General features: G+C 41.1%; 3 protein-coding genes across 3 annotated transcripts; 2 read left to right on the top strand and 1 right to left on the bottom strand.

Moving 5' to 3' along the window:
- Window positions 1–17,739: 17,739 nt before the first annotated feature.
- Window positions 17,740–36,592, bottom strand: sult4a1 (sulfotransferase family 4A, member 1). Its single transcript, XM_080886300.1, has 7 exons — window positions 36,302–36,592; window positions 31,876–32,006; window positions 27,703–27,783; window positions 27,101–27,227; window positions 26,892–26,986; window positions 25,697–25,835; window positions 17,740–20,645 (listed from the first exon to the last, which is right to left on the bottom strand). The coding sequence occupies exons 1-7, from the start codon at window positions 36,468–36,470 to the stop codon at window positions 20,533–20,535; spliced, it is 855 nt and encodes a 284-aa protein (XP_080742426.1). The 5' UTR covers window positions 36,471–36,592; the 3' UTR covers window positions 17,740–20,532.
- Window positions 36,593–37,940: 1,348 nt separating this feature from the next.
- On the top strand, window positions 37,941–52,997 carry pnpla3 (patatin-like phospholipase domain containing 3). The gene is made up of 9 exons (XM_080887747.1): window positions 37,941–38,202; window positions 39,762–39,994; window positions 40,076–40,141; window positions 42,739–42,948; window positions 48,975–49,035; window positions 49,149–49,322; window positions 49,413–49,545; window positions 49,657–49,764; window positions 49,973–52,997. The coding sequence occupies exons 1-9, from the start codon at window positions 38,016–38,018 to the stop codon at window positions 50,193–50,195; spliced, it is 1,395 nt and encodes a 464-aa protein (XP_080743873.1). The 5' UTR covers window positions 37,941–38,015; the 3' UTR covers window positions 50,196–52,997.
- A 1,422-nt stretch (window positions 52,998–54,419) lies between these two features.
- LOC308399739 (sorting nexin-4-like) lies at window positions 54,420–64,260 on the top strand. Its single transcript, XM_080887172.1, has 14 exons — window positions 54,420–54,551; window positions 55,459–55,583; window positions 55,759–55,897; window positions 56,894–57,043; window positions 57,142–57,189; window positions 57,294–57,349; window positions 58,008–58,080; window positions 58,425–58,486; window positions 59,025–59,090; window positions 59,192–59,281; window positions 61,287–61,386; window positions 61,986–62,131; window positions 62,235–62,349; window positions 62,437–64,260. Exons 1-14 carry the CDS (start codon window positions 54,468–54,470, stop codon window positions 62,482–62,484), a joined length of 1,302 nt encoding a protein of 433 aa, XP_080743298.1. The 5' UTR covers window positions 54,420–54,467; the 3' UTR covers window positions 62,485–64,260.
- Window positions 64,261–72,089: the final 7,829 nt, after the last annotated feature.

The following is a 72,089-nucleotide window of genomic DNA, read 5'->3' as shown; positions in this document are numbered from 1 at the left end:
TGGCAGTGTGAGCAGTTGTTGGTAGACGTAAAGCTCTTGAACATCCGATGATCTGTATAATGCACTCTATGTAATATTTTGTATTGAATTAATTGAAGACTGGGATTTCTAATTAAATGAAAGGCTTTTCAAGCAAATCTGAGACCAGAAGTTTAGGTCTAAGTTAACTGATAAATCCGCTTCCCATTTTGCAATAGGAAGTGATATTGATTCATCTGTTTTAGAAAGCATTCTGTAAATTTTGGAAAGTAATTTTGGGGTTTTAAGAGTAAGAAATTGTACCACACTTGATGGTGTTTGGTAGTTCAACTTGACCCGGTTTAAATTTCTTTTTTACTATGGATTTAATTTGTTGATATTCTTATATTGTGTAACTAGTCTGTCAAATGAAATAAATTCTGTTCCTTCTAGTATATGTTCTAAATATTTGATTCCTTGACCACTCCAATCTGGAAAGTTTATCATATTATTGTTTTGTAATATGTCAGGGTTGTTCCAGATAGGTGTACGTTTGCATGGGATTAATGAAGACTCCCACCATGCTTTCAGAGCAGAGCTGATGCTGATGCTTTTGAAGTTGGATGTTTGAGCTGATAAATGGTAGATCTGAAATCTCTAGATTATTGCAAAGTGCTTGTTCTACATCTAGCCAAGGTTCATCTAAGAAGGTATGTTTCAGCCATCCTGAGATAAATTGAAGCCCTGTTGGCTAAGAAGTAGTGCTGAAAGTTAGGTAGATCTAATCCTTGTTTATCCTTGGTCTTTTGTTTGTTTTTAATCTTATACGTGGGGGCGAGGCTGCCGGACACTGGCGCCACCGGGCCCTCTGACCACCACCAGTAGGCAACGGGTGAAGTGTCTTGCCCAAGGACACAACGACCGAGACTGTCGGAGCCGGGGCTTGAACCGGCAACCTTCCGATTACAAGGCAACCTCCCAACTTTTGAGCCACGATCGCCCCGATTTGTTTCCAAAACCCCGCAGTCAGGACATGCTATGTTGTATTTAGATAGAAGCTAGCGAGCTAACTTCCTGCTAACTTCTAACTCCGTTAAATGTCATAAATTCCGTTTTCATGGATTCCTGGATGTTAAACTCAATTGTTACACCTGGTAGAGCAGAACCCTGATCATTTTATTAAAGATGAAAGACTTTAGACAGTTTTTCAACTCTCAGTATTGCCATAGTGATCGTTTGATATATGGACCTGCAGCGGAGTTTAGGCCCAGTTTAGGCTAGTGACGTCAGACTTAACGACCGGATAGCTGTCAGCGATCATGCTCCTGTATCTTTAACACTAATGCACAAGAATAATACTACGCCAAGTAAAAAGTGGAGATTTAATACATCACTGCTTAAAGATGAAGACTTTATTAAATATTTTAAAAAAGAATGGACTCTATATTTAGGCTATAATGACACTCCCAGAACTTCAGCATCTGTTCTATAGGAAGCAGGGAAAGCTGTAATATATATTCAAATGATTTAAAAAAAATGTTCATTTACCTGTTACTACCACACACCAAATCTGGTCGTTGGTACTTCCTGGCTTGTGTAGCCACTAGGTAACAAAAGCTCAACACTGGGCCTAGCATCCTGGAGCACTTCTGTTGTGTTTTGTATGTGCGTCTGAGTTTGTACGTGTTTTGGAGTTTTTACGTGCTTCGGGGTTTGTACGTGTTTTGGAGTTTGTACGTGCTTTGTCTCTGGGGACCACCGTAAATATACTTTTATTTATTCACTCCACATAAAATGCAATAAATAAATGATATAATACAAAAACCAACTATTCACAGTTCAACTTTTAACTATTTAAATTTTTAGCTTTTTCCTTTTAAACAAATTTAAAATGAAACAACACAAAACGCTGCAAACCACAACACAATTAAATATAAATAAAAATATGAAAACTAAAAGAAGATGCATATTCTCTGTCATATGGGCCTGCATGAATAAACTTTCTGAATCCTTTATCATCTGCAGCTGAAAATAGTTGTGGATGATTACTATACCTTTCTAATGTGACGTTGTTGTCCCTCACTCTCTTTCTCCCTCTCTCCCTCCTGCTCTGTTCCCCGAGTCCCCAGAGCCGGGTCCGTGACACTAAGAGCCATTTCGTTCGCGACCGACACATCACTACAGTAGATTAGCCCCAGATTAGCTTCAGGTGAGCTGGACAGGTGAGTTGCTAAGAGTCTCAGGTGCGGACACCGGAGAACTTGGAACTCAGTGGAAATTTACCAGCAGCTCGCCCGCACCGTTACAAAAGAGTTCTGTTGACTATGTCTGAATGAAACATACAGAGTTGAAGTGTATCCAGCAGCCACCTTCAAGCACCTCAAAGCTCTAGCGCAGCACGACATTTCTTTGTTTAACAAGTACGCTTTACAGACATGCTCTGCAAAACTCACTCTGCTGCTGCTGATGATGCCGGACAGCAGGAGCGTGCCCGAAACTCTTCAGAAACTGAATGCAAAGTTCATCCTCACACCATTCTTCACACACACCAACAATAGCAACCACAAAGACGTGTAAACAATCCAAGCCATATACAGACAACAACACAACTGAGTGACTGATGATGATTAAAAACCAAAAGAGGATAAAGGCAAAGCATCGAAAATCATCCCACACTCAAACCCACTCCAAACTTTTAAACACTCCAACAGTGGCCTGTGATAATAGCACGTGTTAATGGCATCTCCCTGGAGACTGGAAGACATGCATGATGATGTGGAGATGTGCATTAGGCAGGGGGAGCAATACTTTTCAGGACAAGCTGTTCTGGGATTTTACTGGGTGTTGTCCTCTCCAGCAGGACACACCTGAGGAATGCAGTACTGCTACTTCTGTTCTGACCTTGTGCTTTATTTTGCTCTCTCACACACACTCACAGAGGTGTCACAGACAGACAAAAGAGAGAACAAGGAAAACACACATGCTCTACATTTAGTCGATCACACAAAAGCACACACACACACACACACACACACATATATATATATTTATATATATATACCTATTCTGGTGGCTCATAATCAAAGTACAGTCCCTACTGTCCTGCCCTACATCCTTCCGTGGTGTAATCCAGTACAGCGGTCCCCAGTGGTGTTCCTGGCATTGAATCTTATTATAAGTACCACACTGTCCAATTATCACTGCTATCAGGAGCCATGTAACACATAGACACACACACACCATGTGTAATGGAGTTTGAAGAGACTGTCACCTACCACAGTTTTCATGTGATATCAGAGCCACAGGCATCGGGCAGGCCAAAACAGCACTGTAGTCCTTTGTCCTCCAGCCATCCCTTCAACATCTTCGTTTCTCTGTGCTATAGGATGCACAAATCAAAGTTTTTTTTGGTAGCTGTCAGATGGGCGTAGAGTATGGCACCAACATGTGAACATACCTCTCCTATTGCTGCCTTGCAGGCTAATTTGCACCGATTGCTTCTCCACAGCAACCCCAGCTTTCAGGGGTGTCTCATTTAAATTGTAGGAATGATTTCCCTGACACTGGGAAAGTCAACTTTACTCTCATGACACAACATTATTATGATCATTAATACTTCAGGAACTTTTGTGGCCCTACACCGCCCAAGTATTAAAAAACATAGATAAGATAGCTATCTACTGTTTACCTTTGCTTTAACGATAAAAAACATCTTGCTCTTCACCTCTCACACGGCAGCGTTATTTACCCATCCAGATCAAAAATACATGTAGCTGTCTGTACTTTGAAAGCTTCTATCCTGGCAGCAGTATAAGGTTAGTGATTCTCTACAAGATACACCTAGAAGTCACCAAAGTGGAGCTCCAGGAGAAACATCGTCACATTCAGGGATGAAGCTGCTGGGGATGGATCACAAGTCCCCAAAATTCATATCTTCGTTTTTCCTCTGAGGATAGACGATCCAAATAATCTTAATTAATTAATCCATAATGATGGCGGCGCACGTAGTTGCAGCAGCTCAGTGTTCTACCGATCGATGCTATGTTTGGATAATTTTGTACGCCTTATGTTTGTTTTTGTGTTCTACCAGCCAAGCGAATAACATCTATAGCCGACATGATCTCCTCAAGATTGGAGTAAGTTACCGCGAGAGCGTGACTAGCAAATGTGTCCGCTTACACAAGATACCGGTGGAAATAGCGAGGAGTCCGGGCTCCCCATGGATTGTTATCCCTTCGGGGTGGAGGCGCAGGCGGCGTCGAGAGAGACGAGGCTGCAGGGCCGGCGCGCTAGCCAGGCTACGGAGGCAGCCACTCAAACCACCGCTCCCCAGCCTATTCATCACAAATGCCAGATCCCTCGCAAACAAGTTGGACGAATTGAGGTTGCAAATAGCAGCGAATAACTTCATCACAGACTCATGCATCCTTCTTATCACTGAATCCTGGCTACATCAATCCATTCCAGACTCTGCTATTGAGCTAGCAGGCTATACCACACAGCGACATGACCGAACAGTGGACTCCGGTAAGCGCAAAGGAGGGGGGCTCTGTATGTATGTGAACAACAGCTGGTGTACCAACACAGTGATAATAGACCGTCACTGTTCACCGGACATTGAATATCTGACTGTTAAATGCAGGCCCATCTACCTACCTAGGGAGTTCACCGTTGTCATAATAACAGCTGTTTACATACCACCAGATGCTAATGCTAACTCGGCGATCGCACTCCTGCATACAAACATCAATAATAAACAGAGCACCTACCCTGACGCTGTACATATCGTAGCAGGGGACTTCAATCACGCAGACTTAAAAAGAGCAATCCCCAAATTCCACCAGCACGTCAAGTGTGCCACTAGGGGTGACAAGATTCTGGACAAAGTTTATTCCAACATCAAAATGGGCTACAGGGCCAGACCTTTGCCACATCTGGGTCAGTCTGACCACTTGTCACTGTTTCTAATCCCTGCATATGCCCCCCTCAAGAAAACTGCTCTTACCATCACAAAGAATATTACCATATGGCCAGAGGGTGCCTCTCAGCAGCTGCAGGACTGTTTTGACAGGACTAACTGGGATATCTTTGAACATCAGGACTTGGAAATGTTCACAGACGGTGTCCTCTGCTATATAAAACACTGCATAGACACTGTTACAGCAGTCAAACGGATCCGGGCTTATCCCAACCAAAAGCCCTGGATGACCCGGGAGGTCAGGCAGCTGCTGAAGGAGAGGAACATTGCGTTCAGGTCTGGCAACAGGGATTACTACACCACAGCCCGATCCAACCTGAAGAGAGGCATCAGAGAGGCAAAGGGGGACTATAGGAGGAGGATTGAGGACCATCTGAAGAGTAATACCAGCCGGCAGGTGTGGCAAGGCATCCAGCACCTAACCAACTATAAGATCAATCTCGGAGCTGCGGACGGTGACCTGGAGCTGGCAGAGGAGCTGAATATCTTCTTCGCCCGCTTTGAGACCAGGGTACCGGAGGTATTGGAGCCACAGCAGCAACACGACACCCATAGCAGCACCACCCTCACCCTGGAAGAGCACGAGGTGAGGCGCATGCTGCAGGCTGTTAACCCGAGGAAGGCGGCAGGTCCTGATGGTGTGCCAGGTCGAATATTGAGGGATTGTGCAGAACAGCTGGCTGGGATCTTCACCAGGATCTTCAACAAATCCCTCGCACAGGCGACTGTCCCACTCTGCCTGAAGTCCCCTTGCCTACGAAGCCCCACATCACCGGCCTGAATGACTACAGACCGGTGGCACTCACCCCAGTGGTAATGAAATGCTTTGAGAAGCTGGTCCGCAGACACATCACAGCAGCCCTGCCCCGCAGCCTGGATCCACACCAGTTTGCCTACAGAGCAAACCGGTCCACGGAAGACGCTGTAGCCACAGCACTCCATGCTGCATTAACTCACCTGGAAGAGCATGGTAGCTATGTGCGGATGCTCTTCGTGGATTACTGCTCAGCTTTTAACACCATCCTTCCACACAAACTGGTGGCCAAGCTACAAGACCTGGGGCTTCCATACAGCACCTGCATGTGGATCAATAGCTTCCTCTCGGGCCGTAGACAGAGAGTCAGAGTTGGCCATCACACATCCTCAGCCCTGAGTCTCAGCACTGGCTCACCCGAGGGCTGTGTGCTCAGTCCACTGCTCTACTCTCTCTACACACACGACTGCACTCCTCGCCACCACAGCAACATCTTTGTGAAATTTGCAGATGACACCACAGTGGTGGGGCTCATTTCCAAGGGAGACGAGTCTACGTACAGAGACGAGGTGGAGCAGCTGACGTCATGGTGTAAGGCCAATAACCTCCTCCTTAACTGATGGCACGACCATAGCTGGACTGGCCGATGGTGATTTTTCGGGTTTTTGGGCCAATTATTTATTTATTTATTTTATTTTATTTTTTTCCGTTTGGGATTTATTCATATAATCCATTAAATGTAAGGCACGTCTTATACTGTCCTGTATCTGTCTGTTTTTGAGAAATCCTGTCTGATCTTCGTCAATAATTTCTGGTATAGTATTTTTAAGCCTTTCTGCTATTATTGAGGTGATCTATAATCTATATTGAGGTGATCTATAATCTATAATCCATATTCAGAATTGAAATTGGTCGATATGAACTGCATTCCCTTTTGTCCTTGCCCACCTTTGGAATTACTGAAATGATTGCCTGTCTCCAGGATGCTGGTGACTCCCCTCCCTCCAACACGTAGTTAAAACATTTTAATATTAGTGGTGATAATAACTCTCTAAAGGTTTTATAATATTCTGATGTAAATCCGTCCATACCCGGCATCTTATTTGTTTTTGTTGTCGTAATTTGTTGCATTAGTCTTTTGTTTTGTTCCCGTCCAATATTAGGTAAATCCAGAGAGTGCAAAAATTTCTGAATGTTTAGAGGGTCAGCCTTTTGTGTCTCTGAATATAAGTTTTTATAATAGTTTTCAAATGAGTTTTGTATTTCTTTAGCAGTGTAACACATTTTTTGTGTCTCATCATCTTTTATACTGTAAATTCCTCGTTCTTCTTGTTGTTTTTTTAATTCTCCAGGCTAATAGTTTCTTTGCCCTAGGGCCGTAATCATAATACTTTTGCTTAACAAATCTGGCTTTTAGCTCTTCTTGTCTGTCATATATATCATTTAATTTACGTTTTGTTAAATTTATCTCTTCCAATGTTTGAGAGTCTTCAAGAGTGGCGTGTTTAGTCTCTAAATTCTTTATTAATGTAAGTAGTAACTCATTAATTTGCCTTTGTTTCTCTTTCTTTTTGTACGAGGGCCACATGATCAATTTTCCTCTCATTACCGCTTTGGATGCATCCCATGTAACACTTGGGGACACCTCTTGATTATCATTTTGTTCACAGTAGTTTTTATATTCATTTCTTACAAATTGTATACACTTGGTATCATTTAACAAACTCGTATTCAGCTTCCAGCTATTCTGCTTTATTTAGGTCTCCAAATGTATAGACAAGTAAACACCTGCATGGTCTGATACATCTTTTACTCCTAGGTTACATCTAAGAATTCTATGTCTATCAGTATTAAACATAAAAAAATAATCCAACCTGGAGTGTACTTTATGGGGGTATGAGAAAAACGTATAGGCTCTTTCCTTGGGATGTAGCTCCCTCCAAACGTCTATCATATTTCCTTCTACAAGAAGCCTTCTAACTGTCTTGGTCTCCCGAGTCGTCCTTTTAGTTTTGTTGTTAGAATCTAAGTGGGGCTGTAGTTGTATATTCCAATCCCCACCACAGATGAGGGTTCCCTTGGTGTGTTCCGCGATCAGATTAAATAGTTTCTTAATAAATTCCTGATCATTATCTGGCGGCCTGTAAACATTTAACAGAGTCACTAGTTTATGATCAATTTGACCCACTACCATAACGTATTATTATTATTTATTTATTTTTAACAGCATAAACAATGAAAGGTGGTGGATTGGCCAGATGCTGGCCGGTGTGTAAAAATAACTCAGTTGTTTGGTGGTGGCTATGGCGGAGCTTCCACAAAGGCCAGCAGGTGGATGAGAGAAAGGGGAGGCAGGAGGAGGAGAGACCCGAGGCGGCCGCCAGTCCGAGTGTCAGGTGAACTGAACTTCAGGTAAGAAGTTATGACCTGCAGTCTATCTGGGTCAGATATGAACCAAGTTTAGCTGGAGTTTATTTTCGTTGTGCTGACTTTTTACCGTCAGTTACAATAACTCGTACTGCGTGAGCTAGCATGACGGAGTTTCTATACAGCTGGGTGGTGCTATGATGTTACTGATAAGAGCTGAAAAGAAACACAGTTTGTCCCGGACTTCAGCTAGAATGAAAAAAAGACACAAAGCTGGAGTTATTCTGTGTCTTTGCTGCACAGCTGCCTCTTCTTCTCTCATTCTCTCCCCTCCCTCTCCTGTTGCTACTTCAATCATGAAACTGATCAATGATCAGCTGATCGTCTCTCTCGTTTGTTTATCTCCCAGTTTGCGCCAGAAAGAGGAAACCAGCGGATGTCGCGCTAAAAAACAACAGCAGCACGTTTAAGCTTGATTAGCTGTTGTTAGAATTTATTTAATATTAATTTCTAGTATCAGCTGATGTTTGCTGGAGCCACAGCTGTAAAGCTGCTGGTCATGATGTCGGTTTGGATATGTGGTGAGAGGGAAACATGAAGATGAAACCAGGAGATGTCCTTACTGGATCATCAGAGCTGAACAGGTGATGGAGAAACAGGTTTACCTTTTAGGTGACATGGATGAGTTGAAGTTATGAACTGTTTCTGAGAGACAAATAACACCAGGATCCTTTTCTAAGTAGCTGACAGCTGGTAACTGTGCAGGGGCGGGTCTAGGAAAGTGTTGCCAGGGGGGCAGGTAGGGCATTAACAGGGAGAGGGGGGCACACAGAAATACTTTCTTATTTTCATTTAAAATGTCTCGCTGTTATTAAATAATTATCTGAAGTTTACAACCAAAGTTTTTATCTGATGTAAAATGTATAGAAATCATACATATACCAACAAGACTGTACATCACTGTCACAGCAGCATTTGCTTTCATTCAAAGGCTTTATGGCTTTAATACCTGGTGGGCCGGTCTCTAATTAAAACGATTTTGTGTCCCAGTCCAGCCCTGAGCACGACACGCAGTGAATTAATCTGAGAAGGTGCATTAAAAAATAAATGGCTGGGCCAGCGGTGCACATCGCAAATTAGCTCGCATAGACACATTAGCTGTGTCGCTTCTTAATGACGGTATCTTAGCTAACAACCCCAACTACCAGATTCAACTTGTAATTGGCTAAAAATAACTACTGGTGAGAGGGACATTGCTAGCTGGCAGTTTTTTCAAGAGATGTTGAAATTTCCACATTCCGACACTTCAAATGCTTCAGGAGCTTTCTGCTCAGCACAGCATCAGCACCGTGGAAATACTCGGATACATCCGTAGACTCGAGACAGAATTCACTATGCGTTTTCGGGACTTTCAGGCGTTTGGACCAATGTTTTCATTTCTTTTTTTTTTTTCTTTTTTTTTTTTTTTTTTAAGTTAACATGTTCTTTATTTCTTTTTTTTCTTTTTTTTCTTTTTTTCTTTTTTTTTTTTTGGCCTGTCCCGTTTGGCTCTTTTGCCATCAGAATTGTTGTCTAAAGGCAAAGAAAGATGCCCAACGGATTTACTTTACCAAACTGACCATCCCAGCCTTGCTGTAATGGTCCATTTGATTCACCTTTTATTGTTTATTTTATTTTCACTTACTGAATACGGGACAGACTTGACTGGGGGAAAGAAGGGGAGAAAGAAAGAGGGAAAGAGAAACAGCTGAGAAGAGGGACGGGGGAGAAGGGCAAAAGACAAAAACCAACAGAACGGGCAGAGAAAAAAAAATGCATATATCGATCACCTGGATCACCTGCTGAGAAAGAAAAAAGAAAACAAGCAGAAGAGAACAAGAGTAATAGAATAAACAACATCACAATGATATATGTGAATATGACAGTAAATACTAAATGTTAAACATTATTGTGCAGCACATAAGATCAACAGAACACAGTGTGCTTTGAGGTAGGAGCCAAAAAGGGTGTAGTTTGTGGGTGTGATCACCCGTGTGTACACCTGTGAGCATGGACGCGCTTGTTTTTTTAAAAGGTTCCTTCATGTAATGATCTGCTAGAGGGTGTGGGGGGGCCACAATGTTTTCATTTCTGATCAAACCAGAAAGCTTTAATGAGCAGCTGGATTTGTCTCGCATTAACTGGCTGAGTTAATGCCAGTTAATGCGACATCGAAATGCAGCTGATTGAACTGAAAAGCTCGACTCTGTGGGGTCAAAGTTTGCAGAACTACAGATGCAGCTGGAATCCACAGCTGTGCGTGTTCATGGAGCTGCATGTTCACCTGCTGGACATCACTACCTGACAAGTTTAACTGTCTTCAGAACATTGTAGAGGCCTTATTGACAGTACTTGGCTCTACATATCTGTGTGAGCAGATTTTCTCTCACATGAGTCCTCAGTGTTCTGAATGCTGGACACTCGGAGACCTGTGTGTCTGAGTGGAGACCAGTGATCACATTAACATGTGTGTCTCTGTATCAACAAACATGCTATATTGGCTCAGTTTATTTTTCTTATCATTGTTGTGAGGAGACCATAAATAGCATTTGTATTTTCTGTTGTACAGTTCATTTGCTGTTATGGATTAAAAAGTCTTTTTTTTTGTTTCCAAATAGCTGATAACTATTCGCTGATAGCCGCTGATAGCTGCCGACATCTGCGAACAAATATAATTCTATGAAGTTGTTCTTTTTTTTTTCTTTTTTTTTTTCTTTTTTTTTTGTGTCCCGTTTGGATCTTTAGCCATCAGAATTGTTGTCTTAAGGCCAAGAAAGATGCCAAGCGGATTTATTTTACCAAGTGGAACATCATGGCCTTGCCATATTGGTCCATTTGATTGACCTTTATTATAATTATGAATTTATTTTATTTTCAGTTGCTACAAACGGGACAGACATGACTGGGGGATAGGACAGGGAGAAAGAATGAAAGAAAGAGAGGGAGAGAAAGAAAACCAAAGGGGAGAAGAGATGGTGAGAAGGGGGGGAAGAAAGAAAAAAAAAACACCTGGGTCACCTGTATGGAGAAAAAAAACAGAAGAGAAAGCAAACAACAAAGAGCAACATAATAAAAAAAACAGCACCATCACAATAAACTAGCTAGCAGTAGATATCAGTAGATACTAAATAATAAACAATATTGTGCAGCACGCAAGATAGACAGCGCACAATGTGCTTTGAGGCAGCAGCCAAGAAAGCTGTAGTCCGCGTCTGTGAATACCCGTGTGTACACTGGTGTGCATACCTGTGTGGATCAGCATGCTTGCATTCCAAAGGTTTCTCCATGTAACGATCTGCTAGAGGGTGTGGGGGGGCCACAGCCCCGTCCTCCAGGGCATGAAGCAGGTATGGAGGAGATCAAAACTCCAGACATCCAGAGGCCCCCAGAACACAAGAGACCAAGGAAGACCAACAGAGGGGCAGCCGCGCCACTATCCCAGAAAGAGCTGAGGAGAGTCCCAGATGAGGGCTCACTCAGCAGCCGTGGAGCAGAAGCCAGGGGGAGTTGCAGTGACGCGCCCGTGAGCTCCGCCGGCAGCCAGCTGTGCCTGAGTGACCGAGCCCCAGGCCGAGAGGCCAAGGGAATCCCCACCTCCGAAGTGGCCCGAGCGAGCCCCAGGCTCCAAGCCCCGATAAGCGGCCGCCAAGGAGTGAGCCGGTGTGTACCCGGACGCCCACCCCCAGACACAAAGAACCACCAACGCACCGACACCTGAGGGAGTCCACCACTGGCAGGGGAAGTGGTGGTGGGTGGAGATAGGCCTCCAAACCTTGGAGGGCCTGAGATGTCCCCAGAGAGGTGGCGTCTGATACCCAACCTGACATATAGACACAGACATACAGACACACACAGATACAAACATCCATTCCCACCCTCATGCTCTCATATACACTTACTCAACACTCACCCAACGTGGAGACAGACATAAAGAGACGCTGTACACACGATCACACTCCCGAAGCGTACTCTACAAACCGGGTCTAGGTACCCTCAATGAAGTTGTTCTATATAGTGTGTAACTGTCAATATAGAGAGTTATTAAATTTATTGCTAATGCAATCATATGGCACACTGACTTCTGAGGAAATTTTAGATGGCACTCATCATCAGAAAGGTTGCCGACCCCTGATCTAGGTAAATCCCAAGGAGTTGATTCTCTTCATCTGGATGTAGTACTTTCAATGGGAGAAACATTTCGTCATTCTGCCAAGTGACTTCTTACGTCTCAGACTGAAGAGTACCCAGCCTTCTCGGAATATCTGGATGTGATCCTGGAAGGTAACCCACTCTGCTGTCCTACTGAGAAACTGAAAGAACACCCTACCTAATCTGAACCTAAGTGGTGTTCTACTTTATCGCTAACAAACAGACTGTTAGGTGGTTCATAAGTGCACAGTGTCTGTGGCTCTGGCTGAAACCACAATGTGGGAGGAGTTAGGTGAGGTCATGGAATACGACTTTCAGTCAGCCTTCAATGGGTTTTAAGACACTGTCAGGTGACAGGAACATATACACAGTGTATAGTTCAGGTGTGGTATTGCTGACTTCAACTGATGATATAGTCTGAAAACCTCCAGGATCCTCAATCCCACTGATACAGTTAAACAGCTCCTTGATGGCATGGCCCCTGGTGTGGATGAGATTTGCCCAGAGTTCCTTAAACCCCTGGATGTTGCAGGGTTGTGCTGGTGACACATATCTGAAAAATCACGTGGAGATGTTGGAAGCTGCTTTTGTAGACTGGGGTGGTGGTTGCCATCTTGAGGAAGAGAGTTTGCTTCAAGTTTAGGGGAATCACACTACTTAGCCACACTAGGAAAATCTAAGCCAAGGTGCTTGAGAGGAGAGTCCATCCGTTAGTCAAACCTCGGACTCAGAAGGAACAATATTCTTTTTGGTCCTGGCTCTTTATCCTCTCGAGGTGCACGGGAGTTTGCCCACATATGTTTTGTAGACGTGTAGAAGCATTCAACCACATCCCTCAGGGGATCCTGTGAGAAATGCTTCAGCAGTATGAGGTGACTGGCCCATTTGGTCCCTGTACAGTTCTCAGTTCATACTGGAGGAGTTCACTGCTGTCTGTGAAGTGGCAGGAAAGAGAACTGGAGGAGGTAACTGGGGAGAAGAAGGTTCCTGCATCTCTGCTCAAACTGCTGCACACACCTGGTCCTGGATGGGCAGCAGAAAATGGATGGATTTTGTCTCTCTTTATTAAAGGTCCATGTTGCCCTAGCTGTTTAAAAACAATTATTCTTAAATAAAACCAGCGTATTATTCTTGGTTTTGTGCATTGCTGATCATGCACATAAAATCTGGTCTTTAAGTGATGGCGTGATGGATCCTGCTTCCGGGCCCAAACTACCCTGTGTTTAATAAGGCTTTTGTGTTTTTAACATGTTTTAATGCTTTGTATGTTGTTTTATTTATTCTCAAAAAGCCCCTAAAACCAGTCAGTGATCACTGTCAGCCTCTCTCGATTTTTATTACCACTGTTCATTTTAAAGCTCAGTTTTTAAGCCCCCTCCAGCCCAGCCCATGCAGCAGTATATGAATCACTAACCTCGTATTGTGGATGGATTATCTCAGTTGTTCTCCTGGCTGACGTTTGGTCCGTTTACAGCATCCTGCTATGTGATTACATTTGTCTCTAACCATCAGGAACCCTCACGTTAACTTTTATCGAGGTGAAAAAAGTTAGCGTTCATCCTGCAGCTTCACTGTTTATATTATGCTAACATAGCTGTGTCGCTAGCGATCATATACCAGCTAGCCAAACCTCAGTAACCCTACAAACGTCACTGCTGTTTAGTTTTCGGTCTTCATTTATGTTGGAAGTGATAGCAGAGCTGTACGTTTGAATTTGTTTCAGAAATCTCTCAGTCAGGACATGCTATATTATATTTAGATGGAAACTAGCGAGCTAACTTCCTGATAACTTCTAACTCCGTTAAGTTTAATAAATTCTGTTTTCATGGATGCCTGGATGTTAAACTTAATTGTTACACCTGGTAAAGCAGCAACGCTGATCATTTTATTACAGATGAAAGAATTTAGACAGTTTTTAACTCTTAGTGATGCCGCAGTGATCGCTTGACTTACGGACCTGCAGCGGAGTTTGGGCCCAGACACGGGTAATGACGTCAGATTTAAAGACCGGATATAGAATCGTTATTGAAACGAATTAGCATGGAAAGAGATCTCAACCATTATTCATTTAAAGTAAAGCAACAAAAAAGAAAAACACAAACACAAATAATCCTTACAAATCTAGATTTACAGTATAATTCTGGAACCGATTCTCCAATGTCTTGAAAATCATGGCTGAAAATGTGGGATTACAATTGTTTTTAAACTGTAGCATCCTAACATCCTAGTCCTGTACAAAAGTCTTGAGCCACTCCTTATTTCTTTATATTATGATGGAAAATAGGAAATAGGTGTAATAATTTCCTGACACATGCAAACATAGTTGCAGTGGATTCACCATGCAGTGCCGTATGTTCATACTTCCATCCATTTTGGGAAAATCCCCAAGACCGCTGGCTGAACTGCAGCCTCAAACCATGGTTTACAGATGACTGTAGACACTCACTTTGTACCCCCCTCCTCTCACCTCCTCCACAGGTATTGATGATGATTTGAACCAAAAGTGTAAAATTTGCATTCATCGCTCCATCAGACCCACTACTACGGATTTTCAGTGTTAGTCGTGTGTATGTTGGCATCCCGCTGTCATTTACCTTTTCTTCTTCCTCTCTTTTCAGTTTCCCTTTCCTAAGAATTGCTTCTTGTCAGTCACCCATTGACACCATTTCTGAAGAGGCGACGGAAGATAGTAGATGCTTCATGCTTTTGAACGGACGCATCTATTGGGTCCTGCTATTTATTTATTTATTTATTATAGACAGTCGGTTTTGGAAGAGAAAATAAATGGGTCAGATACAAGGACTGGACTGAAAATGAATGAAAACGCAACCAATGTCCAAATAAAACCTTTAAATAGTCTCAGGAAGGCCAGTTGCCCAAGACCACTTTAATTTGAATGAAGTCTGTCTCCTTGGAAACAAAAAATAAAAAAATGAGGGCCATTGAGTCAAAATTATAAAATATTTTATGGGGTCTTTTTTCGTTCTTTTTTTTCTTCACTAACCCTTCCTCATTCTATACGAGCTCTAATTATCCAAAAAGCATCTCTTCCACAAGCACAAACACCAGGACACATTTAAAAATTGATCCATATTTAACAGCAAAGCTCTCACCCTAGTTCTCAATGTTGATTTTAAAAGAAGCAGTCGTTCGACTGGGTTGTGGAGCTGCTTGTGGTATGTCGCTCCCTCAAGCACAAAGCGACTTCCACATCAAAATGTCACCAGCAACAACAGCTGCTGCTCCGGTGATAGTCCTTTAAAGTAAACTTTCCCCAACTCTCCTGAAAGCACACACATGCATTCACCCACAAAGTGTTTTTAATGAATAAGACAGTGAGTTGGGAGATGGGTAGGAGATGGAGGAATGTGAGGTTGGGTTTGTGCTACTGTGTGTGATTGTGTATGTGTTAGGGAGGTGGCGGGGGGACACAAAGAGCTGATATTATAGGAAGAAATCTGTGTGGGAAAGACAGGCAGTCAAACTGTCAGGCGTGAGCGCTGAGACGGAACAAAGAAGAACAGTGGAGACGATTACAGTGGCGAAGCAGAGTGACAGAGGCATGGCGCACACTGATGAAGATGAAGGGAGAACGGGAATTACTCCACCACGCACAGATGCCAAATACACCAACAGAGACGCACACGCTCGATTGATCAATGCCAGAGAGGAGAAACATCCTGATACAAGGCCTCGTATTCTCATTAGGCCTTGTGGATGCAGAGTAATGACTTAAAACCACATACACACCACCCAAAATATTAGCAACCTCTTTTATAGTCCAAAGGTTTTTTTATACCTTTATTTTTAGTAAACATCTGCAGGCTGCTGAGGAAAACAGGAAATAAAACATAGCACAAAGTAAGCCAGTGGGCTGTAGCAGAGGAAGAACTAGTGCCAGCTAATGCAACAGAGGTGAAACAAATACCGTCTGTTAGACTGACTTGTTGCCTGACCGGCCACACAGCCACTCAGCCTCATTTATTAATGTCAGCTCCCTTTCAGATGCTTTAAAAAGCTTCTACTGCCATCTTCTGGAGGATGTCACACAAGACAGTCCAACTTTAAAGACCCATCTTTGTGAGCCATATCTTGATGTTATATTAATGATATTATTTAATTTAACGAAATAATAATATATGCACATTTAATAAGTATATTTCACATTTCAAGAAAATCTAATAATCCACAAAAAGTCACAATCTGAAGACCCAGCTGATATTGTTTTAAAGAGGTCAAAATATTCTTGTAAGGCTGATTTTAACTTTCTGATTTGCAATTTTGATTATTTTAAGGCTGGATTTTGGTGACCCTATGACTCTGGAGGCTTCCCACGATGCACTGTGTGTTTCTTCGTCACTGACCTTTTTTCATTAATAATCGTTGGTTATTATTAATGTCTTGCTCTCCTCCACAGCCAGTGTCTTTTGTCCTGTATTGCTTGCCACACACTCAGCTGGTTGCAGCAGATGTCTCCTAACCTTGCTCTGCTGGAGGTTTCTTCCTGTTAAAAAGGAGTTTTTCTTTCCCACTGTCACCAAGTGCCTGCTCAAAGGGGATCATCTGGTTTGGAGGTTTTCTGTAATATTGTAGTGTCTTTAACTTACCATATAAAGTGCCATCAGGCGATTGTTGTTGTTATTTGGTGCTGTATAAAAACAATTGTAATTGTTCTGTTTTGTTTTACGATTTCATGGGTTTCATGTAAGCCATGTGGCATCCAGCAGTGAGATCTGCAACATCAAAGATGGTGGTAGAAGCATAACTTTAACAGGGGCAAATGATTTTGAGCCAAGAATATTTTTGTACATGCAGTTTTTATGTCCTGTTCACCACAGAAATGAAAATTTCGATAATGTGTTGCTGAGTTGTGGGACTTGCTTTTGGAAAGAGTCAGCTTAACCTGCTGATGGTCTTTCACCTTTATACCAGCTTTACACTGGCGAAGAGTTGAACAGCAGTATCACGATGGCTGATGTAACCTCCATATATGTGATATTTACTTGACAGTTACTTGTAAGTAGCAATGTACCGTAATTTATCACTTTTACCTGTTGCCAATTTCCAATCACCATTTAATCTAACAAGCATGTTTAAACATTTTACCAGCTGACCTTAAAATATAGAAAAATGTCCGTTTAGAACCTAAAAGGCTCAATGCAGTCATTAGGAATAATGTGCCTCACGTGCTGAAGCCCAGTGCTTTCCAGATGTCTGTGGCCAGCCTCTTTTTTCAGAGCAAAGATTTCTGAGCAAACAACTGAGTAAATGATTCTCATTCCCCATTTGTGCAGTAACAGTATTTTAAAACTAAACTTTTTTTAATAAATTGCATTATAGCAATTAAAAGAAAGACTCTCCATCCATCGGATATCACATGAAGACATTACTTTATTAATAAACCAGCAAAGCAAAGCATGTCAAATACAATAAAAGGATGTCCTGAAACAGAGACAGGCATGTATAAAAACCCCAAATAAAAGGATAGGTGGAGTTGGACTTGCTAAAGCCTTGCCAATGGTTGTAAACAGTGTTACAGTAGGAAATAAGAACAATGAAAAAACGAATGTGCAGAGTTGTGCTGAGGTTGTAGTGTACATCCACACAATAAAGACATTCACATGTGTCAGGTAGAGCGCAGGGACTAGTCTGCATGAACTACTGCAGCAACAGAGGATGAGAAGGAGTAGAAGGTGCTATACTGTTTGGAAGTGATGCTCAGGTTGATTCCAGTCTGACTCCAGTTAGACAGTGGTGCTGTTGTTGCCCTACACTGAGTAGCAGAACACAGTTAATGCTGGTTATGGGTTAATATTCTGCCCACCCCTCTTAAACCTGACATTTCTGAGAAAAAAACATTTTACTGTCCACTGTGGTGGTACAGGCTTGATTCCCTTTGTGTTCCCTTCTTTGTAGAGAAAAAAAACTGGTTAAATTTTGTGAGTATGTCGCAACAACTGGCCCCACGCATAAGATCAAATGCGTGGGATTAGCAGTAGGAATTTCCGATGAGTCCAACAGATCTGTGTCCCCAACACCGATTTTTGTCAAAGCTTAAAAGTAATTTAAAAAGAAATAATGCACTCCAAATGATCCTTATGCTTCAGCTCAGCTCTGGTGTGTCAGCTCTGTCATCAGGTTTTACCGCCCAGGTGACCCAACATCAATTATGATGCCCAAAACTGCCTCCAAAACACGACATGTGCAAGTGAGTGCAGCTCCCCATTTAGACCGCCAGAGGGCGACATTCCATTACTTTCAGCTAAATGCTGGTAAACTGCAGATAACGTAACTTCTTCTTTAAATCCAGTATTGCAATTCTTTTATGTGACAAAAGCTGTTTTAGATGAATTTGATGGCATAAATATCCATTTATGTCAATGTTTCCAGACCTGACCCGACCACTACTGTGTGGATCTAGACACAGTCAATGAATTTGACGGGGCCCTGATGTACTCGGGTGACATGTTTGAGGATTAACAAGACAGTTGTCCCTCTCCACATCTCATACACACTCACATCAGACGTGTCCAAATATCTGTAGCTGATGCAGAGCAGAGCCCTCTAATCACCATGCAGTTTTAAACGTTAATTAATCTAAAAATAATTGTTGAACTCGCACCAAATGTTTGCTGACATCAGGAGGATGGTTAATAGTTACACTGTAGTGAGTTTTACTACTTTTACCAGGACACCTGCTGTAAATACCCAGATTTCTGCCTTAATGACAAGTTATGCTTTCAAATTATATTAGTGGAATAAAGATGTCTTTCACAGAAAAGCTGACATTGTTCTATAAATTAAGGCTTGTATTCCCAGTGATGCAGAAAGCAAACGATTTATTTGTTTTGAATCGTGTTGAAATCATCGATATGCTTTCCCCTGACTCGGCCTCAGTCCACCCTCAGTTTCAAATCTGGGAGCAGATTTAGAAAACATTACAATGCTTTATATAAGAAAGCAAGGTAGCAGCTGCTGGCAGTGAGACGAGAACAACACTGGACTTTATTTATTTACAGAGCTCTTATTGGCAAACTTCATGGGAATATTGGATGTGTCTTCTTGCTTATATTTCAACTTCACACTATACTTGGTACCAAGACTGTTTAGTCCTTTAAATTTATCACAATAATACCAATGTAGGAAATTGCTGCAATAAATCGATTATGGATATTTGCATCATACTTGCTTCTTTCTGATGCAATATTATTTTTGTTTTATTCAGTTTCTATCTGTTATGATTTTATACATAATTCAAGAGGTTTCTTTATATTATTTTTATGTAATGAGTCAAAGTAAATGTTTTTCATGTGTGTCATAACCAGGGGGTCCTTGTAAAAGAGAGCCTGCTCTCAAAGCCTTCCCTGTTTAAATAAAGGTATTTTATATAGACCACAAATAAAAGATCTGGCAGACTGCGTGGTAAATGTGTTTACAGTAAAAACTGGTCAAAACATTTTGTGTAATCTCAAAGTTGTGGCTCATAGCGACAACCCGATGAAGACGTTTTTAGCATTGCAGCTCATCGTTTTGGTTTTTTCTAACCCATTTCCAGAAATACGCTGCTGCTGCGCCTATCGACTGTCCTCACACAGTCTTACCTACAAGTTGATGGCGAGCACTATTCGTCTACCTGATATTTTTCATCGTTATTTTAGCGGAGACCAAAACAGAGCTTATGTTTGTCAAATGGCCACAGCGATAAATGACTGTGGCTCCTGAATATTCTGGACTTATGGTAAACATACAACTCTTTGACAACAGCTCGAGGTCGTGTCCATAATGCTGCCAAACAGTTGGTGGTTCAAAGTATCGTTTTTTTCCTTCAACTAGTGCCGACTCAACATCGTTAGTGTTGTCGTTAGCATGTTTGAGGACAGCTATAACAACTTTCCCCGTTCATTTCCAACGTTTTTCATCACAAATATCTGCATACAGGTTAAATTCCTGTTATGAATCCACCCACCAAGACTTCAGTTCAGTGGCTGACCCTAATCTAGTCGATATATACTATAAACACACACAGCAGTGGAGGTAGGGGCTGAGGGAGATTTGGTTTAACTATTGATTTAAAAAATTCGGTAATCTCCACAACAGTGTGACTTCTGATTTCTGCTGACATGGGATTGCATATGTGAAAAGTCTTTTAGTGAGAGCTCACTGTTAGGTTGAACTATTGAACTTCAGATTGACTGAGGGAAGATGTAGGAGTTTGGGTTTCGACAGGAAATGAGCTAGCATAGATAAGTGAGTCGGGAGGCGATACGGAGAGATGGTCAGGCGTTCCTCACAGGCAGAAGTCAAAGGTCAAGTCGGACTTCCCCATCTTCTGTCTGTATACCGCATCAAACTTTTCATTCATAGACACGGTGAAGATATCTTTCCACAGACCAACACGACCTGCAGGGAAATGGAGCGTAGTAAGGATTTTAATAAGCACCGTCTTTATTTGTGCTCAAAACACCAAAACTTATTGAGCGTATTTCTGCTGCAGACTGAATGCAACCTGGCACGGCAGTGACTCACCAGTTGCAGTGTGTATGTGACTGACTGTCAGCTCTCTAACCTATAGCAGATCAAACACCAGACTTCCTTAGACTAAAAGGAAAAAAAACAGATGGAAAAACATAGAACAAAAACAGATGACAGAAACTGTAAGTGAACATAAAAAACTAAATATACACATAAACCAAAATGATAACAAATAAGGAAACAAATGTAAAACACATGTACACTCATGTGAAAAACTATGCGCACCCTTACTGTTTCTGTAGGAATTAAGTAGCTTCAGAAAGCACAATTACAAAATGACAGATCAAGTATGGCTTGTTTGGAAAAAGCCTATTCTCTCTAAAATGAACTTGACCGCATTTGCAAAGCTTTCTCTGAAACAAAGGACAACAGATCTGGAACAACGTCCTTTGGACAGAAGAGACCAAGTGGAAATCCTTCAAGCATAGCAGTGGAGAGGTGATGAGTGGGTTTGTTTTGCAGCTACAGGACCTGGACTTGTTGCAGTCACCGTGTAGACTTCTGTATACCAAAGTACTCTAGAGTCAAATGTAAGGTCGACAGCTAGAGCGTGGCCAAAACTGGGTCATGCAACATGAAAATGATTGGAACAGAAAAGAGTCAAGGTCTTGCAATAGCCCAGTCAAAGTCCAGAGCTCAACTCGATTGTGGAAGTACCTTAAGATAGATATGCATAAACACAGTTCCTCCAACCTCAGTGAACTGAACAATGACATGAAGGAGTACGCCAGATTTCCTCAACTACTGAAGGGACTGGAGGTCACACAGAAAACAGGGGACACTTCAAGTTACTGCTGCTAAAATAGTTCTGATAGATAATAAATCATCATTTGACAGTTTTCTTTTTCATATGACTGTACATGGAACTCATGAAAGGTTCAATCAAAACAAACGCAGTCACATCCTGCACAACACTCCAGTGTTAAACTACAGTCTGCAGTGCAGAGTCAGACACACTGGTGCTATAATGTTTTCATCAGAATGCATTATGTAATAATCCAAAAATATTCAATCACATAGTCATGCAATATGAAATGTCATGCAGGTAACCTTGGCACAACTCATTTTTAATTTAACCAAAACTATTTAAATTAACGCCATAACTAATTTAACTATAACTATTTAAATTAACGCCATAACTAATTTAACTATAACTTGGTTCTGTATTCGAACCATCGTCATTCCTACAGTTGAATCACATCATCTTGTTTTCTTCTGCGATCATTTTGATAAAGTTAAGCGTTAAATTCTTAGGTCCCAGTCACACAGACCCGGAGATCAGTTGGTGACAACATCGACCCGCTGATTAAAAAATGAGAATCTCCCTACCAGCTGCAATTTGTTACAGTTGCTGTGATTGATTGTCACAGAGCCTTGGTAGCTATCACCTATAACTGTCATAGGAGGCACTGACTGACCCACAAGCACACACTAACTAGCTGCTATGTGACCATGAAACTATGTAGTGTGTGAGGCAAACCAGAAACATCTATTGATGAAAGTTGTATAAATTTAAATGCCAGTATAAGCATTGTTAGCAGGCTCAGTGTGTGTTTCTCTTTGAAACCATATTCTTAATATTTGGTCATATTGAGAAAACACCAAACCTGTAAATTAACTATCTTAACATTGGCACGTTAATAAACCAAGCTCATAATCCTTCCAGTCAAAAGGTTTTTCACAAATTTATATATTTTTCACAGAACTTGTCTTTGCATTAATCAAACAATTTAACATTCACTCGTTTAAAACTCAGTATATAAATAATTAAACATAGTTAAACATAGTATTCACCTCTCAACTCATGCAGCATGTATGTTAACATTTACTGATCAGAGGTGTAGACCTGATGGAGCGATCAGCCCATTTTAAATAATAAATTCACAGTTAGCTTAATAACTTCAGTTGTCAGTTTAAGAGAGTTTCATACAGTAAAGTTAATAAAGATGAAGCGAGTGATCAGAGCTCTCATTGTGATAACAAGGGTCACATTTAACAACAATTTTCTTATGACATCAAAAACCTGCTTTCAGGGTTTGTCCAAAGAAGTACAGAGTCAGCTATGTGTTTGTGAACAGCATTTCCAAAGCTGCACCCATAGAAGTGTAAAGTTCTTCTTGACAGTAGGTCTTCACATAGCAAGGGGCAGGTGTTAGACACAGAGTTTAGGAGTTTAGGAGTCGTTTGGTACCGGGCCGCGAGAGTTGAGGCTCAGGTGGAGTGCAGGGTTTATCCTAAACTGTGTCTAACACCTGCCCCTTGCTATGTGAAGACCTACTGTCAAGTCCCGAGTCATATGTGTTATAAATCAGCGGTCCCCAACCCCCGGGCCTCGGACCGGTATCGGTCCGTGAGTTGTTTGGTACCGGGCCGCGAGAGTTGAGGCTCAGGTGTGAAATGTATAGTTTTTATCGGTTTCCAGCGTTATTTTGTTATCGTTTTTATCGTTAACTCGGTTTTCCTGGGTCTTTTCACGTGTGTTATCAATAAATCTTCTTTTTTTCGGTACCGGTACTGGTTTTATTTTGTTGTATTTTTCCGCGACACCTTAAAGGCCGGTCCATGAAAATATTGTCGGGCATAAACCGGTCAGTGGCGCAAAAAAGTTTGGAGACTGCTGATATAAATCATTGACTACATGAGTTAAAGTAGTATTGTGCACCAAGAGCTCTGAGTGACTGAATTACTAAGAAGCTAACGTTAAGTAGCCTTGTGCTAACCTGCAGTGTAAAGTATTGACTATGACACTGCGTGATGATCTAAACTCCTGAAACAGAAAGGTGTTTCTCTTCATAAAGTCCTAATCTCATTGTAATGCCTCTGTCAGTGCGCCCCAGGGTGGCTGTGGCTACAATGTAGCTGCCATCACCTGTGTGTGAATGGGTGGATGACTGGATATGTAAAGTGCTTTGGGGTCCTTAGGGACTAGTGAAGCGCTATATAAATACAGGCCATTTACCATTTACCATAGTTCACATAAGGAACAACTTAGACGTGGATGTATTTAGCTTGTATCAGATTATTAGTCCAGCTGTGAGATATTATTAGTATTAGGTAAATTTGCATGGGTAAGCCTTTGCTCTGTTTACTACAGGTCAGTGACCTGAGACTGGTCTGCATACACAAACTCTTGCAACATAACTATCGTCTCCAGGGACATTAATAACTAACCAACACAAATCAATGTAGTTATCTCCCCTTAAAAAATGTTGTCTATAAGCTCAGTGTACATTAAATAATTTATGGTGTGGTTGACTTTAGGAAATGTGTAATCTGCAATGCTACACATTTCCTTTGCAGCAGTCGAGAGTTATAGTTAGTGATTTAGTTGTTGTCTGAGTTTGTCTGCACTAGCTTGTATTGAATTTGACCCCAAATATGATTAGCTTCGATTATTTGCATCCTGACCTCTATCAGCTAATGGGAACAGCTAATCTCTTAATGGGAACAGAATGAAAAACAATGAAACTGCTATAAACAAAAAGGTTTGAATACACCTACATGGAGCATACAGAAATCGAACTACACAATATTGTAGTATCACCACAAGAGTTAACAAGGAGGTAAGCACTGTAAGAAACTAACAACTCTCAGCAAACAGCTCAGAGCAAAGGACCAAAAAGATCTGACCCAGCTGCTACTTTCTTTAGTAGCATTAAGTAGCATGAAAGGGCAGTGATTTTGAAAGAGAAGCTGCTATATAATTGACTTTTCACTGACGTGAGCAACGCATAAAATTCGATTCTCCTCCACTGCTTCGGGCATTTGGCAATCCTACCACGATGAGCTTACCCAATCTTCTACCAGAAACTGCATTTTTTGCACTTATTCATGGAAATATAAAGTGGGCAATGTCCTGTAAGATTTGTGTTTTCCTGGTACTCTTTCTTGTTTGCAGCATTTGTTTGAATTTGTTCTTCTGTGTTCATTCATTTTTCCAGTAATATTTTACTCTTCATACTACACACAGACATAATGTAAACAACGGGAGGCATTGCTTTAGGTTTAGATGCACAAACTCAGAGCAGCAGCACCAACAGTCTGATATTCCTGCACTCTATTCCTCTGCATACTCACAGCGATATCAGTGGGGGTGGAATGGACCCTTTGGTGGGTCACTTCTGGCCTACAGTCTGTGGACCCCTGTTCTAAGATGTTACACAGCCACCACTAGCGGTGACATATTACAGCTGCCTGCTCTGTGCTTGGATTTTGTAAACTAGCATGTCCTGTTTTTATATTGGTATTTATGTGTTACCCTTAGCCACACTTGGAAAATAGTTCAAAATAATACAAATAATAGATAAAAATATAACATCAGACACATTTGATTTTCTCCCGATTAATCAACTAACATATTGCATCATATCTATGCAGGTAATCACCATACATACAGTTAAACTGCCTATTCAGAAGACTCAATGAACAACCTCCAGAGCTGTAAAATGAACATAGAAATCACAAAAACTGCAGTTCCCTTTACTTGCCGATAGATAAGATCCCCTCTTTATAAGAGCCTTACCTGAATTACATCCACCTGGATATTTGAGTTAGTGGCCTTGATTAATGAGTGTCTGTAGCTGGTTCTGATGGGCGTCTGCTAAGATGGGTGTCTTCACTGTGTTTGCATGATTTGACTAATTATGGCTTTCTGTGTGAAGATTGTGTTGCAGTTTTGGTGGGTGCATTCAATTGCTTTATTAGTCTGTAACTATATGTGGGGGTTTTTTGTTGCACCCATACAGTTTATGGAGACAACTTGTGAATATAGCTAACTAGTGTTAGCTCTTAAATTAGCACTGCTCCCTCTACTCAGAGTGTAGAGTCCTAAACCAATGGCTGATGTCTCAGTCGGTATGTGCATGTTTTATGCTGTCTGTGCCCAGAACAAAATAACTGAGCTTTCCTCTCCCACTCACCTCTGCACATGGACAGTGCCTCTGAGTTGCAGCACTGCTCAATGAGCTGGTTGCAGCTCTCCACCATGCCTTCCAGCTGAGCCTTGTCACAGGAGACACCCAGAAAACGTGCCAGTTGTTCCACTAATGTCCCCAGATCCTGAAGAGGAGAGGAAGAAAAATCTATGAAAGCAAATGTAACAAACAAACACAGAGAAAATGTTTTGTTGTTAAAATAACGCTAATGCGTGATTCTGCTTGTTTCCTCCTGGATTTGACACGCATTAATCCTCCCTCCCCCTCTTTCTGTTGCCCGTATACCCTCGGTGTGCTGAAGGTTGAGCCTCCATGCATCGTGAAAAGTTTTCATATTGTGACATCAGTGACATTGAACTCGTTCAGATTACTACTCCAGCTGGGTGCCTGATGAACGGTAGAAATGTATTTGGATACTTGGTACTTGCAGCTATCCTGTGTGTCTTCTAAGATTGGTCTGCCTGATCTTAGAGTCCTGACGTACTGTTTTATCAATCAGTAGCTGGTGCCTTGAACCTCTGATGTTATCTATGCCCTTATGCGTTGATACAGGCTGGTAAGTTTAACGCCCATAGAGCATAAAAAAGAGCATAAATGTCAAATAGATAACAAATTAATGTGAAATATCAAAAACATATTATATAAACACATTTCTATTAAAATAGATTTTTGGTTTAGTTGGAAATATTCAATGCTTCTTGATTTTTATCCTATTGAGTTCCTTAGTCAAACTATAGTTTAGTATACTAAGAGGGCAAAAACTACCCATACGGAAAAGATATATATAAATCTTATAAAGTTTGTATCTGTCTTGTGTGAAACTTGTATGAAAAGCATACAAGAGTGAAAACAGATATAAGATCCCTTGAAAAATTATATAATGAAACTTGTATGTTTTGGACACTTCCTAAAAACAATATATGAAAGTAATGAGAAAGTGGCCACTTTCATGAGTAAATCATGTAAGTTTTTACTATTTCTTTTCCATATGGGTATGTTCAAGGCCAGAATGCCTGCTCAGAAAATCCAGGCTCCATAGGAGCAATTTCCCCCTAATTTACTGCCTACGTTGCACACAAAATTCAGTAAAGTCATCTGTCAGGGGCAGACAGCTGGGTGTAAGTTTCCATGAACTAGCAATAAGATGCTAAAAGGGCCCACAAAACAGTTGTGATATTACCTTGTACATGTCTTCGTATTTCAAGAAAAGGACATTAGAATCCATACGGTGTTCCCAAAATTCCTGAACATGTTCAAACCAGGAACCATATCCCACTATAAAGGAAAAGTATCAATCAGTGAGATACAGGGACTCGACAAAACAGGACAGGGCTTCTATGGAGTGGATTACATGAAATGTCCAAATCTTCTATTAATCTGTATACTCACGTTTATCATTCATGAAGCGCCGGCAGAATTCCTGGAAGGTTCCCCGGTAGCTCATGGTCCTGAGAGAGCGGTGAAACTGGTAGTAGGATACCACCAAATCCTTAGGGTTTCGAGCCATGTAGATCACCTGGAAGAGGGCAACAGTACTCGCTGTAAACAGGAAGTATAGATTTAACCCAGTATCACAGCAAGGCGTGTAACAGACACGCTGGTCCACCGTGGACAGAAGTTGGATTACCAGCAGTGGGAGATAATATATTTAAAGTCTGCATTGAGCAAAAGACGTGTGGCGTACATTTCAGGGTGCTCAAATGCCAGAAACGATAAAGCTAGGCAGCTAAAATGTATCTACATGTAAGAGTGTTAATAATGTCTGAACACTTTCCCGTGATTATTTTCATGTTGGCTTGAAATGGAATATCTCCATCTGATGTTTTACTGCAGCTCCTGCGTGCATGTACATGAGGCAAAGCGGTCTATTTGACTTTTTGTCGTGATACTAGGTTGATATATTACCTCTGTGTTTTAGTGAAATAAAAATGACTGCTGAATCTCCCTGTTTACTTGTTGATTTGATGAACTCAGCCTCTTAGAGAACTAACCTTAGCTTCTCCATTGTGCATGGCTGTAGGGAGGAATCGATAGGGAAGATGGCTTTTGATCAAACGAGGTGACGACAGCTCCTGTGAAAGACAAACACAGTGAATCTGCACTGAACTTTTCCCATCATGTGCAACTCTGGACATTTGTCCAAGAAATCTGCAGCTTTGACACGACTGAGGTGTTTGAGTTTTAGCCAGTAGAGTGTCTCATATAACATTTTACGACCCTGGAAGAGGTCCTACAAAAGTTCCCCCAATAAAAATCTTACAGTTTTTCTCGATTGCTTAAACACTATAACCAGGCTTTTAAACTAAAATTTCAAAACCGTAACGCTATTTTTCAAAAAGCTCACCCATTTCCCTGAACTATAAACACTATTCCCTGCTTTGACACATGAGTCAAATTTGGTGAACTGTTACTGCAAAACTCTACACACAAATCCCTACATTTTTCAGTGCTTACACCATGTAGTCATTTAGAAAGCACTAGCATTCAATAATGTTAACTTAAGTCAGCATAGCTTGAGCTCAATTAGCACACAATTAACCAGGTGGAAACACTAGGAGTCAAAATTTATCACACACCAATCAGAACCTTCGAATGTGTGACAGTTACAGTAATGAGTGCTTCTATTTTTGTAGGACACAGAGACGACCACCTGGTGGAGGCAGGTTAAGGCTTTTGTCGGAGGGGCAAGAGAGGGAACTTGTAAACATGGTAATTGCAAATAATGTAATCCGCCTGCAAGAGATTCAAAGGAGAGTGATTGAGGATGATCATCTTTTTCGAGGCATAAATGCCATCAGCCTCTCCACAATTGACCGCATCCTCCGAAAGAATCAATTCCGGATGAAACAGGCATACCGAGTCCCTTTCGAACGAAACTCTGACAGAGTGAAAAACCAACGTGTGGAATATGTTCAGGTATGAGTTTGGATATTGTATAAAGTATTGTGTACCATCACAGCATGGCAGTTTATGCTGCCATTTCAGCACTCTTGAACTGTGGTTCAGGGTACCGATTGACTCTACTGTGTTATGTGTTTTGCAGAGAATCTTTGAGATTGAAGGACGGCCTGTTCCCCATGAAATAATCTTTGTGGATGAGGCAGGTTTTAACCTGACCAAAAGAAGGAAAAGGGGGAGGAACATAATTGGCCATCGGGCTATTGTAAATGTCCCTGGTCAGCGTGGGGGGAATGTCACTATGTGCACAGCCATCAGCCAACGAGGGGTACTCCACCGCCATGCCGTACTAGGACCCTATAACACTATGCTTCTCCTTGCTTTTCTTGATGGTTTAAGACAACATATGTTCCAGCTGGACTACAGGGAACCAGCACAGCCAGAGCAGCCTCACTACGTTGTTGTGTGGGATAACGTCAGCTTCCATCGCGCTGCTCTGGTTCGTGACTGGTTTACCAATAACCCAAGGTTTTCTAATATCTTTCTGCCTGCATACTCTTCCTTTCTAAACCCGATAGAGGAGTTATTTTCGGCATGGCGGTGGAAAGTGTATGACCGAGAACCTTATGTCCGTGTTCACCTCCTTCAGGCCATGGAAGAAGCCTGCCTAGACATATCAGTAGATGCATGCCAGGGGTGGATCAGGCATGCAAGAGGATTTTACCCCCGCTGCCTGGCTGGGGCCAATATAGCCTGTGATGTGGATGAGATTCTCTGGCCTGACCCAGACCAAAGACAAGATGCTGAGGTGGAATAATGTTTTTTGGTGTGTGTTGTACTGTATAGTACATGAATAAAAATGTGCCACTGTACATACATTGGTTGCGTCTTTTGTGTTTATCATGTGAAAAGGTTTTTGAAGGGGAGAACCATAAGCAACCTAATTGTTTTGGAACTATTGTTTTGAATTAATTGTACCAGTGTGCAAAACTCTGTTGTAGTGTGTGTGTTTTTGAGGGCTTGTGTTTGATGTCTGAGGGCAAAGTTTGGTTTTTCAGCAAGAGTGAATAGTTTTGAGTGTAGAGCTTCATTTTGACCTGGAAATAGGATGTTTGGGAAATTGAGTGAGATGTTATGGATTTGTGTTTACTGTTGTGAGAATATGAGGCATAGTTTCAAGAAATGTGTTTTAGCAATCGAGAAAAACTGTAATAACACCAGATGAGGTCATTGTTACTGGTGGTGAAACAAAAACAAACCAAAGAGCAGCCTGATAGACAATAACCTTACTGCAGCATTAGCATCAGTTTGATGGTGCTGGTCAAACATAGAGACCACTACCAGCATCTCCTTATGTTATAGATCTAAACAACACGTTCTCACTCCCGAGTAGAGCAGGGCGCTATGACCAAAAACATTCTTCAGTCTTCAGCTGATCCAAAATGCTGCAGCAAGAGTCCTGACAGGGACTAGAAAGAGAGAGCAGATTTCTCCTGTTTTGGCTTCCTGTTAATACAAGGTCTTAAATAATCAGGCCCCATCTTATCTTAATGACCTTGTAGTACCATATCACCCTATTAGAGCACTTGGCTCTCGCTCTGCAGGCCTACTTGTTGTTCCTAGAGTATTTAAAAGTAGAATGGGAGGCAGAGCCTTCAGTTTTCAGGCCCCTCTTCTGTGGAACCAGCTTCCAGTTTGGATTCAGGAGACAGACACTATCTCTACTTTCAAGATTAGGCTTCAAACTTTCCTTTTTGCTAAAGCATATAGTTAGGGCTGGACCAGGTGACCCTGAATCCTCCCTTAGTTATGCTGCAATAGACGTAGGCTGCCGGGGGATTCCCATGATGCATTGAGTTTTTCCTTTCCAGTCACCTTTCTCACTCACTATGTGTTAACAGACCTCTCTGCATTGAATCATATCTGTTATTAATCTCTGTCTCTCTTCCGCAGCATGTCTTTATCCTGTCTTCCTTCTCTCACTCCAACCAATCACAGCAGATGGCCCCGCCCCTCCCTGAGCCTGGTTCTGCCGGAGGTTTCTTCCTGTTAAAAGGGAGTTTTTCCTTCCCACTGTCGCCAAAGTGCTTGATCATAGGGGTGATATGATTGTTGGGTTTTTCTCTGTATCTATGAAGCGCCTTGAGGCGACTTTTGTTGTGATTTGGCGCTATATAAATAAAATTGAATTGAATTGAATTGAATACTTTACAACACCGCTCCTCTAAAACAGCAATAAGGATCATTATCAGGCCATATGTAAATAACAAAATAACTTTAACTTAAAGCAAAATTGGGAAACGTAAAGTCCGAAACAACATCAGTCAAACAATGCTGTTTGGTCTGGGTCTAAACAGAGCGCGTTGTGTGTGACGTCTTCTTTTGCGCATGCGGCTGCTTTGAGCGTTCACACTAGAGCGCGTTTGCTGTCACATTTTAATTGTAGTGTGAACAAGCAGACAAAAAAATCGGATTTGATCAAAACATTGGAATTGAGCATCAAGACCTGCAGTGTGAACAAATGACGAGATCGGAAAAATGAGGAAATGTGAGAACCATTTGGAATCCATCCACACATGTTCGTTCATTTTCCTCAAATCGCTTTGGAAAACACTATTTCACGTCATTACAGTGCTGGTTAAGGTTAGGGGTAAGGTTATGGTTAGAGCTGGAATACGTGGCTGGAACGTCTTTTACCGTGGGACCGTCATTCTACTGTATTTCACCCATAACCCGGCGCGTTCCTCAGGAACGCCGTGGGACGTGACAAATCGTCAGGATGTTACGCTTCAGGAGTGAGAACGGGCTGATCTAAATCAGCAGTTAGTTCGTTTTAATGTTGTCATAATGTAATCCACACAATTATTCATTCCTAAATCTATAGGAATAAACAGATATATGCCTGTGAGGAATCTATATCCAGGGGACAAGATTTTTAACTTTCAAGTTTCCATTTGTAGTCTCAGCTCAGTTAATGCAAATAAACAGTATATCTGGGAGGTAAAAGTGGGAAATGTAATATTCAAACTTTTGATGACTTTGCTTTTTATTAAATTTTCTAAATTATCTGCATTTATAAGCAAGACTTATGACAGTAAGTCTTGAACCAGTTACCCATTAACATGGCTACAGTGGAAGGCTAAGTTAGCAGGCTAGATTTTGCATTGTTTTACCAGATCGAATAATTTAATCACACCTGCTGCCTCAGTTCTAAATTGGTTATGGTGCTGAGTGTCTGCTACTGTGATGTCAGTGACTCACTCTACCTGTATGATGTCCAGCCCAGGTTGTGGGTATTCTAAAACAGGCAGCTGTTCATCAATGTTCATAAGGCCAATCTCATCAGGGTCTGCTCCCTGACTCACTAGATACACAACTTCCTGAAGTAGACTGGTGCCTGCAATGACAGAAAAGACAATCAGGGGACAATGACAAAAGTCAAACTTCAGCATGAAACAGTGAAAGTTGCTGGATCCACAGCTGATGAGCTTGGATTAATACAAACTAACCACTGAACTATTGTACTGCAGCACAGAACACCCAAACAGTCTTTGAGGCCTTAATTCGTCCATGGGAACTCAATGAGTCACATGTAAAAGTGTGTGCGTCACTAAAAGACATCTTGGAAGAAATTATTTACTGTTTCCACTTTTTCAGTCACCCTAATCAATTACATTGTAACCATTTAATCGCTAGTTACAAAACATTACCATTCTCACATTATTAATGTCTTATTTGTTGCCAGTCCAAAGATTTATGGGCAGTTTGGCTCACAGATGCAGATCACACCATGTGAAACTTGAAGGACGCCTCTCTGTTAAGCAATGGAAAAAGTCAGCATTTTAACACGATGCAATCAATTCATCCCAGCTTGTTTCTTAATAACTTAAAGGCTTGCCAGTGTTCTACATTACAGAGTGATATGAATAAGACTGACTACTCTCACTTAGAGAAAAATAAAGTGAAGTTAGCCACATACTGGCTTTGAAACCGAATAAATTGCATAAGAAAGTTTTTCAGTAAAAGCTTTCTCGTTCTAAAAGAACATTTTTATAACCCATTAGCAGCAGTTATGTAGTGTGTTTCACTCCTTAAAGGGTTCAGTTGTATTTGATAGATGAAAAAAATCATTTGCGGCTTACAACTAAAAGTTTAAAAAACCTCTAGGAGCCTGTTATACAAAGATTAACAGAGAACACTGTTCTCATAATAACTCTGAGATTCAAATGATGGATGATTTTTACACGTATTCAATTGCACAACAGTTTGGGGTCATTTTGAAAATCTCTTTTTTCTGTAAGTACAAAAGAATCACTTTTTTCATCTAATTTAGCAACAAAGAATGAAAATAATTTATCAAAAATCCTAGAGATTCTGCAAAAAAATCATAAAGAACTCATTTTTATGGAAAGCATTAATTTGCCTGCACGGAGTGTATAAATCAGCCTAAGCAACCTAAGCTTGAATGCAGATCATGACACATTAAACAATATAAAATAATATAAACTGATTTTGTTAACTGAAACAGTAAGTCTTGGTGAAAGATGAAAACTGGAGCCCATCATGTGTCCGGATTGCACCAGCAGCAATGGCAATGAGTTCATTTTCAAACTGGATCCTCATTCAATATGATGTCATTCTGTCATGCTGTGATAACTGGTAACCAGGACGGGTTACCAGTTTATGTTTCTAGTACAATGTGTTTAAAGGTTGAGCATGTAAGCAGCCTAATTTTACAAGTGCTTAATGTTTCAGTCACATAGCTGCTGTGACTGAAACATTAGAAACTGCTTGGAGCAAATACTTCATGCTCACAGGCGCCTATCGGGCACCTTATTGTCTGTACCTGGGGTACCAGAAGCTTAAAACAAGAGTCAAAAGCAGAATAAACTGTTTGTCATTGCCAGAGAAGATTTGACAAGCTTTTCATAGGTGCAACTCACGTACTCAACTTTGCATTTTCCTTGCAAATGTTGCACGATTTTGAGGGAAATAAACAGGCTCTCCAATGATATAAGATTTACTGCCAAGAAGCATTGTGCTGAGTTTGTGTTATATTATGTTTGATATTATATCTGTTTCTTTTTTCTGGATGCATTTTTGTTAAATTTTGATCCAGATCAGTAGCAGGTTTTTAATTTAAATACATCACAATGCATATTTCATACCTCCTTCCTAGTAAAGAATTAAAGTCCTTATCTTTATTTCAAATTCTTCACTTGATTATAAGTGAACATATGTATGGTTAGCATATGGATATTATGTTTGGAAATTTCACTCATCATATGTTTAATATGAGACTTTGATACTGGATTCCCATAAAGCTGATGGAAATGCTAGAGACAGATTAAATAAAGAAAGAGTGTAGCACAAACTGACATAGAGTTTCTAAATGGATGGAGCATAAAGCTGCAGGATACTCAGGAGCACATTGCAGACTCTCCCAGCTCACCTCTTTCAAACTCTGCTGTTTTCCAGTCTTTCTAACTCCTTTGACCATGTGTTTAGAATTTTTGCCTAAAGTTACCTAACGCATGTTTTAAGGAAAATGAACAGTCATGGCTTAAAGACAGCTGTGGTTTAAAAAGGGGAAACAAAATCCCTGATAAAAGTTCAATATGTTTGTGGAGCCAGACCTCCTGATTCCACTAACTTCAAGGATGTGCAAGTATACAGTATGACATATGAAACAGACCTAAGTAATATCATATCGCTCACGCCCTCCCTTTGGTTTATGGAGTGCTGCTAATCCTATTGGCTAAGATGATCACATGTAAGCCAATGGCATCATAGCTCTGCAGCATCCCAGCCATGTGGCCTGACATGTGCTTTCTTTCTCCTATGCACCAAAAGACTACAGATATATAAAGCTTGTTTAAGCTTAAAAACAAAGATTGCTTGGATGCACAAAGTTGTAACTGGTTAAAATGAATATTTGCAGAATATTGCAGAGAACCTCAGGAGACCAGCTGCGTGCCAAGGACACCAAGTTCTGCTCAAACATGCACTGTTTTGGTGTACAAATGTGACGGATCATTCCTGATCCTGCTGTGATAAACTTATGAAAGGGATCATTCTTGGCATCTGTGACTGCTGTTCCCAATAATTTTAGCTCTGGTGACCTTATCAAATGTCACTGGCTCTAATCCAGGGGAAAAATCACTACTTTGAAATCACACCAGTGTTCTCTGGAGATTTCTGAGTCTGTGCTTCAGTTCTAAGTGAGTGTGTTGGGTTGTTGGGTGTATTTGTAACTTCTGAGTCATTATCACTGTATAATAGGCACTAACAAATAAACTAATTTAATGATGCTGTGCTGAATTTGTAGAGTTCTTCTGAAGTGTTCCTGTGACTGTTTTGTTTTGTTTTTTTTAAGAAATGTGTGCAATACCAGTGTTTCTTGTCTTGACAGCACACTGGATCAAAAAATGTTTGACATTGAACAAAATAGTGCAGTGGCAAGATCTGAGAAGACATGTGCTCCTCTCAAGTGCCTCTGTGGCTTACAGCTATCTGTAATGCTCTTCTATGCATGCATCTATCCAGATGTACACTGTAGGTGCGTATAGGGTGGTTAAAGAGGCAAAACTAAATGAAAACCACCCCTTTTAATATGTCATTGGTCTAGAGTACCGTTAATCGTACATTATTACATTGTTCTATTTTATAATGGACTATATTATTACAGCTAAAGCTAATTATCTTTATGTAAGTAAGTCTTATGGACAACAACATTAAAATGTGATGTTTCACACACACTTTAATGAAGCTGTAATAAAGCAACAGTTATGATCCCAAAGTATATAGTATAGTATAGTATAGTATAGTATAGTATATAGTGTATAGTAGTATAACTATATTTTGCTTATAAAACCTTTTTAATAATAAGTAAAATTCGATTTTTCCTCAAAGGTTCTGCTTCATTGGCAAATGCTTTTATGATCAGATATTCTGATTCCTTTGGGTCCCGTCAACCACCCTGTGCCAAAAACTTTCAAAACATCCCCGATGGTCGCCACCCCGTCCTTTGGGTTGCTTTTCTCTGCTGTGCTACATAGAAATGCAACTAAACTCTGAATATTCAAACTCCTTCTGGCCTTCTGCAAGCACTGCTCCAGCTGCCCACCACCTGTCACATGACCGGACCCACCCAGCGCACAGCAGGGCACGACGCATGCAGCAGCGCTGCGCAAAGACACTCTGGGGATAGATGTAAACACCAACTTCTAGAAGTGCTCATGCGAGTGAGGTGGATGATGAAGGCCACAGTAGTTGTGGAGGCTGCACTGATGTGTTTCAGCCAGCCATTAATCGATCTAATCAGTCTGACTCATTTATTTGCTGATATTTGATTATGAAGTACGGGCTGCTGATGCTACGTGTACATGCTTGATAGAGGCCTATAAAAAGTAGTTCTACTGCACAAGCATCATAAACAGATATCGTCATCCACCCACTGCAATAAAGTGAACGGATTTGCAACTCTCACGATACCGTGATACCTGCGTGCTACGCAAAATGAACCCTGTGACTGATACTAGATACGGGCTACCTGTGCATTCGTGTTTTATTCATGTTGTTAAACTTTGATAATAACAAGAGAGGCCTGCAGAAACTGCTGCAGTAGCGAGCAGCAAGAAATGCGAAGGCACGAAGACACTCGTGCACAGGGTGGTGTGGTGGCTCCTTTACCTGACTTTGGGTACGTCACAATCCATATGTCGCTACTTCTAAGGGAGAAGTTGGCGATTTCCTCCATCTTTCCCCTGCAGAAGGGCGGCAGCCGCACTCCATCAAACTCGAAGTATTTGCTCTCAAACTCAATCGGCGTGCTCGGCGTATCTGCCTCGCTCTCGGCCATCGTCGAAACGAGCCGCCAGTGCAGGAAAAAGAAAACGCGCACACCCACGTGAACAGCTTTGTGTACGTGTGGTTTGATGTATTTAAAGGTAAGAAGATGATGACCGTGATGAGGTTGCTTGAAACAGCGCTGCTTTGCGTCGGGATGCTGTGGCTCGCGGCGGAGGGCGGAGGAGTTGACCCTCAGCCAATGGCGCAACAGAGAAGTGATGTAATACGCGTGCATGAGAACCAGCATCAGGACCACTCAGCAGGCTCGAGGATGCGCGCGCCCTGCAGAAGCAAACTCGTTCCACAGACAAAAGAGAACTATTGGGCTATGAGGCTGGTGATGATGACTGCATGTTGTGTTGATACAGCATGACTTCGGGTACAGATTGCATGGAGCCAAACACAAAAAAGAAAACCTGCTCCACAGCGCAGTGACCTGAGACTGGTGCACTAGCACCCCTCTCAGCAAGACAACGACCTAAAGCAAACAACCAGAACACTTCTCGAGTTATTGCATGATAAAGTTATTCAATCTGTGTGGTTAAATAGGACCTGATGATAGCAGGTTATAGATAATTTCCATCTAATATGGCAGAGCTTGATTGGATCTATCAGGAAGAATAGGATTAACTGCTTAGATGCAGGTGTGCAAAGCCTGTGGAGTCTTACATAATAAGACTGAAAGGTGTTACTGCTGGTAAAGTGATTTCTAGAAACTACTAAATTATTTAAACGTGGCATTTTAGTTTGAAATTTTCTTACATTTCTTAAAAAATAAAAATTAAAAATAAATTAAAAAATTTTTTGGAAAATAAAGTCAAAAAAGAAATGTCTAGCCCTTTGTGAAACATGCATTCACACTTCATCTGTCAGTTTTATTCCCGCAAAGAACAGATAAGACATTGCAATCTTTTAGTTCTATATCTTTTCATGTTATGTTACCATTGTGGATTTATCTTCAAAAACATTTTATCAATAAAAACGAAGCCTAAAACACAGTGAAATGATTTTAAAGCAAGAACTTTCATATACTGTTAATGTTGCCCATTGTCTTTTTTAACTTATACTTTGTTGTCACCTTTTTTAGGTGTTGTGACGTCTCGGAGTCAAACCTTTCTACTGATTGGATGGATTGGCTCATGTGACAAGCCTCAGTAACCCGTGCTGCCTTTGTACTAACTCGGTAATAGGAAGACTTTCAAATTACTTACGACATCATATTTTATATTGCTTTGACATGTCATTTAAGTAGAATAAAATGATCGAGTTGATGACTCTTTGTTAAAATACGCCTTTTTAATAAACAGTGACAGTAGAAATGCACATATGTATATGTACTTATAATACAAATAAATCGATAAGTGGGACATAGTTGCGTTGTTTCGTAACGCTTTTTCTGACAGTCATCGAACGCACCACAGTTTGTTTTTATAGCTGGTTGTTGACTTGTTGCGTGCGTTCCTTCTGGCCGCGCGGCGGTGACAGGCTTGACAGCTTGGTGTCCTGCTCAGTCTTCGTTACCTGTCAGAATACCCCAGCGAGGGAATGCCCCGCTATGTTCGACTTAAGCCGTGGCTGGAACCTGTCCTTCGCTGGTTGCGGGTTCCTGGGCATTTACCATATCGGAGTAGCCAGCTGCCTGCTGGAGAAAGCTCCGTACCTTATCAAAGAGGCCACTAAGCTGTATGGGGCTTCGGCCGGTGCGCTGACCGCCTCGATGCTCGCCAGCAAGGCACCCATAGGTAAGATACAATGCTGGGGCTCGGTAGCCTGAATAATAATGTACACTTAAAATCATATTCATTACCGAATATGATCTGATAGCCTGCTGGGGATATGTATAAATATGGGTTCAGCTTGTGTAGATAGCAGGCGTCTGTAGAGTTAGCAGGCGTAAAGAAAGTTGCACTTGACAAGAGCGATTTAGGTCGATTTCATAAACAACACGAACCTTAAAGTTAGTAGAAAGTTGTATACATTGTAAATATACTATGAAATATTTGTATATACGAAACGTTGTTTAAAACATAAGCTACTTATAGTTAAAACCATTTACATGTTAGCATGCAGATATATGAAATAAAGTAATGGCCTGTATTTTATATAGCGCTTTACTAGTCCCTAAGGACCCCAAAGCGCTTTACATATCCAGTCATCCACCCATTCACACACTGGTGATGGCAGCTACATTGTAGCCACAGCCACCCTGGGGCGCACTGACAGAGGCGAGGCTGCCGGACACTGGCGCCACCGGGCCCTCTGACCACCACCAGTAGGCAACGGGTGAAGTGTCTTGCCCAAGGACACAACGACCGAGACTGTCCAAGCCGGGGCTCGAACCTGCAACCTTCCGATTACAAGGCGAACTCCCAACTCTTGAGCCACGATCGCCCCCAGACCTTAATAATAAACATTTATATCTAAGGAACCTTTCAGATTTCTACAGTAGAAAACAGTAGAAACCCTAAAAAAGGGAGAGAAAACATCAAAACAAAACAATCACATGAAGCCCCCAAGATAAAAATAAATAAATAAATATATAACCTTTTAGAGTGTAAAGCTATTAAACCGGATCATTGGGGCAGTTCCACATGTTCCACATTAAATGTACTGTAAATTCACTTGTAATAATAAATAATAATGGACTGCATTTATATAGCGCTTTTCGAGACCCTCATAGCGCTTTATAATTCCACTATTCATTCACACACTGGTGGAGGCAGCTACAGTTGTAGCCACAGCTGCCCTGGGACAGACTGACAGAGGCGAGGCTGACATATCGCACCGTCGGCCTCTCTGGCCAACACCAGTAGGTGAAGTGTCTCGCCCAAGGACACAACGACCGAGACTGTCCGAGCCGGGGCTCGAACCGGCAACCTTCCGATTACAAGACGGACTCCCAACTCTTGAGCCACCATCGCCCCTTAAGCACAACTAAGAGTGTAATAGTCTAGTAGCTAATTTCTGTTCAAGGTTACATATTACTTGTCAGTAACTTGAGACCAGTAGTACTATAAACTTAAGACAGCAATTCATATATGTGCAAGGCTTATACAGAGCAGGCAGAGAATGTCTTTCATTGATATACATGTATATATATGTATAGGTTGTGTTCAAATGGGACTGGCTCATACCACAACATGACTGTGCTTGAGTCAGAGGCACCCTTTCACTTTCTTTCTCATGATGAAGCAATCATTACAGACCGATCTCATCTGTAAACCTAGACTGACGCCCAGGTTATCATCGATAGCGTCAGACAATACTGATACAGGTTTAATTAGTGTGTTTTCATTCCCAGCTAAATGCTGTGAAGATGTGATTGAGGTGGCTAAGGAGGCCAGAAAGAGAAACCTGGGCCCCCTGCATCCAACTTTCAACCTGATTAAGGTGTTAAGGTCTGGCCTGAATCGCAACCTGCCCTCTGACGCACACACCCTGGCCTCAAAGCAACTGTGCATCTCTCTGACCAGAGTGAGTGATGGGGAGAATGTGCTCGTGTCAGAGTTTGACTCCAAAGAGGAGCTCATTCAGGTGAGGACAAAGAGGTGGTGGGTATATTCCACATAACAGGGAATGGGTGTTCTGTAGTTTAACCTTGTGCTCTATCCACAGGCGCTCATCTGCAGCTGTTTCATCCCCATCTACTGTGGACTGATTCCTCCGTGCTTCAGAGGAATGGTAGGTTTGCTTCTTTACATGTATGTATGCGTGTTTCTGCTTTGGGGAAGCAGACGCACACATGTGACTAAAAAGAACAGAAAAAGAAGAAGGAAGCTTGAGCAGTGAAGAAAAAATGTAGCAATAAGCAAAGTTGAAAAGCGCTGAGTGGATGCAAAAGAGTGTAAAAAATGTTATTGAGACGTGGCTCGTCTTGTATAATCACATTTGATTTTAGCTTCTTTTAAGCATTAAACATGAAGAAGGAAAAATACACATTTAATATACAGAGTAAAGACTGTGGGATGGCTTTGTGTAGTAGTCAATCTGAGCAGTGATAAAGAAGCTGCAGGTCCCAGCATATAGCTGTTTGCTTTACTGTGACTTATCAGCAGCTCTTGGACTTTGGCAGCAATCTCATTCAGTAATCAGCTCAACTCTCCTATTACCACAATTATAATTGAGACACTCATGACTGGATTTAGATCCAGTTATAGAATAATATAATAGCAAAATCACAAAAGTGGAGTTCATCATAGTCACAGCAGATAAAAATAATAAACCTGATAACAAATCAAGAAATGTAACATCTTCTAGAATTCAACCCCATTTCCTTGAAATTGCCTAACAAATACACAAACATTAAGTGTGTTGACTGGATTATGCTAAAAATAATGGAGATATCTGGCAAATTACAGCTATGGTAACACTAATCACATAATTAATACGACCATATAGAGAAATGAATGTAGAAGCTGTTGGTTTGTTGACTTACATTCTGAAGCCTCTGATTTAATAAACAGGTGATTAATATTTTCAAAAGAATGAAATGTATTCAGGAGTGATTTTCACTGACTTAGCCGAATGTGCTGACGTAACATGTATTGAGAAAAGTCAGTGCTTTATGAATGGCAGAGTTTAGAGTCAGACTCCTTTGGAGTCAGCGTCTAGTAACCTTGAATGATATCACACTTTCAGGGACTTACTTGGACTTTTCCCTTTCGGCTCTTCACTTGTCTGAGGAAGCACAGGCTTTGCTGGGACTTACAACGTACAGTGTGTTAATTTAGAGTGAGATATCTAAATGACTGTAAGTGTTACGTTCACAGTAAAATGCCTGTTCTGAACTTTTTAAATCTGCACCTACAAATGTCATTCAGAAGAGAAACTAAAACTACAAGTGAAACTAAAAGGAAACTTGACTGTTGTTATACTGAGTTATACTGAAGTTCAGTTGATATTGGTGTCGTAAAAATGACAGCAGGGCTGAGTTACTCCACATTTTTGTAGTTTAGTGATAATCAGATTCCCACTATCAGAGAATGTCAATTTTCAGTTACACTTACAGTTCATACATGTTTCATTTATTAAAAATGAAAAGAGTCCAACAACAAACACTGATGTTATAGAAATGCCATGTTTAGCAGACATGGTGGATTAATAATAACAAGAATGTACTTTGATTTACAAAAGGGAATGAAAGTCTTAAAGAAAACAGAAAAAACAAATAATATTGAAAATCCTCAAATAAATTGTGTCAGTTAAAATTTATTTAAATTCTCATTTACAATTGAAGCAGCTGACATGTCAGTGTGATAACAAAATCTAAAAGCTTTGTAATCAAAGATAAACACAGTGACAAAAATCAGGGTCCAACTTAAAAAAATAAAATTCAGTGTTGTAAATGAATATAGGCATTTATAATGTGTAAAATCAAATGCAGTTGGTACAGTCAAAGATTTGTAAACTCCATCCAAACAACAAAACAGGACACCTGGTTTCTTTTCACCCTGCGTAGACGTTGTTGTCTGAAACTTGGTGCTGAAGTTCAGTGTGAACACAGAAAAGGGAGTACAGCTCAGTAAGCTAATGTGCGATTTCACTGAACTGTGTGTTCCACGGCTGGTTGTGTATGCACATGCAGACAGATGTCTAACATCAGGTGTAGTTTTCTAATAAAGTTCTTTTTTTTCACTTTGCCTGAAATGTTTGGGAACGTTGTTCTGCCACAGATCTGACTCCAGTCGGATGTCTCCAAATACTAAAGAAACAAATAGAAAGTGCTAAAACCTTTAAAACCTTTAGCTATTACTATTAAGGAAATTATAACAAAATTGTAACAAAATAGTAATTATAGCATATTTAAGTTAATTAAATACACTCGTGTAGCAAAGATTCATTTAAAAAGAACATCATGTTTTTACTCTGTGTGCACAGTCAACTGTTCCCTTACTGACCTACTTTCCGTCACGCTTTTAAGCGCTTTAAATGAGAAAACCCTGCTTTCGTATCCCATTGGTTGAGAGAATGAAATGTAATCAGAATTTTTCATTACATAAAAACTGGGTAAAGTCTTTAAAATTGTGTGAAATGTGAAGCCTGGGTTTTAATATTGTAAGTGTCCTGTGTGATGGTAGGTGAGAGCAGCCACAGGAAAAATTAGATGGTGGATCAAAATGTGCATACCAAAAAAGTTTGTAGTTTGTGCATGGCCCAGGTATCAGGGTATAGCAGAAATGAATAGTTTCCTTGTGCTTCATTGTGGCCTGTTCTATAAATGACAACCAAGAGTGATGTGTTTATTCCAGGTATATTGGTAACTGTCTGTGTGTGTTCAGCGTTATGTAGACGGTGGGATCAGTGATAACCTGCCTCAGTCAGAGCTGAAGAACACCATCACCATATCTCCTTTCTCTGGCGAAAGTGACATCTGTCCACGGGATAAGTCCACCAGCTTTCATGAGCTGCGTTTCACTAACACCAGCATCCAGATGAACATGGGCAACATGTACCGCCTTAGCAGGGCTCTCTTTCCACCAGAACCCAAGGTAGGTACCTGTGCAGCATTAGCACACTGGAGGCGATGTACTCGTTGTGCATTGCACTGAAGCTGATGGTCAGTTTCTTGCAGACATTCCAGGCTTTGGTTGCGTAGGCCATGTAATGTATTTACTACCAGGCCATATGTCAATCAGCAGTATCTTGCACTCTCACTGATAGTCGCTTCTGTCACATGTTTTTAAGTAGAGAATAGAAGGAAGGAGACCCCTACTTAAGATTTTCATCTTTTAAAGTTGAAAATCTAAAATAACAAAACAGTAAATCAATCATTCTTTCACCTTTACAAGGATTAACAATAGTAGTAAAAGCATCTGTGCGTAGGCAAAGGGTCAATCCTTTGTCACCAGACAAGAACCTCAGAAGCGGCGGTCTTTGATGGTAGGGCTGCTCGATTATGGCAAAAATGATAATCACGATTATTTTCACTGAAATTGAGATCACGATTATTTGACGATATTTATTTAACCCTTTAAGACCTACTATAGAACCAAGTCCACCAGAGCTTATATTATTTTTATTTATTTTTTTTACATGCTGTAGTGCCATTTGTGGGAGCATTTCAAGTTGCTATACATCAATACAACTGTTATAGCCCATATTTTAATAATATGTATGCATTAAGTCCATAGTAAATTACATAAATTGCAAAAAAGTGCAATAAACTAAAAAAAATTGAAAATCGCTTTTGTTTTGTTTACATATATTTCTACTTGGAGAAATTTAAGAGGTTTATCCCTCAAAACTTTAAATACAATAAAGTTGCAAAAAATAGTTTACAACAACAGGAAATTTATTTTGAGTGTCTTCATAGTTTTATTTTGGAGATACAGCAATTTTTATATACTGCAGGAAAAACAATCCTATGATGCAAATTTGCAAAGAAAACAGCATGTGCATCATTTCACTGTGGGAAGTGTTACGACCAGCTGATCGGAACGGCAAAGCCTGTTTCTGGAATATTATGTTTTTGTTCCTGCAAGAGCTTTTTATGCAGTTTTTGCAAAGCTATATGTGGAAGGAAACCGTGACCGAGGACAAGCTGATGGCATCAGATGTAAGTACAACTCCTCCGGTTTCATATGCAAAACAAATTATTGCGCTAGCTTACACGGTTCGGGTTCTACAGGGATTTAAAAATAGTTACACAAAACGGAGCGTGCTGCTCTGACCGGCTTTAAAGGGTTAACAATGACTTTAAAAAAATAATATAAAATAGTGTGCAACACCACTGAAGTTTTTTTTTTTTTAAACTCTCTTTTCAACCAACGGCAGTCACTCTCCAAATAACTTCTGCTTAGCTTTCCGAGCTTCCCTCGGGTCCTCTTAATCAGCGGTCTCCAACCTTTTTTGCGCCACGGACCGGTTTATGCCCGACAATATTTTCACGGACCGGCCTTTAAGGTGTCGCGGATAAATGAGGGAGGGGCTAATAATCAGCTCAGTCATTTTTAATGATCGTTGAAAGCCCAGATCGTAATCGTGATTAAAATTCGATTAATTGAGCAGCCCTATTTGATGGAGTCACCAAAGCCTGGAAAGCGTGTGTAAAGCAGCTCTGAGACACTGCCAGCAAACTAAGCACCACTCAAGTGCTGTTTGAGCATCTCCCAGCAGCAGGGTAAAACCTGCACCACACACCTCTGCCATGGCCTCAAACCAAACATAGCTGTGCAGTGTGATGGAAGAGACATTGGGAGCACTGGTGGTTGAGCCTCGGACCCAGTGTAAACCACTTTCTCTGTGTTTTCTAGTAGCCTAGAGCACAACACCTTCTTCCTGTATTTACCTTTGTTGCTCCCGCCCCAGAAGCATCTGGCCACTGAGCAGGCTGAAGTGTCGCATTTTGGTTTGCTTGGAGTTCACTTGATTTTTCTGTGTGAAAACGAACCAAAGCACAGGAAAAAGCTACATGTTTACAAACCCGTCAGCTAATTCAGAGTAATTCAGAGTAAATGAACTATAACTATGTGAAAACATTGATACGCAGACACGAATCAATACTAAAAATGACTCATTTGCGACAGTATCGTTACCAACAGCGCAGCCTTTGGCTCTTCCAGCTAACAGCTTCCCTGCAGGTAGGCATACAGGAGCTGCTCTGACTCAACCACCGGTTTCAAAAGTCCTGCTTTGAAGCACTGAGATGAGCTTTGCTGCCATTTGTTGCAAAAAAAGCTGTGACGAGAAGGGGGTGGGGCTTACTCTGAGACCGCATGCTCATTGGCTGCTGACTAGTGTTAGCCCTTTGTTAACCAGTAAGTTTTTAACCAGCTGGCTTTGTGCAACAGATAAATTGAATCATATTTTCAAAATGTACTAAATATTTATATTCAGTATGACCAAAAATGTTTAGAGACGTGAACACAACCACAGCTGTCACCATATGGTGGCTTTTATATGGAACGCAGGTTTAAGACACCAAACTCTATGTCAGTGCTTTTAATGTGAACACCACTTTATGAGGAATTTCAGAATCAGAATACTTTAATAATCCCTAAGGAAATCATGTTTCAAGACGTGACCCCATGAAACATTAAAGTTAGCTGTTTAACACGCAAAAAACAGCAGAATTAGCTGCCTGTGAAGTTATGTTTAAGGTAACAGCTAGCAGCTATGGTTGATAGTAAACTGACAAAATTACTGTGGGAGCTAGGCAGCTAATTTGATTAGCTCTGCTGACGGTTAATAGACAGCGTCAATGTAACGCTGTTAAGCTTCAGATAAACAATGAGAAAAATCTACAACAACTAGACAGAAATAATGCAAGTCCACCTTATAACTCTATATCTGCAACAAAATATGGTGCAAAGTCATTAGAAGCTCAGCGCTACCTCAGACTACCTATTGTCGGATTTTGTGCTTTTTTGCATTACCTAAGAGAATCTTTAAATATTTGTCATATATCTCAAATGTAGTGACTCTCTGTGCTTGTATATTGTAACATTTACCTACTAACTGTTGTCACAGTGGCTGCTCTGCAGGAGAAGTCAAAGTGGTGTTGTACACTATCTTTCATTTTTATTACAGTAGTTGTTCTAAGTGCCTCAAGTGAACACTATGTACAGTTGATTTTCCTGATGTCTGTGCCACAGAGGTCCTATGGTGCTGAATGCAACATTAACCTAAATCTTAAAACATCTGTTAAATGAATATCCCCTGAACAGAAATTCCCCAAAATTCTCAGATTTGGTTTTAGGCCTTTAAGTGCCTTTTTAATGTAATTGTTATTATTCAAACTGAAGCCAAGTTTCCTTTTGTTATTTCCTGCCACTGTGATGACTGTCAGTTAACCTCTAAGATAAGGTGACCTTTGACCTTGTTGCAGTACATCTATTTGCTGTATCATTGCTATATAGCCTCACCCCCTTCTCGTGTGTGTATGCATACCTTATTTGGGTCCTATGATTTTGTCAATGAGCTCACTTATCTGTGTCTGGGGGATGTGTGTGTTTTTTCCTGGAATGACATCACTATATCACTTCACCTGAAAAACAAGTGCACACATTACATGCCTGAACAAAGTGAGTCCTTAATACAAACATACAGGCTTGGCAAATATGTGTCTCCTGTGGCCTGACCATCCCAGCCAATGAAATGAGCATCTCCTAACAATGTCACAGCTTGCTGGTATTGAAGCTATTACACAATAAAACAAACTGACAGTAGACCTAATGACACGACTCTGTACCTTTCACTTGCCAAAACACTTTAATAGCATAACAATGAAAGGCATGTATATTTAATTTTAACAATGCTAAACTGTATATTAGGAAGTATTTGACCTTTTTAGGGAGATTGTGTCAATATTACAGTATTACAATTCCAACAAGCTTAAAAGTCAACGTCTTGGTGTGACCACCTTCATGACTCCTTCATTTTTGATAAGATCATCAACGCCAGTAGCTGAAATACAGCGTCAAACCATGACAGACCGTGTTTTACGGATTGCTGTATACACTCATATTTACATGTCTCCTGGCTTCCAACATTCCAAGACTCCTTTTCAGTTCACTTGATATGTAATTGATTTCTTTTCCCCATTTCCTTTCCTTGAAATGACTTTCACTGAGATAATTTCTGACGAGGCTTTGGTGAACAATAGATGGATCAACTGAAAGCCCACATGCAATTCTCAGGTCCTCTGGCAGGATTTGTTTACTTCTTAAGGTCATGACATTTAGGTACCAAGTGTCTGCTGCAGATAGGCCAGCCATTTCTTCTTTTGTCTTCCACTTTCCTCAAAGACACGCTGCACACCATGCCATGATATGCCAAGTTTTCAGCTAATAGCTCTTTGGAATCACCTTTATTGGTACAAAAGTACTACTTGACACCTTTCAAGATGTTATCTATGACAGAGATTCTACGTTTTTTGCTAGTATAAACATAACACAGGTTCATCCCTTGAGTTAGGTGCTTATTTATCCTTGAATGACTCACAGCTCAGGTTCAAGTGGCTTAGCAAACAAGAAAAAACACCTGTTCGGGTACTCAGGTACAAGGACTTGAGTGAAAGTGAGTGAAAAAGCAGCCAATGCCCAAAGAAAAACTTTTAAAGACCTTCAAAACCCCACAGAACTGTTGCTCAAGAGTGTTAAAAAATTCAAGTCTGACTCCTTGGAAGCAAAATATAAATAAATTAGGAGTTATACAGATTCAGACACAGTACTGTATGACAGTTATGGAAGATGCCAATAGAAAGCAATGAGTCACAGTTCCCATCAGAGGAAAGACATGCAGGGAATGAAATGAACTTGCTTGCTTAGTGGAATATCTTAATGGAGCAGCTTGTGGTATGGAGCTCAGGTCCAAGAAGACAAAGTTCATGACCAACAACACCCAGGCAAGTGAGACCAAATATTCAGTGGAGGCTGGTAACCGTGAAGACTTCCAGCTACCTCGGTTCAGTCATATCAGGTGAAAAATTAAATCCTGAGATTTTGGCAAGTATACCAAAGACAACAACTGCAATAATAAGACGTGAGGCCAGCCAGAGAGAAACATCTGATTGCACTTACAGTGTCAATCTTCGCCTATGAAATGTACACACTCACAGCAGAACTTCAAACAATGATTAGATGCTGCAGGAAGATTTTAAATGCTTATATGAAGGCAGTGCCGCTTCTGGAATAATGTCCACAATGTTCACATGTGGATTTTTCTTTGCATGAACTTTGTGTAAGGACTACACTTCTCCTCCAGAGTCGACTCAGAGACATGGACGACCCATATCTGTTTTTAATGCAGTGCGACCTGAGAGCCCAAAGATCACGGGCAACCAATATTCAGTTCTGGCCTTGTCCCTCGCACACAGAGACTTCTCCAGGTTGTCTGAATCTTCTGATAACATTATGAGCTGTAAATAATGACATAGTCAGCCTTCAGAATTTCACCTTGAAGATCACTATTTTGAAATTGTCCCATGGACTAGTTCTTTTTGGGCGTGCTCAGATTGGTATACCATAATTTGTAGAAACATTTTTGCACACTGGTAAACCTCTGCTCATCTTTGCGTTCTTAAACTCTGCTTCTCTAACATCCTGTTTTTTATACCAAATCGCTTACTGACCTGCTGTCGATCAACCTAATTACTTCATTTTAGTACCACCTACTTTTCCACCCTTTGTTGAACCATCCTAGCTTTTTTATGCCTTCAAATCCATCCATCATCTTTTTCTTATCCTATTCATGGTCCCGGGGGGCTGGAGCATATCCTAGATGACATAAGAGAGAGGCAGACAACATTTCACACTTACATTCACACTTAGGGCCAATTTAGAATCACTAATTAACCTAACCCCACTAACTTCACGGAGATGGAGAAGCTAGAGAACTAGGAGAGAACCCATGCAGACATGGGGAGAACATGCAAATTGGTGGGGGGTGGATCTTGATATATCTATGATGATATTTTTTATGAAGAAGTAAAATGTCTTATTGTAAATATTTAACTTTTTTCCATTTTGAATGAATTGCAGCTTTATTAGATATATTTTCTGCCTCCCGTCCACAGGTGCTGGCTGAAATGTGTCAGAGCGGTTATAAAGATGCTCTACGCTTTCTTGAAGAGAACAGTGAGTCCTCTATTCCTTGGTTGCTTTGGTCATTCTCCAACTTACACACTTTCATATCAGCCTCTAGTTTGACATTTGGACTGTGTTACCTATGTGGTGTTTTTTGGTTGCAGACCTGCTTGCACTGGAGTGTCCCACTGCTGGCCCTTCCCTGCCAGAGAGCTCGATCAGCTGCTGCAACAATACTGAAACAACCAAGGAGTGGGTGCTCCGAAGGCTCCGACTACTTCGTAAACAGCACTGTGGGGTGGATGAACACATTAGTCTGCCTACTTCAATCAAGAAAGGTAAGGTATCATCCCAGAATAAGCACAGATTGAATCATTCTTCTTTAAAATGTTTAAAGAACTGCATCCTATTCTGTATGTGGCTGTCAGTGTTCTGTGAGGCCTGCCAAGAGAGAGCCGGACTGTATGGCAGGGTATCTGGGATGCTGCCAGTAAGGGTGGCCTCCTACATGCTCATGCCATACACACTTCCTGTACAGTCAGCATACTCAGTGGCCCAGAGGTAAGACAGAGGTCGCATCAATAACGGTATATCACTTTTAACCAAATGAGCTTTGAACTTAAAATTAGCTGGTGTCAAATCCGTGACCATTACCACTTTGCTTTGGACCAGGTTTGTAGAGTGGATCCCAGAGGTGCCCGCTGATGTCCGTTGGCTGTTTGAGGTGGCAGGTGATGTTTACAGACAGGCCTGGAAAGGAGAACAAGCCAGCGCTATGAGGTGACAGAAAATATGGCATACAGAGTCATTTTCAAACAAACGTTAGAGGTTTAGCGTCAGACGCTTTCAGACATGTCCTCTTTCTAATAATCTGAAAGCTGGAAAAATATCTGTCTTCATTTTTTTCTGTTTTCACTATTCTCATTGTGGAGTCCAGATCACCTCTCACTTCTATACATGAATCTTGTTTCCATTGCTTTTTGTACAGTGAGCCCTGCCTGAGGAAATGCCTGAGTGTTCCACCGCTATCTTCGGAGTGCGGGCCCAGTCAGAAAGATATCCCACCTGCTCTTTCCTCTGTCGAGCTCCACAGCAACTACTGGGAAATCCCCAAATCTGCCTTCTCCGCGTCTCATCAGAGCCATCCAGCCATCGATCCCTCCTCCCCACAGGATGTCTGCTTCTTTGTTGGCATCCAAGATGAACCATAGAACGTTCACAACAGTCAGATGCTCCAGGACCTGAACTTTAACAGAAACACGGTCTAATGTCAGCTCTCTTGTTGAGACAAGGATGGATCGATGGATGGTAGAAATTTTAGCCAGTACTCACTGGTGTGTATCTGTTTTTTACACTGACTCTGAACACTCCATCCAGTGCAAAGAGTATTGTACTTCTGTGATGTGTTTTATGACCTAAATCGGTGCGCAGCACAGTATGATATCTATCTACTTCCCTAAATATTTTTAGGTTTAAAATATGCATTCATAGGAACCATCCCAGTGCATTCAATGACAGCTTCTTTCTTTCCCTTCAAATATTGACTCCTTCTTCATTTCACCACGCTGATGGACTTGTACCGTTGAGTGATATGTCCAAGGTTTGTGGTCCCAATCACTAATTTAAAGTTTTTTTCAGTATATAATGATTTTAATTTTCTAAATAATTAATACTCCACAGAGTAAAACGGGTACCAAAGAAGGCGGGGCTACCGTGTGAAGGTGTCCTTTGGTTCTCAGTGCGATCAAATTCCAGAGAGACTGATTGTATTCAGTATAATGTGAAACTAGGGAGTGAGACCTCAAAGTCATCAGGAGTCTTTTTTTAGGTCATAGCTGAAAGCTGTTTTACTAAAAAGAGACTTTTTGCAACTACAGGGGTCAGTCTGTGGTGGCCTTTAAGGAGAATGCAAGTTTAAGGCACTTCCTTATTGCCTTTTAAACCTGAAATCTATTTATTATATATAAAGGCTCTAATATTACAAATCTTGGTGCAACAATCCTTAGCATTAATCCAGGTGACCTTTCCAGGATTTTTGAGTAAAACCAAGTTGTTCACTTAATTGGAACTTTTAACTCTTCGTCATTGCAGCTGTCTTGTATTAGTAAATCTCTACTGCATAAGGAGAGGCTATTTCACATGATTGGGCAGAGTTATGTGTGATGATGGGTCTGGGGTAAAAAGCTGTTCCTGAGACTGGTTGCCTATTATTTGGCGACTCTTCTAAGCTGATGATGACCTGGATGTGATGAGTGTCTGAGAATGTTAGTGGTTCTGTTTTGGCAGCGGTGTCTGTAGATATGTTCAAGGGAGAGAAGAAGGCAGCCAAAGCTGTTTTGTGCAGTAGTAATGACCCATGCCCAAATTACTAGTCGGCCACTGAAACCTGAAATGTTTCTGCTAGAGAAAATGCACTGAAGCTGACATTTTCAGGTTAAAGGCTGGTTCTGGTCCTGGGCCAGCTAGGCAAAGGGGAATGCAATCAGTAGTACAAGTCACATCAGCCCATTGCTTCTGGCCAATAATGCAGTGCATAGGCTGAATGCTGACTGGCTGAAAGGAAGCGTAAACTGAAAAGGGAATGACCACAGCCTTAATCTGCAGTACAAAGAATTTCTTTGTGCACTATGAACTCTGTAATTCCAGCAAAAGGACCAACAGAACCACAAACAAGTGTGGCCCATGTTCCAGTTATTAAATAGTACATGTATGTTTTTAAACTATAGCAGCAATGTCAAGGTGTTTGCATCTGCAAAGTGCTCTGTAGCACCGACACAGTACCGTGCTGGAGCCAATACGTTCCATTTTTATAGGACAAACGCACAGTTTTAGCATGGATGAAGACATGGTCCAGTACACCACAAAACTTTACAAACTTTTAACACTTTAGACATTGCACAGGCACAGTATTCAGACATGCCATTAAACTGTCTTCTGTAGGCGATAATAACTCTCCCATAACATATAATTCAGTGTTAAATAAGTAACAGTCGGCTGCCTGAAGCCCGCCATACAATAATGGCTTTTATATCTAAGTTGCAGCTCACTGTAAGTATAACTTTCAGGGTGACTGACTTGAAATGGAAAAGTAATGTTAAATATTGAGATGTATCTACCAAACAGCACAAGTCATGTTATTCACTTTCAAATCATTTTGAGCCATAAAGCCAGCGGCAGACCTTTGCTAATGGTTCCAACACTGAAGCTCAATAACCGCCATCAGATGTGGTTATTGAGCTTCTTCCTCTGTAAGGTGACCAAACTTTTGCACATGTCACAGTCACAATTTTTATTTGTTATATTATTAAGTTCAAAATTAAAAGATAACAGTGCAATGACCTTTGAAGACAGGCTTGTTTTAATTCCCTTCTTTTAAGTATAAAATATCAACTCAATGTGCTATTTCCCAGAGATTTGCTGGTATTTACATGGTCAGACCTTGAAATATTGAAATGTTTTGTTTCCCGCAAATGTAATTTGTGTTAAGGCACTGTGATATTTCAAGATTAAACAATTGATTCCATTGCTGTAAATGGTAAATGGACTGATTCTTATATGGCACTTTTCTACTCTCCTGGAGTACTCAAAGCACTTTATACAACATAAAGCCACATGTGGTCTCAGCCACATTTGCACATGAGGCTGTGAAACACAAAGATTCATCCTGACACAAGAGAACTTCAGAAGTCATCCGCAACAACGGGAGAAAGTCCCAGAAGGATTACAATCTCAGGAGCAGTCCATAATTCAAGTGTGTATGGTAGAGCAGACACCTGCAAGTGTGACTAAAATATGATCACAAAACAACAAAAATATGCACGTTCTATATATAAAGTCAAACACGGAGAGTTCCTGCACAAGTGCAGTGATTTTGACTGGATGGCTGATATAGTTTTGAAACAAACCTCCTCATTCTTCATGCAGCGCATGAAAAAACCTGCTCTCCTCTTTCTCCAGGTGAAGAACACCTTTCAGCTCCAGGCCCTATTTGATTTAGAATACTTCTTGATGTTCCTGAGTTTGTTGACTATTTTTATTTTTTGTTTTCTAATATTATTAAGGCAAAGTTTGTCTTTGTGACATGACATGCGCTAAAGCAAATCTGATTAATATCTGACTCTAATGGAAACAATAAAAATAGTTCATGTTGTATTGTACTCTGATTACCTTATTTTAATCTGTGCAGCCTTTTCCTTTACCATAAATGTATGTACACAGGAAACACACAGACCTCTTGCCTTGCAACTCCTCCCACGTGGCCCTACTAAGCCAATCAAATGCTTTATTTAGAGCACGTGTGAAAATGGAAAACTATTGTTGGACTGTAACTTCTTTGTTTTATTTGACAGCCAGTTGATTACCATGTGCAGACACGGATTCAATTCTTAGGCTACTATAAAATACATTGCATTGGATTCCTATCTGCATGTGAGTTAGTAGCCCCAATGAATAATTATAATTCAGTTTCATGCACTGCAGACAACCCCAGAGTGATGCATGAATTCATGCAAAATGATAGTATGTTTATTAACACGCAAACAACTAAAGATCTGACAGAAATGTTTTCTTACATGTCAGCTGTTACACATACAGGAAGGAATAGTTTGTAATAAGGCAACTCCCTGGATATCTTGATGCATGCTCAATCATCCAGGTGAATCCAGAAAGGTTGATTCTGTTCATCTGGATGTTTTCAGTGGGAGGAACGTTTGGTCAATCATCCAAGTGTATACTTCAGTCAATGTTTTTCCCACTGAAAACGCTACGTCCAGATGAACAGAATCAACCTTTTGGAACTCCCTGGATAAGTCCAGGAGTCCACCAAGTCTCAGTTCTCAGGACCACGCAGTCTCCACGAATTCTTGTCAGAAGATTTCACCCTTATATTATAAAAATGGAACGTAGAACCTCCACTATTCATTAAATCAAACTTCAGACTCCCAACCAGTTGATTCATTGAGTAATGATTCCACATTTTCCTCAAATTATAGACCCCTTCCCATGTAAATTATTCATTTGTTTCCAGAGTCAGTATTGTATCACAGCTGATTTTCCCTGCTGTGTCAGTAGTTTTGTTAATGTTACTAAACATCCAGGAGGTATCCAGGGCTGTTTACAGGACTTTTGAAATGGAGTGGCATAAAGGGCCCAAGAACACTTTTGCAAAGTGTTAATTTAAGGTTTGGTGGTGATGGTGGGAGGGGTCAGTGGCACCCTAGTTCTCACTCCAGACACACCCCTGCTTCTCCCTGAGCACCACTCATGTAGATGAAAACTAGCTTGTAGCTTGGTGTTTCCTTAAAATCGCGATTCGCTGACTAAACACACATTTCGTATTTCCATCAATATGTGACTGTGTAATCTCAGAAAATACCCGTTTTGCTTGGCACGGCTCTAACGACCACGGGACGGGGGAGTTCGAGGATGAAGGGACGTGTTGCGCATGCGCCGTGATCAACATCAACATCACGGAGAGAAAGGTGATGGCGGATGATGGAAGGGAAGAGTCGCTGGGGACTGACGATGATTCAGACCAAACGGGAGCGGATGGCAGCTTGAACAACACTGTGAGACCGTAGCTTCTCTTTATCCCGGTTGACCTGCTCATTTGTTTCGTTTTTATTTGTCATTGCGCGTTATTCAACGCTACATGGCATTTAGCGTTGACCTAAAGCTCAGGGCAGAGGCTCCTTACATACAGTCTAGCACATGCAGGACCATACACGTCAGCATATCACTGTGCTCAGTAATGTTTTTGCGTTTAACTCATTTTGCGGATATTACCATGTTAATTTGGCTATAAAAGCGGATCGCGTGCGTCATATAAACAGCTGTTAGCGTAGGGAGGAGCATGGAGCTGATGGATGATCGAGCTGCGCATGTTTTAGAGACAGCTGAAGGAAAACACAAGGTTGGAGTTGTGCATGTTCCTGGGATGCAGCGCAGTCAGAGTAGTTGTTCACCCTACGAGTCAACAAACACGAATTACTATGTGAGAGTCACGGAGTCTGTTTAAAACGTTTTTGTCTTTCATTTAAGGAACTTAATGGAATCAATTTGTCTACCTGTGTCAGGGATACACTCCGTCATCCATCCATTTTCTTCATTAATTGTCCAATTCAGGGCTGGAGCATAACCCAGCTGGCATAGGTGGGGTGCACGTCATGCATATTCAGAACATGTGACAATATCTGTGTAAAAAATAAAACTCCAGCTCTCACTTCCTCTTTGCTTTTGGTTCCTGCTCCTACCAACTCTTCGTAATTAAATTTACACCAAAAGATTTTAGTGGTATCAACTCATTCATATTTGTCATTGTAAAGAACATCAAGTGTTGAAGGATAAAACACCATACCCGTCTGAGGCTTTGTTGTTTCGCTGACTAATGTTACCTCAGCTTTTCTCACTGACTTCTGTGTTTCTTGGTTTAAGTGTCAGGGCCAAATCATGTGTTCTTTTGTTGTGTCGACTCAGATGGTGGAAGAGGGCTCGACCCTCATGCGCAGGATGGAGATCTGCGTAGCTGAGGCCGAGAAGAGGAGCGGCAAAAATGCAGTGAGCATGCAGGAGACGTTCACTGTGTACCTGATCGAAACAAGGTGAGCACAGCATGCTGTTAGCCTCTTTGGTATGAAAGGAAGTTCTGTGGGTTAAGCTGTGAGGTTTTCACACTGTATATATTTTATCTGTAATTCCTCTTGTGATGTTGCATGAATTGCATCTATTGGCTCAGCAAAAACAGAACAAAATTCTACTGTGGTCCATTCTTTAAAGGCCAATGGATGCAGTCGCTGAAGGCCATAACCCAGCCCCCGACTGCCTGTGGAGGAGGTACAGTGAGTTTGAACTGCTGCGGAACTACCTGATAGTTACCTATCCGTACATTGTGGTACCTCCTCTGCCTGAGAAGAGGGTGAGTCCAGTGTGACTTTGTTAAGTGTCTTTTAAGAAATATATAATCTAATATGACAACACAAGTGTAAGCACTTCCAGTTAACTCTGGCAATTGAAGGCTTAGTCAATATTGAGCTGAAAATCTTTGTCATTACTCATACAATGCATGACACATGATTAATACCATCATAACACTGACATATAATGATTTGTCATGTATTAATCTTTTTATTGCTGAATTTTAAAATGGGTCAAAATGCAACATTAAGTTGTAGAGTAATTTCTTTGTGAAGGATGTGATGTTTCCTCCAGACCGCCTTGGCCCTGCTCATTAATCACTAATGTCACTAATGACTAGCATCCACTTAATAGCACAACCCACACTCCAAAGCAGATTCCACAGTAGGACAGAAAAGCAAACAGTGACGTGGCATCAAAGAGGATTTTTCTAGCGATAACGTTAGCAGTCAAACAAGCTAAGAGTAGCTAGCTAACTGCTACTGAATTAGCACTAGCTGCATTAGTTAGATGTAGCTAGTGCTAATTTATTTAATGAAGCATGTCTCACCAGAATATTTCATTCTTGCTTGTTAATGTTAACTAATGCTAACGTGCTTGACTTGGATGGAATGGTAAATGCACTGATTCTTATACAGCCATTTTCTACTGTCCCGGAGTACTCAAAGCGCTGTATACAACATGCCACATTCACCCAGTCACACCCATTCTCACAAGCACTGACTCTAAACTGAGTGCGGTTTAACCACATTCACACTCTGATGGATGCATCAGAGAGCAACTTGGTTAGTATCTTGCCCAAGACTGGAGGAGCAGGGATTGAACCACGAACCTTTGGATCAGTAGGGGACCTGCTCTACCGCCTGAGCTACAACTTGAATGGAGTGAGCCTTTAGATAAGGGGGGTTTCTTTATATATGTAAACAGAAGCCTAGTGTCAAAAACAAATGCATGTGTGAATAGGTCGAGTGAAAATGGTTGGTCTTCATGTATACAGGCAGAGTTTGTGTGGCACAAGCTGTCTGCAGACAACATGGACCCTGACTTTGTGGAGCGACGCAGGGTTGGACTCGAGAACTTTCTTCTTCGTGTGGCTTCTCATCCAGTCCTCTGCAATGACAAGATCCTCTGCTACTTCCTCACTGAGGTACATGGTGCGGCATCTGGGCAAATTCAGCTGATCTTTTATAGATGAACTCCTGAAGTGTAACTGTGTGTGTGTGTGTGTGTGTGTGTGTGTGTCAGGAGCATGGCTGGAAAGAAGCGGTGTACGAGACAGGATTTCAGGCAAAGGTACTGGACATTTGCGAGCATCTGTTGCTGAACTCGTACTAACAGTTGTGCAGATATTCTCAGTGTTCAGTAAGTGTAAATATCTCCTGGAACTCCTTTTGCAGGCTGATTCCAGGCTCAGGGCTCTCAGTGCCACCTTCAGAGTGAGAAATCCAGATAAGTAAGTTGCTGTTTTAATAAGAGACTTATTTTCTTTTTGTAAAAACATTTAATTTAAAGCATCAACACAGAAATAAGACAGACTCTGCCACCACTCAGCCAGAAGCCTAAACTAAATGTCCACAGATACGCAAACTAGTGTGTGTCTGTGGGTGTGCACAGACACACACTAGTTTGGACCTTCCTGCATGTTTAAGCCCAGTCTTTGATGATTTCTGAGATATTTTTAAGTAACCAATAAGGGATTTTCACATAAAAAACAATAACATTCATTTTTATGACTAATGCAACGCAAAAATTGTTTCCCATTGCATTGAGCAAAGCACAGTGTCCACTGGCCAGGGAGCGAACGGCAGGGTATGACATACTCTCGCATGAGCAATAGAAATGCAGGATGACAGCAGTGTGCATGTGATGCATGTCAAGACCATGAGCGACTTCAAACCACGACGTAGTGCAGGCCGATCATCAGCTGCAAGATACGTTTTAGGATGTTTGTGCAACCTAGCAGTTCCCACAGTGCACGCCACTTTGTGTGCGGAAGGACCTTTAGGCACTTGGTGGTCATTTGCATCGATGTTGTTCTTCGTAAGGAGCTGATCAAACGAAATAAAAATATGAATCTTGTGTAAATGTGTCTCTCTTCTTTTATCACTCAGATGCTTCATGGAGATGAAGCATTACAGCGATGAGCTGCAGTCTCACACATCTCAGCTGCTCCGAGCACGAGCAGTAAGTCTCACTTTTGCCTGTCTCACACACACACACACACACACACACACACACACACACACACACACACACACACACACACACACACACACACACACACACACACACTGAATCTTTTGCCCCTTGGAAATATCTGAAGCCAGTTCTAAACACAACAGTGACATCTTCATCATCCAGCCTCAGACATGATGAGGTGAACTTGTTTTCAAAGATTTACATTGTGATTACAGCTGCTTAAAAATCAATGAGTCACTTATACTGAACTTCAAAAATAACAGTGAAAGTTCGTCCTTAACCTCAGGAACATTAAGGTTAACAAACATCCTTCTGTGTGTCTCTTGTAGAGGGTTGCTGACCGACTGTACGGTGTTTTTAAAGTTCATGGAAACTATGGACGAGTCTTCAGGTTTGACAAGTTTATTATGCGTCTGCAAGGCTAAGAAAAATGTACTGATCGTTAATTTGTTCAAGTTTCATTGCCTAATTTCTCATTCTCTCAGTTGGTTTTAATACAAATCCTGAGTTTTAGCTTCACAAGCTGCACCATCTGTCCTTATATCCTCAAACTGGAGCCAATTTGGGGTTTTAACTAAACAATCTACTGGCAATGTTTACTTGAGTATATGTAGAACGCATGTTCACATTATGTATGTTTTTGTCTTCTTTGTTCCTGTGTGAAGCCGAGTGGCAGAGGCGTTTTTGGATGATAGCGTGGTTTTGTTGCGCTGTCACACATAGTGTGGGCCGGTTTGCAGTGTAGAGATGAATGGCTCTAACGATGTATCTAGTAACAGAGTAACAGACTCTTCTAACCCTGCTCACGTGCCGTTTTGTGTTAAGTAAAAGGAAAGAAAACGTCATTTTTAAGATGCTGTGTTGTCAGATGTTGCACTGGGTGGCGTACTGTTTATACTTATGTGTGCACATCCATGTCTTCACTGCAGTGAGTGGAGTGCCATTGAAAAAGAGATGGGAGATGGACTGCAAAGTGCGGGTCATCATATGGATGCGTACGTTTCCCTGACATAGATTTACCACATAGTGCTACAGATGTTACCACCAGCTGTGTTTCTGCTGAAGTGAGATCTTGTGTTTTGTCACATGGTTGCAGATATGCTGCTTCAATAGATGACATCCTAGAGGAGGAGGAACACTATGCAGACCAGCTGAAAGAATATCTTTTCTATGCCGAAGCTCTGAGGTAAGACCAAACTGCAACACCGAGCGATTTTCCAGCAGCTGCTCCGTGTTAGCCTGTTTTACCCATTCCAAAGCCAGTTTCAGTATTTGTTAGGAATCATTGTTGGAGTATCCAGTTGTGCACAAGTTGCAATGATTTAGCTGTTGATCTGTAATAAAGTTGAAGAATCTAAGGTGTTCCTTCTTCGTTATTCCGTCTACTTTGTACCAGTACCACAGCTCCACAGCACGATGCTAACACCGCTGCTCTTTACAGCTGCCAGTGTTTTAGGTCTGAAAGCCTCACCTTTGCTCCTCCAAACATCCCTCCTGTCATTGTGGCCAAATAGCTCAGTCTTTGTCTTGTTTAACCAGAGAACATTTCTCCACGAGGCATCTGGCATGTCCACATGGGCAGCGGGACATTTCAGTCAGGTTTGAAGATCTTTGAACTGACAATGTTGGAATAAGCAGTTGTTGAGGAACCTTCCTACTTTCTTAGATTTTTACTCAGTTCCTTGGACTTTAAATGGTAAATGGCCTGTATTTATATAGCGCTTTACTAGTCCCTAAGGACCCCAAAGCGCTTTACACAACCAGTCATCCACCCATTCACACACACAGTCACACACTGGTGATGGCAGCTACTTTCCTATTGTTCTGAAGATCGGTCAATCCAGTGAGTGCTGCCAAAACAATGATATGTTTTATATATATGCTATTCTAACATGTTGATGTGCACGTGTAGAGTTTTAAAATCAGAGTCTTACAGTCTAATAGCCACAGGTTGGAGCTGGGCGATAGAACGATAACGATATGTGTTGCGAAATAACTTTTTCTCGACAGAAAAATTAAACTGTCGCGATAGGCCTCGCTGCTCTTGTCCTCTTAAAAAGAAAAAAGAACAGCCAATCCAAATTAAGTAGCGCAGAGCCGAACCAATCACAGCCGCAGCGTCACGTCAGGTGACTTGTTACGTACAGCACAAGTGCCAAGCCGCACATGTGTATTTGTTTGGGAAGCAGCCAGCCGCCGTGCCGCCCGGGTAACGGAGGAAATGAGTGCGCCGACTAGAAAAATCAACCGAGCGTGACCAAAGGTTACCGAAGAGAAAACAGATGATGGTTCCAATGCCGGAGAGATTGTCGAACGGAAGAGCCAAAGAAGTCCCGTAGTGTGAAGGTATTTCTGCTATTTCAAGTCTGACAAAAACAGAGCAGCTGCACTGTAAATGTGCCGAAAGCAAGTCTGGAAATACAATAAAGCGGTGCAGCTCAGTCTCTGACTGGAAGCGCTGATTCGTCATTCGGCTTTTGTCAGACTAACGTAACTGTTAAAACTGTTTGAAAAGCTCAGCTATACAACAAGGAGAGATCGAGAATTTCCTTTTAGTTCTCAGTTTATTTGATGTTGACAAAAGTTAGTCAGTTTTGTCTGTTCTTCTGTAAAACAAACTAAGATTTATTTTTAGAATTAATATTTTGTTTCTAAGTGGAATTGACAGTTTAGTCTGTTTCGTTTGTTCTATTTTGAAACTTAAACGCTTTAGCGGCTGCCTTTTGTGTAGTTTGCAATATTTGCCTTTATTTATCTGAAAAAGTCTCATGTTCCTTAAGTACATCTACCCTGTTGAACTTATTATGGGAAATAAATATTTAAATCAAAACAAGCTGCTGATTATTTCACATTTTACTTGTGAGCAACGGCACATTTAAATCTTACAAATATAGTTATTTGGCTTATATCGTGATAGATATCGTTATCGCCTGAAATGAAAAAAAACATATATCGCCCAGCTCTACCGCAGGTAAAAAGGCTCTCCTCTGTGGGCCAATGAGCCTTTTACTGCGTAGGCTGTGGTGATGGATTCTCCATGATGCTGAAGAGCATCTCAGAGTCAGATGTAGCATGTGTCACATATGTCTATGTATCTCTCCTCTTTTTCGTTCCTCTACAGTGCCAAAGGCTCCTGTTTGAACATGCAGCATGTAGTTCATGATGCATTCTTGTGTATTTCGCTCTGGCAGGGCAGTGTGCAGGAAACATGAGCTGACCCAGTTTGAGCTGGAGATGGCCTCGCAGGATCTCATCTCGAAGAAGCAGCAGCGTGAAGAGCTGGCTACAGGGGTACACTGCTCATGTTCTACATGTATTCCTTTTCCTTGCCTGTTAACACTTACACACGGCTACATAGGAAACATATATGGAATCCTTCACATTGCAGATGTGTGATTTACCTATCTGTGAATTAAAGGCAGAACAAGATGGTGAGCTTTTGGGACTGTGTTATGTCTTTAACTTTTGGACCAAGCGCAGAGCTTGGAAACTTCAGGTTTATCGCTGAGTTTGTATACCTGGGTAAATCCAAGCAGACCAGTCTGAAGCTGTGGACTCCCAGTAGGTTCCCAGTTTGCTGAACCATAATTTCCCCAGTAGAGGACAGAGCCAAAGCTTTGTCACTGTGCTTTGAGCATCCATCTCTGCTTTTTACACATTCATTCTGATAGAAACTTGTCATTCCAAGTAACTGAACACCCATCAGCTGCAGGATAAGACGTGCTTATAGGAAACTGCATGCCAGAAACCTGATCCATGAAAATACTGACGCTCTTCAGTTGCACTTGAGCAAAGATTAAAATGTTAAAGATTCCGAGTTTGAGGAGGATCTAGTTTTAGGAGACACCTGCAATTTTCAGTGTTGTCCCTTCTCCCCTTCACCTCCTCAGATCGTGCGGACATTCTCCTTCAAAGGCATGACCAACAAGCTTTTTGGACAAGAAGCACCTGAGCAGAGGGAGGCCAGGCTGAAGCTGCTGGAGGATCTGATAGCAGAGGGTGAAGAGACTGTCAAGGAGAAAACGATTGAGCGCGCGTGAGTGTTGAAAGCTGCCTGGTGTGGGAAGGTTTTGGGTAAAAGCAGTTGGAAATGTTTCGAGATCGACGCGGATTTAAAGATGATATATCTTTGACTGCAGAGAGCACGTGGAAAAGGCCTGGGTGGATATCCAGCGCTTCAAGGAGCAGAAAGACAAAGACCTACGGGAAGCTCTCATCAACTACGCTGTCATGCAGATCAGCATGTGCAAGAAGGTACGTCGCACATCAGCTAGCTAAGGTTGAAAGGAAAACTGGCACTCAAGTTTACTGGATGATTTTGTTTCTGCTCCCTAACTGCAGGGAATCCAGGTTTGGAGCAATGCCAAGGAATGTTTCCTCAAGATGTGAGGCTGAGGAAATATCCCGAAGATTTTCTCCCTCTAGGATGATTCTGGGAAAATGACGCCAGGAGGCGGTGGATCATTCAAAGACCTGAACACTGGAGTGTAATATTCCCAGACTTAACTGAGACGTTTTTTCTAACTTTAAACTGGTGCTTTGCTTCTTTCAGTTTTTAAAGCTGGATAACTGCTGATGGGATGGGTGAGTATGCTTTGGGGCAGATAAAGTTTGGCAAAGAAATGTAAGAATACGTGGTGTTTAGATCCACACATAAACCTTGGTGGAATCTCAGGCACCTTTGTTTTATCCACTTTATGAGTTCATAATTCTGCATTGGACCATCCCATAGGTTTGATTTATGTTGAAACCTGTCAACTGAACCAAAGTGCAGTTTGTTTCATTTTTGTGAAAGTAAAGTAGGCATAAACATAGTGAAACGATAAAGTAACTTCACCTGATAACTGATGATTCCAAACCTTCCCCTGGATTTTGTGCCTTTTGAAGCATTTTTAATATTTGTGTGACACAGACTGAGGTTGGATGAGTGAAATACAAGAATATTATTGATGTGCTTTTAATCACTAACGAGCAGCTGTGTCTTTATGTAGCGCTTTTGCAGTTCATGAATGCAGCCTGCTAACTAAGCTTGCTACTCGTAGTTGCAGCATTCCTCGCATTCCAGTCTCTCTTTTTTCTCCGTTTTTCTACATGGAAGCAGAAAAACATCAAAATCAGTTGATTTTATCTACAGTCTTTGGTTACAACATGAATAAATGTTTACAGGGATGTGTATTTTGCCATGTGGAATAATAAAACTACTGCTCACACTGCTAAAGTTGCCTTTCCATCATGGTGTCAGACATTTCTGTCGTATATCTCTCATTATATCTCAGTGGGGACCAGTGCTACCAGGCAACAGTGTGTCATGTTTTTTCTTGGTCTGAACCAACTGAACTACACGTGTGAAGGGAGCTGACTGGTCAGAATATTGAGGTTATATAAAGCACATGTATTGGACTAATGAAGCCAGAGTCCATGTTGTACTGTACAAATACAAAATGTTAATTTTAAAACAACCAAAGTCACATTACGTTTTCTCTTGCTCTGTCTGTAAAAGGAAGAGGCTACAGGATGTTGAAGTAGCGACAACACATACGTGCTTAACAATTTATTAGACCACCACCCAATGTGAGGTGTGTGCCACAGCTAACGGGTAGATTAACGACTAATTACCGAAATCCTTTTTAGATTTCTGCTATGGTTAACGCACACGTATGCACAAGCTCTTTAACTGAAACAATCGTTTTTAATGCTGATGTATCATTTTTGTTTTTTCCATGAATTTTTAAACTAATATTTTTTTTCAAAAAAACAACCAAAAAATGTTAAATACTAAAATTGTCAACAAATTTTTTGACAATGCAAAATTGCAGTTATTCACTTTTGTTCCTTAACAGACAAAAATGTTTTATTGTTTGAATTGATGCTTAATACATTTGTACGTTCCTGCGCTGGCTCAAATTTATGACAGGTCTAATAAATGTGTTGAGCTCTGTATGATATCCCTCTGGGATCAATAAAGTCTCTCTGATTCTGATCTAACGATATCTTTGACTGAAACTCTCTGAAGGTTTTGTCTTCGATATTCGGTGTATAATTTAAACAACATGTGATTTGTTGGAAATGCTTGCCAGCACTAAAAGCTTTGTGAGTGCGATGTTTCCTTTTGAAGCTGAGTGAAGGTGTAGCCCCTGTTTGGTCTGTTTGAATAAAAAGGGTTGACACTGCAAACTGTATCTTTGTTCATTTTGATGGTTTAAATCATTTTTGGTGATGGTGCTGGTGACTGTGAGCAGAACTGTTTTGTCATCGGCATCATATCAAAGCCAATTTACCAGCACAGTTCCACTTCCTGTGAATCCCATTGTACAAATTTCCCAGTTGTACAATTGGCTGCAATGCAAACAGCTAAAACAATAATTTGCCCTTGTATATAGGCTAAGAGTTGACATTTGATATTAGTTTTTCACAAATACACTATCAAAAATACACGAGGACTGAAAACAATACTTTTGTCCTACAATGCCTGTAATGTGTTTTTGTTTGTTTATGTTTTTACAAATAATCATAGAACATAAAACACTAACATTTAGCTAATGCATGCAGACTGTTCAGTTGAGATGCCTTTCACCTGGGCACATAAACCACGTAGAATTGTAAAGGCACAGTTACAGAAACCCACCTCAGAGGGCGGATTAGGCCTCCCAGTTTTCAGGAATGTTATTGGGCTTGCAATGCCAGAACGTGGGTTTTCTGGAATAATGCTTCAGCTGTTCCTGCGGTTCAGAAGGGATGCGGTCCTTCCTGGCCTTTTATAGAGGCGCACAAACCTGAATCCATTTTTAGTACATCGCTTGATGCTATTCTGTTTTCTAAACCTACCGTACCTACCAAACTTCAGAGTAAAGATTTTGTCCTTGGTCACTCAGTCAGGATCTTAAAGCAAGTTAGGGATGCTCTGTGCCTTCCAGACCTATCATTTTTTTTACCCCCGTAACTTAAAACCTTTCTCTTTCACTTGGCTTGATGGACCCCGTGTATAAGCATTGGTCAGATTTAGGTCTTCACACTATTAAGCACGTCTACATCGACAATTGTTTGCTTCATTTGCTCAGCAGCAATCAAATTTATGCTCCCCTCTGCTCATTTATTTCAACACTTACAAATCAGGAACTTATCAGGAATTTTGTTAAACAGTCTTTCTCCCATCTGGATCAGCCCCCTGCTCATAGTGACTTTTATTATCATTATTATTACCTAATCAGCCAGTTTACTACACGTTGTACACTTACAGCACCACAGCAGAGATGCTTGGTTAAGGACATGGAAGCAGAGGTATTGGACGCTTGATGGGCCAATGAAATGCCAGATTACAACTTATATTATATGTTAAATATGTTTAACATATATAACCTGATTTATGGCTTAAGAGTAAAGCCAGATAGTATAATTGCAGTGCTAGGCTGCTCCCTAACCTCATTGGCAGTTCTGCAGCACTATATACATATGAACAGTATTAACAGAGAGAAATTAAATAAAATGTACAAATATACAAACTGGTGTTAAAAAAAAAAGGTAAATATGTAATAAATAGTGTTATGTATATACAGTTGGGTTATTGCACATAGAATATGGTATTGCACAGTGGTGGTTCATAGAGGGAAATGTGTTATCGGTGCATGTGTGAGTTCAGGGTGGTTATAGCCTTTGGGAAGAAACTGTTCTTGCGTCTGTGGGTTTTTGTGCTGATGCACCTGTAGTGCTGTAGAAACTCTTCTGGACTCTGTGGACTCTCTGTTGCCCTGTCTAACGAACACAGAAGATCTTCTTCAGACTCTTGCATTTCTCCTGTACTTTGGACTGACTAAGCTGTGTGGGGTTTGTTTGGTTGTTGTTTTTTTCTTTCCTTTGTCTTGTGTGATTTGATGTAATTTTGAACTTAAGGTCTTATAAATAAACTTAAACATTCACTGTTCAATCCTTTGATATCCATGAATTTGAAACACTTCTTGAGGCTATTACATCAAAGTGTGAATGCTTACACTGGGAACATTAAAGCAAAACTTTTCTGTCTTTTTTAAGGATGTTTCAAAACCAATATTTGCAGAAATAATGCAATTTGTTGTTGTTATTATTATTATTGGAGCTATTACAAATTATTAAACTGCTGCTGAAGCAGTTTTCATTGAATAAAAACTGAGCTGAGAGTGCTCGACCTGTCCACCCGGAGTCTGCTTCTGTCTTGGTGACACAGGTCTGTCAGTTTGGTTTAGGGATTTGATTCTGGCTTTGGGTGAGAGGGGGCCTGCTTTCAAATTCCATAGGAGACCATGTGGTCCTTAGTTAACTCTATGAAAATTTATGCAGTCCTTGTTTAGTTAGCAATTGATCCAGGTCTCATCAGTGTTTTACCTATGTTACCGGCAGCTGCTGTTCACTGATCACCTTATTTAGGGTCAAATGTGAGAAGAAGTTTCCAAAATACAAGAAAAAAATAATTCAAACAAATGAATTCTCAGTTAAAAGCTCTGTTACATCCAGTTTGGTGAGCAATATAGTGTTCTGATTCTTACAGTCCTACCTGAGAAGAAATGACCTGCTCTCATTATACAGAGTGAACAAATAAAAGAAACAATGAGACCTCTCATCCAAGAGGCTTCTTCAGTTCTAAAAGCAAAGGGCTGCTTTTTTAACACTAACAGGAGTTATCCCTTAAAGAAGTCCCATCATTTTTCTGTACAATGACCTGACAACTAAGAACAGACAGACAGCATCTACTATCTTTTAGGAACTACTGGGATTTGAGCCCAGGACCTCCTGCTTACTATATTGCTTTCTAGGCTGGCACTTTAACCAACTTAGCCACAGTGCAACCTAACCTCCCACAAAGATACGTAGCTAATCAACACTGAGAAATCAGGTATGTAAAAGCTCTGCGCTACAACCAGATCATCAGGATAACAGTCTGGTGAGGAGTAGTGGTGGAGACCAGGAGTGCATGCCAAAAGTACCTATGATCTCCAATTCCTAACCTCTTTGAAAAGTTGGTAGGGCATTTGTTAAGGACGTAAGAAAAGGGAAGAGACATTCAGTGAGCTAACTTTAATCTGAGTTTAGTTAATCTAGAGTTTAGCTCCTAAATGAGGTTTTCTGTTGCTCTCCTCGGTGTCGGTTCTCAAGCTTTTTGTGAACCCTTTGGGAAAAAAAACATCTGACTACATCGACTCAAGCTGCTTTAAAGTAATTGACAGAAAGATATCAGCAAAAGCTAATGAAACACAGAGAAGGAAACAATTTTATTATTAGAAGAAAGCTTTTAAATGAGCTAATTGTAGAGTTTCTGTTTTTTTAGTAGTCTGTTACTAAGCGCTAATTAGCAGCTCTGTGTTGCATTCCCCCCTCTGTCCATTCCCCCACAGCTCAGGTGGGGGAATGGACAGATTCCCCCACCTGAGCTGTAGATCTCTGCAGCTCGTCCAGAGTCACCATGGGCCTCTTGGCTGCATTTCTGATCAGCGCTCTCCTTGTTCAGCCTGTGAGTTTAGGTGGACGGCCTTGTCTTGGTAGGTTTACAGTTGTGCCATACTCCTTCCATTTCTGAATGATGGCTTGAACAGTGCTCCGTGGGATGTTCAAGGCTTGGGAAATCTTTTTGTAGCCTAAGCCTGCTTTAAATTTCTCAGTAACTTTATCCCTGACCTGTCTGCTGTGTTCTTTGGACTTCATGGTGTTGTTGCTCCCAATATTCTCTTAGACAACCTCTGAGGCGTCACAGAGCAGCTGTATTTGTACTGACATTAGATCACACACAGGTGCACTCTATTTAGTCATTAGCACTCATCAGGCAACGTCTATGGGCAACTGACTGCACTCAGACCAAAGGGCGCTGAATAATTATGCACACCCCACTTTTCAGTTATTTATTTGTAACAAATGTTTGGAGTCATGTATGATTTTCATTCCACTTCTCACGTGTGCACCACTTTGTGTTGGTCTTTCACGTGGAATTCCAATAAAACTGATTCATGTTTGTGGCTGTAATGTGACAAAATGTGGAAAGTTCAAGGGGGCCAAATACTTTTGCAAGTCTCTGTATTGTGTTGTTGTGGTCTTCATAAATAGTAGTACAGAAAAGCTTCAGCTTACCTGTTGGTTGTCCTTCACCTCTCTGTCGCCCCCTCTTTCAGGTACAGCCTCTACGCTGCTGTATCCATGTTCAAACCTGCCTCACTCCTCACCTCACTGCCATAATAACTGTCATGCTGTATGCCCTGAAGTCCAGTGAAGGCGTCATGGTAGAAATTATTGCTGTAGCGCTTGTGTTTGAAATATTCCCAGTTAAAACGAGTATTTTAATTTCCCACCTCCTATTTTATTGTTTTCAGAAACAGCTTGAGGAGGACAAGACGTTTGTTCTGCTGGACGGTGATGACGATGACGACAACAATGAGGAAAAAAATACAGAGGATTTTTTGGAAGATGACAAAGAGACAGATATCCATGATGTGGCTGGGTAAGGCTCACATACATGCACACACGTAGTTCATCTTCTTCCAAGTACTCACACCAAAACCCAATGTGTGTAATAAACATTAAAAACCCTTTCCTTAAAATAAATGTTTTCCTGCTAGGTGTTGTGCCTGTAGCATTTTATTAATACTTTACTTTTTCAAAGGATATGTTGATAATGCTCTGACAAAAATATCTTAGTTTAACACACTTGTTCTTTTGTGATATGGAAGTGATATGGTGGTTCATTGGTCTTTTCATAACAAGAGGTTTGTGACCTTAACCCCCACTAGAGACCTTTTTTGGTGTTTCCTCTAACCTCAGAATACCTGCTACTGACCAAGGCAATAATGGACAGCAGGAATAGTTTACTATTTGGCCTCGAGGACTGGCATTACAGTGTCCCGTTTTAGGGGTCAAACCTTGTTGGTTCTGCCATAATGTCAGGGTCAGTCGTTGAACCTGTTATGTCTGTATGTCTGGCAGCCCCACCCAGTAAGCTGTAGTTTTGATGCTTTTTTTTGGGGGGGGGGGTATTCTCTCTTTCTTTTCTCCCCAGTTTCCCCATGAGGATGTTTGCAGGGCAGTGTTTGGAGCCATGGGTCAGTTTTGTCAAGCTCAGCACAAAGTGTGCAACGAGAATCCCACCGAGGACAACCACCGGGGTAATACAGGATACCAGCATGCTGAATTAGGCAGTGCATTGTCTGCACTGTATCAAAACTACCCCGGGTCAAAAAAGTTTCTAAACAGAGATAGAAAGTTACATATAGATTTTATGTCCTGGAACATTATACCCACTTTGAACTGAAATATTAGGGTGACCATATTTGACAGTATTTTGTCTCTATCCACCTCCGTCCAATTTCCAATTTACCCATCATTTCTAAGATACTCGAAAAAGTGGTTGCAGCTCAACTTCATGTACACCTGGTTAATAATAACATCTACAAGAGATTTCAATCTGGTTTTCGCTCATGTCACAGTACAGAAACTGCTCTACTTAAAGTCACTAACGATCTTCTAATCGGAGCTGACTCTGGTCTTCTCACCATTCTCGTCCTTTTAGATCTGAGCTCAGCCTTCAACACCATTTCTCACTCTGTCCTTCTAAGCAGACTTTCCTCTCTCGGCATCTCTGACACACCCCTCGCCTGGTTTCAATCATATCTCCTCGACCGTTCCCAGTTTATTCAACTAAGATCATTCCGCTCTCGTCTATTCCCCGTCACCTCTGGTGTACCTCAAGGCTCAGTTTTAGGCCCTCTTCTCTTCATAATATACATCCTCCCTCTAGGTACCATTTTCCGCAAATTTGATCTTCAGTTTCACTGTTTTGCTGATGACACCCAGTTATATCTCTCTTGCAAACCTGATTCCTCCCTCCCACCTTCTTCCCTTACAGAATGTCTATCCGAGTTAAAATCCTGGTTTAGCTCTAATTTTCTAAAGCTCAATGAGGATAAAACTGAGATCCTCCTTATTGGCACCAAATCCAACCTTTTGAAGGCGAACCTTTTCTCACTCACCATCGATAACTCCACAGTTTTCCCTTCTCCTCAGGTTAAGAGCCTTGGTGTCATCCTAGACAGTTCGCTTTCCTATAAATCTCACATCAATAATCTCACCCGTTCTGCCTACTTCCATCTACGTAACATTAACAGATTGCTTCCTTCTCTTTCCACCCAGTCTACGTCCATTCTTGTCCACAGTCTTGTTACCTCCCATATTGACTGCTGCAATTCTCTTCTGCATGGTCTCCCCCAAAAATCCCTCCATAAGCTTCAACTGGTTCAGAACTCTGCTGCTGGCTCCCAGTGAAGTTCCGGATAATATTCAAACTTCTTCTGCTCACCTTCAAGGCCATTCTTAACCTCGCTCCTCTCTACCTTTCTGACCTGTTAACCACCACCTGTTCTGCCCGTTCACTTCGATCTTCTTCTTCTATCCAGCTTGCTGTACCTTCCTTCCACCTCACCACCATGGGAAGCAGAGCTTTCAGCTGCTCTGCTCCCAGGCTGTGGAGCTCTCTGCCCCAAGAAATAAGAAATATTGGTTCTCCCCCAGTTTAAATCCCAACTCAAAACTCATCTGTTCAAATCTGCATACTCACTGTGAATCCACTGTTTGTTAATTTTGTCTTGTGCTTTATTTTATTGTTCTTATTCTGCCATTGTTTTACTAAGTGTTTTATCCTATTGTAAAGTGTCCTTGGGTGACTTGAAAGGCGCTCATAAATAAAATGTATTATTATTATTATTATTAAATTCATCTCATGTAAACAACAATTGGCGCACAGCGTGACGTGAAAAAAGGCACACACCTTTGACGTTGCGTGACGAACTCTGTATTCCTCGTCCAAACGTAAACACAAAAGCTGAGTTTTAAAAAATCTCTATTTTCAGTGATTCGAAACGCTGTTTATGTGTGGACGAAAGGCCTAAACACATAGAAACAGCCTCGTTTTCATAAATACCCGTGTAGGTGGGGACGTAGCGTAAAAGAGTTAGTAGTGTATTTTATTACTACCTGTAATTTATTGCAGTTTACTTTTATTTGTTTAATTGTTTACTAAATGTTTGACTCTGAACCGAAGCCTGAATTTTATTTAAGGTACCAACTATTCAGGCAGTAAACGGCTAATATGAGAACCCAGTGTGTTAAATATCAGTACCAGTGGTATTACAGTTAGCTAACCAAAACTTAACAAACTTCAGCTAGCGTATTTACAGCAGCCGTGTCAAAAAGTTCCCTTGTAGCCGGGCAAAGTAATGCTAACGTTAACTTTAATCATACCTGCTGAATAACTTCAATGTCAGGCTGTGACAGAATCTGTTCCAGCTTTTCTGTCATCTCGACCCCTCAGCTACCACCTTTGAGATGACGGTTTTGTGATGATAACGTTACTGTTAGTTAACGTTGACTCGTACACTAAACGAGTTGCCTCCACTTAGTGTGTCTTCTTCTGAAGTATGCGACAGCTGCCAAATATATCAGCAGATTCTCTCCTGGTAGTTTTGAAAAGATCTGCTCGAGCTTGAGCCCTCAGCACTACCACCTTTCAGATAACCGTTTAACCTATAGTCTGCGACACCTGCCAAATATGTCAACAGAGTCTCGCTGGGTAGTTTATAAAAGTTAGCTACCGAATTTGCCTGAGAGGAAAATCAGTTTTAAATAGTGGGGACCAAAAATAAAGACTAAAAGATTCAAGCATCGAAACTCGGTCCGGTCTGCCAACGCTCCAACTGCCAGCAGATTTCAGGGATTTTTACATCCCCCACTTTGCCATGCCTGATGTGCCACCTCCTTCAGCCACTGAGCAAGTCTTTTCATGATGTTGTGTTGACTGTTTTTCTACAAACAAGTAAAATATAATGCCTGCAAACTGTAGTTGTGTACTGTCTATGGAGAAAAGTGTCAAAAATATGTGGAACCAAAGATCCACACATCCAGATACCACATTGGTCTTTGCTGTTCACTGACAGATGAACTGACTGTGTTCATTTTAAGCAGTTTGATTGGTTAGAAATGTTAGACAC

The sequence above is a fragment of the Rhamphochromis sp. 'chilingali' genome (assembly GCF_963969265.1).
Source record: "Rhamphochromis sp. 'chilingali' genome assembly, chromosome: 7".
NCBI classification, from domain to species: domain Eukaryota; kingdom Metazoa; phylum Chordata; class Actinopteri; order Cichliformes; family Cichlidae; genus Rhamphochromis; species Rhamphochromis sp. 'chilingali'.
This window is presented reverse-complemented; position numbering and strand designations above follow the sequence as displayed.

What these genes read in the sequence shown, in the direction of transcription:
- sult4a1 (XM_080886300.1), bottom strand. Translation starts at nt 36,470, where the DNA reads ATGGCCGAGAGCGAGGCAGATACGCCGAGCACGCCGATTGAGTTTGAG. An exon ending in GCGCTTCATGAATGATAAAC is followed by an intron (nt 26,987 to 27,100) that starts GTGAGTATACAG and finishes TTTCCTTTATAG; the next exon opens with TGGGATATGGTTCCTGGTTT. An exon ending in GGCACTGTCCATGTGCAGAG is followed by an intron (nt 20,646 to 25,696) that starts GTGAGTGGGAGA and finishes ATTTCCCTGCAG; the next exon opens with GTCGTGTTGGTCTGTGGAAA.
- pnpla3 (XM_080887747.1), top strand. Translation starts at nt 38,016, where the DNA reads ATGTTCGACTTAAGCCGTGGCTGGAACCTGTCCTTCGCTGGTTGCGGG. An exon ending in TCTTTCCACCAGAACCCAAG is followed by an intron (nt 42,949 to 48,974) that starts GTAGGTACCTGT and finishes TCCCGTCCACAG; the next exon opens with GTGCTGGCTGAAATGTGTCA. An exon ending in GAACAAGCCAGCGCTATGAG is followed by an intron (nt 49,765 to 49,972) that starts GTGACAGAAAAT and finishes CTTTTTGTACAG; the next exon opens with TGAGCCCTGCCTGAGGAAAT.
- LOC308399739 (XM_080887172.1), top strand. Translation starts at nt 54,468, where the DNA reads ATGGCGGATGATGGAAGGGAAGAGTCGCTGGGGACTGACGATGATTCA. An exon ending in CTCCTCTGCCTGAGAAGAGG is followed by an intron (nt 55,898 to 56,893) that starts GTGAGTCCAGTG and finishes TCATGTATACAG; the next exon opens with GCAGAGTTTGTGTGGCACAA. An exon ending in TTCTATGCCGAAGCTCTGAG is followed by an intron (nt 59,282 to 61,286) that starts GTAAGACCAAAC and finishes TCGCTCTGGCAG; the next exon opens with GGCAGTGTGCAGGAAACATG.